Below are 72089 nucleotides of genomic sequence, written 5' to 3' on the forward strand. Positions count from 1 at the left end.
GAATCTACAATAGAAAGTGGTTGTAATTTCAAATCAAGAGATAATTGATGCACAAATATATTTTAACCCTTCTTTGTTACAATCTTTCATAATTCAAGTAGAGGTGACCACATTTGTAGATTCTCACCTATGAAATGTGCCTAAAATATCACAAAGATTTAGCACTATGTTAATGCTTTGCCTATCCAATGAGCAATGCACTCTAAGAGACCATGTTTGGTATTGGAAGCTTTTCACAGTCACTTCTATTCCTTTTGCAAGTGCAGCACACTTTGCCTACATATAGAGTTTGGTAGTACCAACATAGATATCCCTTTTAAGAAACCTTATATTGATGATATCTATATGCATCATGCTACCTCAATGGAGGTCCTTTTGTCTACGACAACTCCAAGAGTGTGTAAGTGTTGTGTAGTCTAAAACCCTCCATATTTTACTTTCACTAGGCATCTTCTCAACTCCTCTTAGACCCAAGGAGATTTGAGGTTGCCTTTTCTCCTTATGCTTGAAGTGGGAGACCTTGAATTCTTGTGTATTTGTAATGAATGGGGATCACGGGAACATGGCATGGGAACATACCAGTCACACAGACGGTATATAAGGTGTAAGAGGGTATTTTGAGACATCACACAAATTATCAAGAAACTCTCTTTTCACCTTCTCAAGCTTCCATGGCTTCTTCTCCTTCCTCTTCTTCTTGTTCCTTTTTCCCTCTTTCTCTCTCTTCTTCTTGCCTTTCTCTCTCCTCTCCCTCTTCTCCTACAGTCCTTCTCTCTCTCCTTCCCCTTAGTTAGGACAGTTAGGTATCTTTCATTACAAGTGGTATTAGAGATTTGTCCTTGATCCTTCTCTTTTCCCATAGATTTAGGGCTCTCACAGTTTCCCACAATTAGAAAACTCCAGGTACATCTCTCTCACAGGTACACAGGAGTACTCAAGCAGGTTGTCAGCCCTCTTGAAGACTATGGAACCCTTTCTTGGAGCTTTCCCAAGAACCATGGACACATCTGGAGGTGGGCATACAAATTTGACAGGTCGCCACTAATTTTCATGGAATTTTCTTGAGGGTTTTGGGCAAAAAGGAGTGTAGCATAGTTAGAGAAGATCAAATGCTCAATTACTTTTTAAGAAAACCTTCTCTCTCCTCCTTCTTCCAAGCTGCCATGGAACCCCCAGCCCAAGAAGCTCAGAAATCTTGCTTTCCCTCTTCCTCAATAAGAATGGTTGGTCCCTGTGCTTCCCCTTCAACTTGAGCAACATCTAGAGCAGCATAAAGCCTGGCTTACCTTGTCTGAAGCCTCTAGGGAGTAGCCCAAAAATCACGCCGCATTTTGCGTTGATCTTCTGGGCCTCCTCCCTCTACTCCAACTCATCCTGAGCCCTCCCTTGCCTCACTCCTGAGTTTTGGCACACCGTGGACAAGATTGAACACGGGTATTGACCCCCCCCCATCAGTTCTTGGCAGCTCCTCAAACCCTACTGTGAGCAGTAGCCATGGCAGCCATTGAACCTTCAGCCCAGCTCATAAAACTCTAAATCCCCTTCAATTTACTCTTCGCGAGAGCCTTGGGATTAGCCACAAGCTTCAACAAGTGAAGATATACGACATTGAAGACCCCCCCAAACAACCTTGGGTAGCAGGAAGAGGGACAACCACGAAGCTCTCAAAGGAGGCAGCCATTAACTCTTCCCAAGGCTTGAACAAGGTATGTCAATTAGTTATTCCTCTCTCTCTTACATCCAATTGTTGAGCTCAACCACTTGATGAGAGAGATGGAAGAAATGCTTGGGTCAATGATTGCCAATGGGATTCCCACCCTCAGTCCACACCCTGGGAATGCATGCATAGCTGGATAATCTTCAATCTCTTTCCCATTGATCAAGATTTTACTCGAATCCTTAACCATTCTCTTGTTTGATTCTTATTGATTTAAAAAAAAAATTGTAAGAAGGGTAAGTCATGCAATCAGTGAGTCACTGAATTGCAAAGGTAATCCCTTTCCCAATCCCATTTTCTTATTGATCATGCATATCATGAAATGCCCAATCTTCAATTTGTAAATGCATATCATGCTGGTTTCTTAATAATACATTCCTATCATGTATATCCCAAGTGAGGAAAAGCCCGATGCCAGGCGAGGTGGCAAGAAAAAGAGGGGTGACCCCCCTTGCCATCAAAGACCTTGAAGGGGTGCACAACCCGACCCGAGTGGAACTTTCCCAACCTCCCGGTGATCCGGAGCCCAAAGAATTATTGCTGATGCAAATAAATTTGATGGAATAGCCCGAGCCCTGATCATTTGAGTCTACAGCCCCCTACATGCATTGGTAATGTCATGAATCACTTAGAAATGTATGGTGGATGCATGCAAGAAGGGCAGGGTATGCAGTCATGGAAATGGTCTCAGCAATAGAACTATGGATGCAAAGGATGTATGGCTCCATGTGGCATTAAGGACCATCATTGAGGCCCTGGATGTCTAGGATAAGACCCTCACCATTGGGATACAGTATGCTCCTTGAGGGAGTCTTTGCAGGATATTGCAGATAGTCAGTCCTACACAGTCAGCCCGCAAAAGTTGATTACAACAAAGCCTTCTTGTGTGACTGAGTGCACGCTCTATAGATCGATTTGAAAAGGGCATCATCCCCTTCAATCTAAACTAAAAATCTCCCCATTTTGCCCTACGGTTTGGGAGATACACTCAGTTTTGTGCTCAGAGGTACTATGGGACAGGTAGTATTCCTACACAGTCAGCCTGCAAAAGTTGTTTACAGCAAAGCCTTATTGTGTGACTGAGTGTGCGTCCTATAGCTTGATTTGAAGAGGGAATCATCCCCTTCGATCTGAACTAAAAATCTCCCCATTCTGCCCTACATTTTAGGAAATACACTCAGTTTTGTGCCCAGAGATACTGTGGGATAGGTAGCAGTTCTACACAGTCAGCCCACAAAAAGTGATTACAGCAAAGCCCTGATCATTTAGTATCAGATATATTTTTATATACTCTAGTAGAGGGGATTGAGGGCTTTCATTTGAATCAAAAATTTTGGCGATCGGAGATTTCTAGCTCAAGATATCCTCATTTCTGTAACAAGGGGTCTGGTGGACTGCACTTGGGATGGCAGGCCACAAGGGTAAAGCAAAGGCCCAAGAGGACTTTCAGCATAAAAGAAGGGACTCCCGTGCCTCAATGAACGATCCTAGCTCAGCCCAGGAGGATCATGAAGACATGTTTGAAAAGAGTGCCCCCTAGACCGCTTATCTATGCTCAACCAAACCTTTTACCAACATGAGATCCATCATGCTGAACGACATCGAGAGGTGGAGCAATGCTAAAGGGAGATGGAAGCCCGCCAGGATCACCATCATTCCGAGATGATGGCCAAGATGGACTTACTCATAGAGTGCATGGGCGCCCTCATCCCCGCCATTGGCCCCCCCTCGATCGACCCAAGGAGTATGTCCCTCCCCGTGAGGCTAACTGCCCTTCCCCATTGGAGGCCGAGCGTAGCCCACAAGGTCTCGGTGGTACCCATGGCATTTCCCATAGCACTTATGACACGGGTGAGCCTTCCACCCGACGTGATGAACCCCTCCTTCCCTCCCCCGTTTTACGAATCCTTCAAGACCATCCTTGGCACCCCAAGTCCCCCGTAATGGAAGCTATTTGCACACTCAGGGGAATGGCTCCAATGCAAATCTTGGGCAGCATGGAATGCACAGAGTACATGGGCAGCATGCATATGGCAATGGGCAACATGCATATGGCAATGGGTAGCATGCATATGGTAATGGGCAGCATGGACATTTTGGACAGCAAGGTCCTAATGGGCAATTTGGTCCTCATGCAATGCAAGGGCAGCATGGCCCCCATGGAAATTTTGGACAGTCGGGGATGGACAACAAGGCATGTATGGGCAGCATGTAGCACATGGCATTCATGGGCAGCACGGCCCAAATGAGCTGTGTGACAAGATTGTGTTTACTAAATTCAATGGGTAGTCCTCATCCCCAACTAAACTAGAGGAATGGACCTCTAAATTGGAAGCCTATTTTCTCATCCACCCCCGTACCGATGAGGTGAATATTATTTTTGCCTCCCTTCATTTAGAAGGTTTTGCCCACACATGGTGGAGATTCGTTCAAAGAGAAAATCAGTAGTTTCGTGATTGGGAAGAGTTCAAGATGCATATGATCCGAGTTTTTGTCTCCCTGATGGAAAAAGAATGCTTGGCTAGGCAATGGTATCAATTTGATCAGCGAAATCTCACCGTGAGGGAGTACACCAACCAATTTATGAACCTATCCATGTATGTTGAGGCAGTGAGTGATGAGGCCAAATTGCATAAATACATTTATGGGTTAGATGCGCATCTCTCAAAATTGATGTAATGGCTCAAAAGCCAGCCACCCTATTTGCAGCCATAGAATTGGCTAAACACTATGGTCAGAAATACCATCGCAATGAGGGCATGCAACCCATTGCGAGATAGCAAAGATACCCTATTAGGCAACCCCTATATGCTAGTAATTATATCAGCAACAATGCAGGGAATGGCAGCCCTAAAATCCCTACTTACCCCACTTTTAATGCTGAAAGGAAATATGGTAGTTTTGGGACAACACAACCCTCCAAAAGTGACCCAAAGTATGTTGAAAATAAGACACGGAATGGCTTCAGTCCTAATGGTCAAAAATTCATTCCTCCTGAAGTTGTCAAGGATCGAAAAGCTAAAGGCTTTTGCTTTAAATGCAGGGATAAGTACACGACTGATCATGCATCCAAATGCCCCTTTAAGAATGCCATTATCAAGTTTAATAGCATGTATGTGCTAGAAGATAGTGACAAATTAGAAGAGGACTTGCATGACAACTATCCCATGATGACACTTGCTGAAAATGCTGAATATGAAGAGGATCTTGATATTGATCAGTTTTATGACTCACCGGATGGGTACCCTTTTGACCCCGGTGGCTGCCCCATTGATAACATGCTTGGGAATGACCCTTGGCATCCCTCATTCACCACTATATCAGCTTGCTCGATCTCCATGGATGCATGGATCGGCTCTAGGAGCCCAAACACCCTACGAGTACATGGTAACATTGATGGCAAAAGTGTATACATTCTCATAGATAGTGGCAGCACGCACAGTTTTGTGAATAAATCGACACTTGGCCATTTGACATTTGTTCCCACTGAATTACAGCAACCTCTTCGGGTTCAAGTTGCCAATGGAAATGAGGAAGTGAGCTCCCTTGTATGCACACAAGTGTCTCTTATACTGGCCAAAAATTACACAGCAAAGATGGACTTAATTACCCTTGATATGGGCCCCGCGGATGTTGTTTTGGGATGTGATTGGCTTTAGTAGTTGGGAAAAATCTCTATGGACTTCTCTCAACTGTATATGGAGTTTGTAATGCATGGGCAGCTTGTACACTTGGAGGGAATCAAAGAAATGGCAAATTTTCAGCTTATAACATCAAGACAACTCAAAAAAGGAATTCAAGAAATGCTCCCAGATCTTTGTCTTGCATTTGCATAAGGATAATGATGACCAACACACCTTGGGGAAGAAAAATGTAGCACTAAAAGCACTTTTGGCTAAATATGAGGACCTATTTCAGCCCCCCACTACCCTTCCCCCTCAGAGATCAGTGGATCACCCGATTGACTTGGAGCCCCATGCCAAGCCCATCAATAAACCCCCATATCGACTCTCTAAATGTGAAAGAGAGAAAGTAGCAAAGCAAGTCAAGGAGCTCATTGAAATGGGATTCATAGAGCCTAGCTCTTCCCCTTATGCCTCCCTAGTTCTATTGGTTAAGAAAAATGACAGATCCTTCCGGTTGTGCATTGACTACCGTGATCTCAATAAGTTCACCGTCAAAAATAGATATCCCATCCCTTGAATTGATGACTTGCTTGATGAACTCAAGGGAGCACGCTACTTCACCAAGATTGATTTGCGATCCGGTTACCACCAAATCAGAATGAGGGTGGGTGATGAAGTCAAAACAGCCTTTTGGACGGACCGTGGCTTGTATCGTTTCCTTGTCATGCCATTTGGGCTCACTAATGCACCCGCCACGTTTCAGAGCTTAATGAGTAAAATATTGCAGCCATGGCTTTTCCAGTTTGTGTTGGTATTCTTTGATGATATACTCATTTACAGCAAGTCAATGCACGAGCATCTGAAGCATGTCAGGCAAATTTTTGATGTACTAAGAGAGCACCGGCTATTTGCCGAAGAAATCAAGTGTGTCTTCTTTTAAACAGAGGTTGAGTACTTGGGACACATTGTTAGTGAAAAAGGCATCCAAGCTGATCCTAAGAAAGTGCAATGTGTCCAAGAGTGGCCCACCCCCACTATCAATACCTCCTTGTATGGTTTTCTTGGCCTCTCCTCTTTTTATCAGAGATTAATTTGCCATTATGCCACAATTTCAGCCGCGTTAACAGACAGGCTGAAAAAGAGGCTTTCCAATGGGATGAATAGGCTGACCGTAGTTTTCAGCAGCTGAAAGACTTGCTCACATCAGCCCCCATCCTCATATGCCTTGACTTTTCAAAGGATTTTACCATCCAATGTGATGCTAGTGGATGGGGTATTGGTGCAGTCTTGCTGCAAGAACACGGGGTAATAGCATTTGAGAGCCGAAAATTGGATGATAAAGAGAGAGAGTTGCATGTCTATGATCAGGAGATGTTGGCAATCATTCATGCTATCAAAAAGTGGCACCACTACTTGTATGGTAGTAGATTTAAGGTGAAAAGTGATCACCGTGTGCTCAAATACTTCTTAACTCGGCCCAACCTCACTCCCAAACTACGTAGATGGGTGGCTACCCTACAAAACTATGACTTTGAGATTACCCACACTTGTGGCAAGGACAATGTAGTGGCTGATGCACTCTCTCGCATGTGGGCATGCAAGGTTTCATCCATCACTGAAATCCACCATGATTGGATTAAAGAGCTCCAAGAGGCATACTTGCTTGATGCTGAATTTGGCCCTCTTTTCCAAAAATTACAGTAAGGTGTCATGGATGACAACTCCCAATATCAGCTCCACAATGGCCTTATTTGGATCCATGGCCATATTGTGATTCCCCATACCTCTTCTTTCACCCAAAGGATCCTTAAAGAGATGCATTCTTCACCGATTGTTGGTCACTTAGGGGTCTTCAAAACATATGACCAAGTCTCAAAAAGCTTCCATTGGAAAGGCCTATGGCGAGATGTTAAAGACTTTGTGTCTAGATGTGTGCCTTGTCAACAAAATAAAGATAGCACTCTTAAACTGGGTGGATTGTTGCAGCCCTTACCTATCCTCAAAGGAAAATGGACCCACATTACCATGTATTTCAACACTGATTTACCTACAACCAAGAAGGGTTGGGATAGCATCTATGTGGTAGTTGACTGACTCACTAAAGCAGCCCATTTCATCCCTACAAAATCTCAGTTTACAGCATCTCATGTTGCCACTCAATTTATAGAGCATGCTTTTAAGTTGCATGGCTTACCCCATGTCATAGTACATGACCGGGACACCAAATTTATGAGTCAATTTTGGCAGACAATTTTCAGCTCCATGGGGACCAAATTGGCTCCATCTACAGCGTATCATCCCCAAACAGATGAGCAGACCGAGTGAGTTAATAAGTGGCTTGAAACCTATTTGCGACATTTTTTTCATGATGTGCAGAATTCTTGGGATGTATGGCTACACTTGGCTGAATTTTCTTACAACAACTCCATTCATTCGAGCATTGGAGTCTCTCCCTTCGAAGCATTGTATGGTTATCGAGTGCCCCTTCCTACTGTGATTTTCAATGAAAAGCTCAACCCCCCTGGAAAAGAAGAGTTGGACTGCATGCAAGCTTTACTTCAACAATGCAAGGTAAACCTCAAAAGGGCTCAAGAGCACATGAAGCTCCATGCTGATGCAAAAAGAAGACCCCTAGACTTTGAAGAGGGTGAATTGGTACTCCTCAAGGTCCCCAAGTCCCGTTATGCTACACTAAAGGATGGTTCTTGCAACAAATTGGCACACCGTTACTATGGGCCCTACAAAATCATTAAGAAGGTCGGGGACTTGGCTTACCATCTCCAACTCCCTCCCACTACTAAGATCCATGATGTCTTCCATGTGAGCCAATTGAAACCTTTCATTGGCACTCCCAAAGATCATGTAGAGGAGCTTCCACCCATAGATGAGGAGGGCCTTATCTAGTATATTCCTGAAGCGGTCATTGGGCAACGTGAAAAGCAACTCTACACCTGCTCCATACATGAATACCTGATCAATGGCAAGGCCTACCAATAGAGGAAGCCTCTTGGCTCCCAACATCTATCTTGGATGAATTTCCACATCTCAAGGAGGCCGTATTGGCTAGAACTTAACCATGATACCTATTTTGGGATGCAGTCTATGTTTGGAAAGCCACCTGTTTTGCACCAGTTTCAATCGTGGTCCATTGTCATCCCCATCACCCATACATGGAGGACTGAAAGTACACCTCAAGGGCTCTGTGCCAACACCTTATTTGCCTCGATTGGAGTTCCCTAGAGGAAGTTATGGCTGTTTTTCTCCAGCCATACCATCTAGGACAGCACACTAGTAATTCCTGGACAGCCCTCTATTTTGTAACAGTTTTGCTCCTGACCTAATTACAGCCCTGCCCCACCCACATGGGCTGAAAGTACATCTCATGGGCTCCATCACGACACCTCAATTGTCCCATTCGGAGTGTCTCACAGAAAATTATGGCTGATTTCCTACAGCACGCCCTTACAGGACATGACCACATCCCTTGTTTTTTAGGACAAAAACTTTATGAGATGGGATGGTTTGTAATGAATGGGGATCACGAGAACATGGCATGGGAACATACTAGTCACATTGATGGTATATAAGGTATAAGAGGGTATTTTGAGGCATCACAGAAATTATCAAGAAACTCTCTTTTCACCTTCTCAAGCTTCCATGACTTCTTCTCCTTCCTCTTCTTCTTCTTCCTTTTTTCCTCTTTCTCTCTCTTCTTCTTGCCTTTCTCTCTCCTCTCCCTCTTCTCCTGTAGTCCTTCTCTCTCTCCTTCCCCTTAGTTAGGATAGTTAGGTCTCTTTCATTACAGTATTAATCCTAAAACTAAATTGTAAAGCTTGGAGTTTTATGAATAGCTTAGGGATTACCTTATGGATCGGATGTCTAGAAAACATAGTTGAATGCTCTACTCACACACTTGCTCCCACTGACCTTGTGTAAATCTTTGCTAGTGTGGTATCATTGTGCATACCCTTTTACCAACCTCCTTTAATCATCTCAAAACATTGACATTGGCCTATTTCAAGTGCCTCTACAATACCACAAGCCTCAAAGCCATAATTCAATGCAACACTTAATCCAGGTGCTCCTTCCTACTATATTTTCTTGAAGGGTAGCTCTTGGCCTATTTCTAAAGCTCTTATAGTAACCATGATTTTAAGTAAGAAGGAAATCTAACAAAAATAGGCAAAAGCCTTTCAGATGCATTTTCTAGAGATACTCTAATGCCCCTTGTTGTAGCTTGGGTAGCACGAATCAGTTCAATATATTTTAATAAAATCATTTCATTATTTGTCTATGCAAAGTATATTTCAAGAAAATTGCCTTCTATTGCTCAACATGATGCTACTCAGCAAGGGCAAGTGTTGTAGCCACATTTTCCACATTTACAACCTTATCAAGCCTCAACATACCTTTTCTTATGTATCCCATATTGATCTTTTATGGCAAGAGAATGATGCACCACCATGGTGTCAAATTTGTAGTTGGAAGGTAAAGAAGTGCTAGTCAATTCTAAATTTTCAAGAAGACAATCATAGTAGATAAAGTGTAACATTGCTTGCAAGAAAAAGAAAGTTTTGACTTTAGGTCGATTCTCACAAGTTTCTATTTCTAGCAATGCGTTTGGTGCCCTTAGCAAAGCCTTCTTACAGTAACCTACCTTGAGTAGAAGTTATTATCCTATGTGAACTTGTAGGTGAAGATTGTTAAAATATGCGGGATCTAGAGCATGTCTATGGCGGCTTGTAAGCATAGACTAAACTCATGATGACATTGACTAAAGACCACAACTGTTACACAAGTGAATTAGGTTCCAAGATGGAAGCTTGGACTCATAAACACAATCTTGTGTAGCGGACTGACAAAGACAAGACACTTAACTAAAAGTACAAAGCATCAAGACATTGTATTCATTCTATATGAAAAGTGATAATCAAGTACAATGCTTTATAGTTGTTGGATGGCTAAAGTTTTCCTCTCTGTGCATATGGGATTTAGTCTGCCTGCATGTCCTAAGCCCAGAACTGCCTCATACAAAGAGGATACAATAGGTATGATTGCAAATATCTCAACACCTCTCCTCAATCACAACCAAAAAGTACAAAGTGTGTAGAGGCTTTAGTGAAAGTAACACCTGCAAAGTGTGGGCATACCATAAACATGGCAAAACACTAGAGACTGTCACAAGAAAGGCCAAGTGTGGGTACCACAAATATGATGGACATCTAGAGGCTGTAGTAGGGGCCTTACAGAGGCTGTAGTACAAGGCCTCATGATGAGTTTTACAAGCTTATGATAAAGACATTTGGGCTAGGCAATAGAAGGATAAAAAAAGTCAGTAAAAATTAGGATCAAGGACCTTGAGGCCCTTGCGGTTTTTAGCATTGCTTTTGACATAGATCTTTGATTAATTGCAGTTCTTCTTGTCTAGCTTCCTTTACTTGTACTTCACTTTGTTTGCCACTTCAAAGTCTTCATGATTTTTATGCTTCTTCTTCTTATTCTTTTTCTCTTTGATCTTTTGGTCCTCTTGATATGCTTCTTCATTGACTTTGCTTGCAATAGTTGCATCAATCTTTATGTCAATGTCCCCCTCAAGCAAAGGTATCATTGTCTTTGAGGCAACAGAAATGTCTTCAAAATCTTCAAATAAATTCATCGATTGCTCTTCAAAACAAGTAAATGCATCCATCCCTACAAGCAGAATAAACAAGTCTTCCATGTAGTTGAATTGAGCAACAAGAGTAATGTTACTCTTCATGGGAAGCATCTTCATAAAAGACTTGATTTTGGTCATTCCCATTATGGAAATTAGCTTCAAATGACTGAGAATAACCAGCAATGAGTTGATCTTTGTATGTGCCAAAAGACACAAGCAATGGCTGTGAAGTATCAAAAGATACTAGTTTGAAATTTTATGTTTATTGCTTGAGTTTGACTTGATGATCTTCAAAAACTCTTCAAAGCTTCCCCTACTTCTTGATTTGATGGTTGAATACTTGCTGAAAACCTCAGATTAGAGTGGCATTGGCTTGGTTTAAGTGGAAGGAGAGAGAAAATGAAGGAAAAATGAGCTTCAAGGTAAGTGGCTATGGCTGTCCTGTCAAAATAGGAACCATCGAATGAGCTCCCACGAGCTCCACAGGTCGAATCTGCTTAAACCCTTTGATATGGAGAACCCTTGCTAATGGTTCTAACTTCCACTAAGAGGGTTTATACTCATTTTGCTCGAGTTGAGAGATCTAAGCCTTCAAATTGGTCATTGTCAAAACTGTGCCCAGATTTGGGAAAATGCAAATGCTGGGCATGGTGTGCATTAATCTCCTTGATTTTTGTGCCAAGAAGTTGCATCTTGACCTAAAGAACAACTATCAAGAAGAAATATTGAAGAGATATGACCTGTTTGATGAGATATGGCTGCTCCAACAAAGGTAGGTAGGTGCTATCCACAGACACAATAAGTTCAGAGAGATTAGGCCTGTGGAGAGAGATATGAAAGCTTCAAGCTAACAGGGTGCTGCTAGCTATGGATGCCATGGAAGCTTCATTGAAGGTAGGAATGCAAATGAAGTTTGAGATAGGGTCTAGTACTCAAACTAAACTGAGCAGAGATGGAAAGGAGCTTAGAGGAGTGAAAGGAGAGTTGGGCCATGCTCAGCTAAGCTCTAATACCATGTTAAAATGCGCGAGATCTAGAGCATGGCTATGGCGGCTTGCAAGCATAGACTAAACTCATGATGACATTGATTGAAAACCACAACTGTTACACAAGTAAATTAGGTTCCAAGATAGAATCTTGGACTCATAAACACAATCTTGTGTAGTGGACTGACAAAGACAAGACACTTAACTGTAAGTACAAAGCATCATGACATTGTATTCACTCTATATGAAAAGTGGTAGTCAAGTACAACAACGAATTACCCGTCTTGAAAGTTCTGCTTTATTAAGAAAATACTTTAATGATTCATGATCAACATAAATAGTAAACTTATTTCATAATAAATAATGACGAAAATTTTCCATATCAAAAACCATTGATAAGCATTCCTTCTCAGTGGTGGTATAATTTCTTTCCGCATCACTTAGGTTATGGCTTGCGTAATAGATCGGATGATCTACCTTATTGTCATCTGCTTGACATAAAACTGCTCTCATGGCATTCATAGATGCATCTGCATGAATATGGAATTCCTTCATCCAATCCGGGGGTGCCAATATCGGTCCTTCTATTAACTTTTGCCTAAGAAATTCAAATGCTTTCTTGCAAGTATCATCCCAAGTAAAAGGAGTATCCTTTCATAGCAAATTTGTTAAAGGTGAGGCCATCTTTGCAAAATCAAAAATGAATCGTCGATAATAATTTAGATGTCCTAAAAAACCTTGAAGTTGTTTAAGAGTTGTTGGTGGAGGAAGTGCAGAAATCTTGGCAATTTTAGCGGGGTCCATAGCAATGCCTTCTTTAGAAACGATATGCCCTAACAATATTCCTTTTGGAACTCCAAAAACACATTTATCAGGATTTAACGATATACCTACTTCATCACTACGTTCAAATACTTGCACTCATTGATCAGGCATTGCTTTTGCCGTTCCATAGACACAAAAGCCATCTAGAAAAACTTCCATCCACTGTCGAAGAAAATCTTGATAAGTTGCAATCATAACTCTTTGAAACGTTGCAGGTGCATTACATAAGCCAAAAGGCATTACTTTATAAGCAAATGTACCCCATTCAGTAGTAAAAGTAGTTTTGGATTGATCTTCAGGATGAATTGACACTTGGTTGTAACCACTAAACCCATCCATGAAAGAATATAGCTCATGGCCTGCAACCTTATCAAGTACTTGATCTGTAAATGTAAAAGGAAAATGATCTTTCCATGTCTTACTATTAAGCTTCCTATAATCAACACAAATGCAGATTTTCTTGCTATTCTTCTTGGGTACTACCACAATTGGAGATACCCATTCACTATATGCAACAGGATATATAAATCCCGAATCGAGAAGCTTAGTAATCTCAGCTTTAACCAGTTCTACATACACAGGATTTGTTCATCATTGGCGCTGACAGTCGAGTTTTGTGCCTGGTTCTAGATCAATATAATGTTGACAAAGTTCAGCTTTAATGCCTTTAAGGTCTGTATAAGACCAAGCAAATTCCTCGACATGTGCTCGTAATACTTCTTCAAACCTCTATCGATCTTGGAATTTCAATTGAGCTCCTAGATTTAAATATTTCCCTTCTTCCATTCCTATTTTACTACTTCCACTTCGGGCTCGTCAATAAACAAAGAGGCTATTTTTTTAGGCTTGATCGTAGGCACATCTTCCGATATCTCCATTGGTATATTTTCAAGCAGACTATGCCTTGTACTAGATTCTGGTGCTTCTTCCCTCACATTCACAGAGTGTACCAAGGGTAAAGCCCTATAAGGAACAATAGCTAAATTATCCCAAGTACCCTCAGTCATTTCTATCATATGGACATCCAAGATATCAAGAAATAGCTTACCGATATAACTTCCTTGTCTTCTGCTCAAGCCATGTGAGATGGAATTCAAATTTTCATTATTCTTTATTGTGAACATGGTATTTATAGGACCTATTATCTGTGAAACCTGCTCTGGATCACATGAAAATTGAACATGTAATGTTCGATGATAACGCCATAAAATTCCATTTTGCTTTTCCAAACATTCTTGGTCATTCAAATCCCAAGACCATTGAGTATTGCTAAGCTTAATAATTAATGAGTGTAAATCCTCATCTTCCTCACCTTGGATCCGACACCCTAAATAGTGTATAACCCATTTTAGCTCCAGAAAATTCTTAGGTGCCAGAGGTTCAAACCATCGAAGCTCTGGTTCAACTCCATCCCCATAGACAATAAAATCCATTACTCTTTCTTTGGAATGCGGTAAGACTACCTCACATATACTTGGCAGATGAGCTTTGCTTGATTGCAATTGCCTTCTATGATATCTCCCTAGCTGCCCTTTAGAATAATGATACGGCTTTTGCCTACTGCTCATAGAATGCTTAAGGGAATGATATAGCCAAGGAGCAGTAGTAAAGTTTTTCTCTTGCAATCCAATTCCAGAAGTAGCCAGAGATTTACTCCTTGTATAAAATTCATTTGTTTGCCCATATTCCACTGAGCATTTCCTAGGAATAGGCGATATTTGTTCCATTTGTTGCACATCTTTGATTATCCTATCATAACTACCATAACATTCATTAAAAGTCTGTGCAAATCTATTTAAAGCTGAAGATCGGTCATCTCTATCATCATGTAATATCGGCAGTTGTAAAGGTTTGCAATTATTCCTTTTTCTTCTCTCTCTTTCTTTCTTTTCTAGCTGATGATAGTAAGATCTTTTAGCAACAACTGGAAGTTGTTCAAACCCAAAAGGCAGAATATCTACCTTGTAAGGAAATGTTGTAACTAAACTCTCCTCACATTCGTCATGATCATTCTCTATAGTATTGACTTTCTCCATAGTTATTGAGGAGCTTACTGATACTTCATCTAAGTATGATGTTCTTGCCTCAATCTTCCCCTCCTCTTCTAAGTCATTAGGGAAAAATATTTCCAATCTATTATATGTAAAAAATGCATCTCCAAATTCATCGTCTTCCTCAGTTTTACCAAATCCAGGACATGCATTGAAAAATGAATCATTCAAATCATTGAATTCATGGATTACATCCACAGGATATTTATCCTCCTTTGCTGAAACCATTAAACAGTCTAGGGTTGTATCTTCTGAGGTAGACAACCAGCGAGTAATATCGCTATCAGAATCATTATCTGATGAAAATTTAATAGCATATTCACCAATACCCACTTGTTCTGCTTTGTTAGGCTGATGCACAATATTAACCTCTAAATTTTCTGCTTTCGCTTGTCGTTGTTTTTTAAATAACCAAGCATAAGGCCCTTCGTTATCGGTCCTCTCTACTTCTGAATCATAGAACTCACTATTGGATTTTTCATCCCTCTCACTAACTACTTCATCTCGTGACTCCCTCAAAAACCCTTTTGTGGTAACTTGAATCTTGACCCTATCATTTCGAGGACCAATCAAAATTGAACCTTTATACCAATCCTGAGTGCACCTTGCTTCGACCCAGCAACACAGAATATGAAGAGATATTTGACAATGAGTGAAATACTAGGTAATTTACATAAAATTCTAATCCAACGATTACAGATTTCACATTGCGAAGTAACCCCAAAGGAGTCACTTTCCTTTGATCAGCCATACATAAAACTATATGAGTAGGTTCTAGATTCTTCAACCCTAATTCTTGCATCGTTTGGTACTGTTGAACCACCATCTAATTGTACTTCACTCAGCAAATGTCCATTGATGGTAGTGTCTATAACTGGTGCTCTTGGATCCACAAATAAATCTACTATTTTTACTTCCTTAGTCGTTCTCCTTTTAGATGCATTTGCAATTACTTTAGAAGCGTTAGTCTCCATCATTTTCCTCCTACATCAAACTAGCTTATGATAAAGCTACCTTCGACATATAGGCGCTACTTCAACTAGCTGCCTCAGGTTAATTGTTAAGTTTATTTCATCCAATGCTACCCAAAGATCATAGGTATGTTTCATTGTTTCCGCTTGCTCCTTACTCCCTTCTTTTGGAGGTACGAGTCATTCAGGAAAAGGAGATACCTCCAACTGAATCTTAGGATTTGTGGATGAGGTCGAGGGCTCATTACAAATTTGTTTACCCTTATCATTATTTTTATTATCCTCTCTCTTAGGGAAATTCTCTTCATGATGCCCTTCACCGCTACACCTCCTACAAAGAGGAGTATAGTCCTGATTTTTTCATGCATTTGGACAATATATAGCTATATGACCTTCCTATTGGCATCGACAACAAATTACTCGTCCTCTAGGCCTTTGTTGTCCACTCTAGCCTATTGAATTACGAAAATTACCATTGTTTCTCCTAAAAGGAGAACTTCTTCCTCGATTTCCATCACTGTTATAATTGTTTCATGGCACTGGAGGTCTGCCTTGGGTAGGCAATCCACGGGGCCTAAAAGGTTGATTGGGTGGCCAGATCTCATAAGTAGTATTATTGCGATCCATGTAATTGTAATTTGTTTGCATCGTAGGATTTTGTTGTTGTTGTTGGCCGATCTTGTGCCAATAATTTGGTTCTAAATGGCATGTTTTTAGACAAAAAGTACAAAATGGAGGATGATCGGGCATTAATCTTGAAGGCATCGGGCATTGAGTAGCCACATGGCCATAACCATGACACTTACCGCACCAAATATTTGATCTAGGTGGGTTTAAGGTCAAGCTACTCGAAGGCTATTGCGCATTAGAACCTTGTGTTGTTACGGAATAAATTTCTTTCAAGGGTGCTTGTACTGCACCCATGATTTCCTCCTTCAACTTTCCGAAAGATTTTGCAATAATATCTACTACTTTTGCTTCATCAAGAGGGGACTGAGGTTGAGGCATAGAGGGCATTCCTGTCTGCATCATATAGGCTGAAATTGAAGTGTACGGATTTATAGGTACACTTGATACATTGGAACTTGCAATTGCCGATGGATTCAAGGGAATGGTCACATAAGACACGTTCTTAGGTAACCTACCTGAAGTTCTCGAATATCTTGGATATTTCATCTGAGGTTCTTTGAATAGATCCCTCCATTGTTGTTGGCTAAGCTACACTTCTTCCCACCATCTAGCATGTGGTTTAGCATCTGCTAGTGTGGCTAGCCATTGTAAACTAACATGTTGATGAGCTTCAGGATTAAGCCCATCAATAAATTTATGCTTTTGTGTGGGGTCGTTAGGAGCTGGATTCATCTTTCAATAATTGTCTCCATACGCTCAACGACGCTTTCGGTTGCCCCTTGGGATAAATAATCCAATTGAAGAGCTAATCAATCTTGGAAACCCTGCTGTCGAAATTTTTCTAAGAATGATCTTCACAAGGCAGCATAGCTCCCTTTATTTTGAGCATCGAGGTTACCGTACCATCTAGCTACTTCATCTTTTAGCGTTGCTGGAAATATATGCAACTTTTGATCATCATCCACTATCTCATTTGCTACGCAAGTCACCTCGAACCTTTGCATGTGAGCATCAGGATCTTTGTTCCACAGTCCCCCAAACTGAGTAAAATCAGCTAACCTTGCGGGACTACAATCCATTGTCTCTTTAAATAACGACCCTAGCCCAAAATCTTGAATAGAGTCAACCCACGCGATTTCCTTAAAATCCTTGAATAGGGATCTCAACCCTAGATCACGTATGTCTTGAAATGAATCTCCTTGGCAAGGAATCCTAAATAAGAACCGTAATCCAAAATCTACTACTCGCTCTAGCCATGAAACCTCCACTGGCTCTCTAACTAATTGGCGAAATCCAAAATCTAACTCTAAGTCCCAATCAATGGATGGTTCGTTACTTCCTACTATGGCATTAGCTTCACTTTTTATACTTTCACTACTTTGTCTACTTCTCTCTCTAGTGGGACTACTAGTACCCAAAACTGCACGGTCCCATTGATAGGAATCTTCTTCATTTGCTTGTGATGGGGTTCTATCAAATGGTGTGTTAGGACCTAGTAGCTCCATATTTGAGCTTGATGCAATTTCTATTCCCAAATTCAGCAAAGCATTCACCTTTTCTAACCTCTCTAGTAGCCAAGCTTCCTATTGAGCCGCTTGTTCCCTTGCACATTGGTCTCGAGCTTCCGCTTGTTGTCTCCACCTCTCTTCAGAACTCATCCACCACTAATTTATTACCCACTAATGTCATTCTCCTCAAATTTCTTGTGACTCATACGTTTTCCCCTAAAGCTACAAAGTTAGGGTTTTTGTGGTTGCGTATGTGCTCAATAATTTAAGAATAGTCGGAAATTCTGGATCTTCTTCTCCATGCGGTAGTTTCTCCTTCTGCTCAAGAATTAAACCTAAAATTTCAACTACCTCTCTCACATCTTTTGTGTCAAGTGAAATTTTTATACCTCTAGATACACATATCGAAGGCAATACATCACTCCACTCAATCCTTCTAAACGTCTGATAAGCTGTGCGATAATACCAATCATAGTGGTATGACACAATAATCGTATTTATTTCAATTTGATCTATCAGCCCAAAATGTGCCGCTAAGAGAACAATGGTTTGCGCACATTCATTATACCCCAACTCCAAGAAGATAGCTGTTCAATATCTACCGTTAACTGAGGACCAAAATATTTGCCACTCTCTACTAATTCTGTGTCTTGTGCTTAAGATTCTAGTATACTAGGGATATTCACCACCCATTCAAGTTCCCATTCAAGTTCACTTGGCTCCTGGTAGACACACCAAAAAATAAATTCCTTCCAAGCATAGAGAGTCCCCAGAAAGGGAGGCTGTGAGTACTCTCACAGACCCAGAAACCATTAAAGAATCATTTCAAACCTCTCTTCTTACACACAAAAACCATGAATCACTGCGCACAACATATTTTATGACAAATTACTTCCTCATTCCCTCTCTCAAGAGATCGGACATGAAGCACAAGAGAAGGGAACGAGAGTTGCATAGAATGAGAGAGAAAATGAGACATGCAAGAAGTAGTAGTTATAGGCATACTCCTACAACCACCTCCTCATGCGACTCCTCAAACCCTCAATCTTTTATTTCATATAAGAATTTCAAATACAATGTTTTTGTTCTTGTTCTTTAGACTAAGGTTCATAGCCATAGGCCAAGTGCACATTGATAATCCATGTCCAAAATGATTTGCAATTGAAGTACATTAGAGAATACCTAGCATCATACAACTACAAAATTTGCACCAAAATAAGGCTTCATCAATAGTTAGAGGCAGGAATGATGGATATGGAAAGCATGGTAGTGGCAGTGATCGTGGACGGGATTCTCAGAAATCTCGGTCCAAGTCTCGTGGGAAGTCACGTAGCAAATCCCGTGGCAGGAATGCAGATGTTACTTGTCACCATTGTGGGAAAAAGAGCCATATTAGGCCACAATGCCATGAACTACACAATGAAAGGCGCAAAGATAAGGGGAAAGACAAAGTGCAGGATAAGTCTTCTGATCACAGCATAGTGCCTGGAAAGTCTAGTGTTAAAATTGAAGAGATCAATGTTATGTAGCGTGAGGATGTTTATGATGATGATTATATCCTTGCAGCTTCTTCTAGTGCTTCGCAGATGACAGAGATACACTCTATGTATGCACAGTGTTGGCTCTTGGACTCGGGTGCATCCTTTCATGTGACACCTTGCCGAGAGTGGTTTCATTCATACCGTAGTATTTCAGGTTCTCTACGCTTGGGTGATGACAACTATCTTCACATTGTGGGCATTGGTGATGTTAGGTTGTAGTTTCCTTCTGGCAGCAGTTTTGTTATGCAGGATGTACATCATGTACCTTCTTTGACACGCAGACTCATGTCAGCTGGACAGCTTGATGACGCAGGTTATCTTGTATCTTTTAGAGACTCTACATGGAAGATCACTCATGGTAGACTTGTGATTGCGAGAGCTGCCAAGGCTGGCAGCCTCTATCCCTTGATTGTATCTGCTTCTTCCCTTGATCATGTTTTGTCTATGGGTTCTATCCCACGTGTATCTCTTTGGCATGCCCATTTGGGCCATATGTCTTTGAAGGGAATGAAAATGCTTTTTGGTTTGCAGTACTTACCGCCCCTTGATTATGCATATTTTGATTCATGTGAGCACTATCTTTATGGCAGGCTAACTAGGTCGATGCATGAGAAGTCTTGTAGGCCACGCATGAGTGAGCCCTAGGCATTGGTACATTCAGATGTTTGTGGGTCCATGCCTTGTCAGTCTATGGGTGGTGCAAAGCATTTTGTTACTTTCATAGATGATTTTTCATAGAAAGTTTGGGCTTATCCCATTAAGCTAAAATCCATGTCTTGGCTATGTTTCAGAGACGGCTTGCATTGGTTGAGAACCAGTTTGGATATCAGCTAAAATGCCTAAGGACAGATAATGGGGGTGAGTATGTCTCACATACTTTTGAGCAGTTATGTGATGAGAGGGGTATTAAGCATCAATTGACCTCTCCCTACATCCCCCCAAAATGGTTTGGCTGAGCGAATGAATAGAATCATCCATGAGCATGTACGCAGTATGCTTAGCTATGCACGCCTACCACAGAGCTTTTGGGCTAAGGTAGTTAATACAGTTGTGCATGTCATAAATAGATTACCTTCTAGTGGTTTGGATTTCTAGGTTGAAGAGGAGGTATTGAGTGGAAAACCTCCCTCTTATGTGCATCTCCGTGTCTTTGGATGTGAAGCATTTTGCCATGTTCCCAGAGATAAGAGAAGTAAGCTAGATCCTAAGAGTGATAAATGCATTTTCCTTGGTTATGGGGATGCAGGTGAGATGGGTTACCATCTATGAGATCCGCAAGCGCGGAAAGTCATCCGTAGTCATGATGTAGTCTTCCATGAAGACAAGATGTATAGGCAGCCTAAGAGAGTTGTTGAGATCCACAGGGTCATATTTCAAGAGGAGTCGAGGGCTCTGGCACAGCCAGTTAGACAGCCTACACCTATAGCAGATGCTCATGGTCAAGGTGTTGGACAGGCAACAGAGCCTGCTGTGAGATGGTCTACTAGGAACAGACGTCCACTTGATAGATTTTAGCCCTCGATGCATTATGTCTTGGTTATGGATGCAAGAGAACCTTTCACCTATGATGAGGCTATGCATAGGGGTGAAAGTCACTCCTTGGAGAGGGCTATGCAGTCTGAGATAGACTCCTTGCATAAGAATGAGACTTGGGATTTGGTTTCCTTGCCTGAGGGCAAGAAGGTTTTGCCATGCAAGTGGGTGTACAAGCTGAAAAGTACCCTTGGATACCCCAAGGCAGCATACAAGGCTACACTAGTAGCAAAGGGTTTTAAGGAGGAGCATGGTGTGGACTTTGATGAGGTCTTTTCTCTTGTGGTTAAGATGACCACCTTGCGCTTAGTCTTGGCTTTGGTTGCTCAACTTGACTTGGATTTATGCCAAATCGATGTCAAGATGCCTTTCTTACATGGGGACTTGCATGATGAGATTTATATGGAGTAGCCTAAGGGCTTTACAGAACCTGGCAGGGAGCACCTAGTGTGCAAATTGAAGAAAAGTCTTTATAGCTTGAAGCAGACAACTAGGGAGTGGTATAGCTCTTGCTCTCCCGCCATAGCTCTCGAGTGCAAGCTTCGATCCTTCTCTCCTTTCAGTCCACATGATAATGGCTTGTATATTGGCATACCATTGTCGAAGGGTTTGTGAAAGCAATGTCGTAACCACAGAGGACCTTGACTAATTTCAGGATAAAAGATTAATCATACATATAAGCAAGATGAGAGGATTTGTGTGTAGTAATAGATCCGCCAAGCTCCCAACAAGACCTCATCTATACAGCAATGTTATGACCAAAAGCAAGGTTTCAGCTGAGCTTAGAATTCATCCTTCAACATAGGAACCTTTAGTACAAATCTGGTTATTATCTACAGACAGAAATTTCAACATTGGACTTTCAGCAGCATTAGCCAAAGGATGGATCTATGGATTTCCAAACTTAACCATAAACCCATAGGAAATTTGATTCCAAATGATAAGGTGAACAAAATGTCAAGCAATAGTCAATGTTGCAGGCATGTCTTTCAGAGGTGGCTCCCTTCCATGAACAAGAGGGTTGGTTATGGAATGATCTAAAACCATGTATTCATTTGCATTCTTTATAAGCTGACAAACTGACTTGTAGCAATGTTTGGCACATCTTTCTCTTCCATGTTAGCAATATGTACATATAAACAACAGTCATAATCATGTACAGGAACTACTGCATCACCTTCACAATCATACCACCAGCAGTTGCAATCTGACTTCTGAGGTAATGTAACTGTTCAGCAACAAGTAAACTGAATGGTCTAGGGCCTGTGCAAATTCAGTCTTCTGCCGTGAGTACAGCAAGGGAAGATACAAGAGGCTGCAGTGGCTGCCCATCTATGAGAAACATACTTCAGTTAGCCAAAGACTTCCACTTTGGGTCAATCCGGGATAGCATCTTTCAGGAAGCAGAAATGGTTATCATCCACAGACATAAATTTCACTTTTTAGCTTCTCAAGTTCAGAAGTAGGATGATCGGAATCGAGGAATCTAACACATAAGATTTGTTCTACAACTACAAGGTCCTTCTGCTCATCAAAAATTTCAGGAGTGAATTCAACTCCTTCAACCATCTTTAAGCTGACAATCTTAAACTTATCTTTGATCTGCTTTTTGTGCACTCAATCAGCATGCTGGATGAATTTTACAATCGTTGTAACGATAGATTTCCCAAGGGAAAGAACACCGCTAGGAGGTCACATAAAACAGCTCTTTGGAGCTGTTGTTTGGAATTTGAAAGCAATCGGTGAGTGGCTGACATTTTTGATCCTCACAGCACTTGTGGCCTGTTCTCTTGGTTCATATGGGAAGTAAAGCTTCTTGTCTGGTTTAAAAACTGAGCCTGCGCTTGTGCAGAGACAGAGCTTTGATTACAGCTCTAACGAGTGCTGAATCACTAGAATTGTCATGCTGCTGTAGGTGAATGCCTGAATTGCAGACTTCAGTTCAGATAGGTGTTTGTGATCATGGCGTCTCTGCACCATGTCCATGTTGACCTGCTATATGTCGATGAAGGCAAGGATCAATTAAACTGTCTCGCAAGGATTCGGGAAAACTGTTCGACGCACGTCCATGTTGGCCTGCTATATGTCATCGGAATCCCCAAAAACAGGAGTGACCCCCAGTCGTCACAGCCTCCTTCTACGCTTTTTCCTCCGTTCCTCCCAAATTGGCTTCCCTCTGCAGCAACAACTCCAAAAATAGCCACCACAAAAGTTGTGGTTGACAGAAGGAGCTCAAATTGAATAAGCTGGTTCCAAACATTGTCCAATTGAATGTTGATAAAATCCTCGGTATCATCGATGTATTCCTTCAGCGATGTTAGCTTATTGAGTATGGCATCTATAACCACAAAATAAGCCTCCAAAAGCATCTCCAGTTCTTGAATGTCACTGTCCTCTTCAGAGATCCTTGAACTGCTATGCTTGCTAGTCGCAATACTAAGGGGTTTTTCCAGCCTTCTAGATTCTGGGAAAGAACAGACAGGAGAAACAGGAGCCGACATAGAACCTCCAACTCCAATACTAGCATATGTAGTCTGAGGTTGCTCCCTGTTCTATCTAATAATTGGTATGTGGCTTGTTCTTTTGAAGGAAAATTTGCATGTGATCCATCTGAGCATTTGCATCGTTAATCAATCCATTTCCTTGGGCAAACATACTCTCTGCTTCTTGTATGGTCCCATGTGCTCCATACATACTCACAAGGCCATTACCAACAAAGACATCTGAAGTATAACCCTTCATACAAGCATCATGATGCAATGTCTGACCAATTTCCAGAAACCCAAGTAGAGGCAATTGTTCCTTCCAAACAATAGCCTCTACTTCTGTAAGTGCACCACAAACTTGAAGGGCAATCATGTATGTCAACTCATCACGAATTATTTCTTCCTCTTACTTCAAACCCCTCTTCACTACATTACCCACATAAAATAAAAGAGCAAACATAACGACTAAGTATATACAAAGTATCAAATCACACACACAACTTTTGGGTGGTTTTCACACCTCGAATGCACAGCAATAGGACATCCACCCCCTCTAATCCTGCGCATCCTCGGGATGGGCCAACTACCCATGATTGTTATCATCAAGATCCACAAACAGATCAATCTCTTCATTATGCATTTCTGTTATATCAACAAGATTATCTGTCATATCATCTGTCTCTTCCATTGGAGTTTCTTCTCGTTGCTCTTCTCTTGAAAATTCTTCCAATGCATAATCTTCATCACCTCGCAGCAATAGGCACTCTAAACACTGTCCCATCCAATTCTGTCAATTCATATGTTGCATTATCAAAAACATGTCTGACTATGTACGGCCCAAACCATATTTTCACCATCTTCCAAAGTGCAGTATGCTGATTTTCAAGGCTGCTATCAAAGACTAATACTCAATCTCCCTCTTCTATCGCTCTAGGCCGCAAGCGATGCCTGCTGTCAAACCTGTCCTTATTTCTTAGTCTAGCAACCTTCAACCTGTCAATAGCTAGCTGAATATCCTCTGGTCTTCTCTCCAACTGTCAAATCCGAAGAGCTAAGAGCTCCTCTCTCGTCAGATCCTCTTGCCAAGGTAAAACTGACCAAGTCAAAGCACAAGTCTCAGTCGGCATAATAGGTTTCTGACCATACATCAACTCTCCAGGCATATATCCTGTGGTAACACTGTGAGTCGTACGGTCAGCCCACAAAGCAAATGGTAGAAGTCTCGGCCATTCTCCAATCTGTCCTCTGCATGCTTTGGCTAATGCTTTCACTATCGGCGGATGCCCTCTTTCACTCTTCCCATTTCCCTCTGGATTATATGCTGTAGTTAGAGCCAACTTGATTCCTATCTGAGAGAAAAACTCCCTAGCTTCATCTGCATCCAATTCACCACGATCCGCAGTGATCTTACCCACACAACCATACCTGCATAAAATTTCCTCCAATAAGAACTTACACACTACACTAGTGGTCTTCGTTCTCAAAGATCTGCCCTCAACATGATTAGTAAGATCCTCTCTAGCCAAAAGAATGTATCTCATCTGCCATAGACCCATAGGCATAGTAACCAAATCAACTACCCACTTATAATGAATGCATAGTGGATAGGTCGGATGAAGCTCATCTCGATGACGCACTACCGAATATATCTGGCAATCTCTGCAAGTCTCAACAAAGTGAGAAACATCTCTATACATGCCTTTCCACCAATATTTCTCCTTGATTTTCTCATAAGTAGCCCACACTCCTCTATGACCAGCCCAAGGACTCTCATGAAACCCCCTCATCACCTGTAACTGTGTCTCTCTATCGCGTAGACAACCTGCAAAGGTAATCCGCCTCTTTTCTTCAGATGCTTCCAAATAAATCTGTCCTTGAGAAAATAACCATAGGCTTTCCTTCTGATCTTCTTGAACTCTTCATCTGTCCATTCATCTCTTTTGCTCAGTGTACTAAGGTATCTGCCAATCTGCAACCAATCTCCAACATAGAGTTCTTCTATGAAAGCCACAATATCATAGACATGACAAACATGATCAACCATAGTGACTGAAATTTCTGCATCATCCTCTTCTGCAAGTAGAGTCTCCTCATCATCATATCTGGCTCTAGACAACATATCTGCCACTGGATTATCTTTCCCTGCTATGTGTTTAAATTCCGGATTTAAAGACTTGATGTATGCAATCCATCTCAACATGGCTATATCCGGAGTAGAGCAACTCGTAATCATACCAATCAATGGTAAGCAATCTATCTCTACCACAACTGAAGCTTCAATAAAGTACTCCTTGTCACATTTGAGAGCCGTGACAATCCCCAATAACTCCCTCTTGATTTGCGGATATCTCCTCTGTCTCTCGTTTAGGACTTTCGCCCCAAACCGAATAGCATACCTGTTTCCATCTGTATCATCTTGACCCACAGCCCAACCTATGCCAATTGGACTAGTGTCAACTGTCAATACAATAGGCCTTCCACAATTATAATCCGCTTTCTTGAGAGTAGGAGCATTCTGCAATAACTTCTTCAATTTCTGCATGGCTCTAGTGTGGCTCTCATCCCAATAGAATTTCTGCCCTTTTCGAAGCAGTTGATATAAATAATCTACTATGTGTGCAAAATGAGGTATCCAAATCATATAAAGCACACAAGCTCCAATGAATCTCTGTACCTCTAAAGTGGTAGAACAATACTCCGCAATCTTGCCTATAGCATTCACCTTATCAGGTGAGGGTTTCCTGCCATAATACCCACACATATGTCCAACAATGACAACCTCATTCACTCCAAAAACAAATTTTTGCCCTGAAAGTGTCAAGTTCACTTCTTCTAACCTGGCCAAAATCTTCTCACATGCTGAAATATGATCAGCCACAAAGGATCTACATCCCTGCTCATTTAGACTCTCATTTTTCTCTTCTTCTGCACACCCCTTAATGGGCACATCATCCAAGAAAGGCATGGTAAGCTGAGGTATATAATCACGAAGGACCTTATGCATGGCATTCATCATATGCGCAACAAAATTAATGGCACCTTGAGGCAAGGTACACATCCTGACAAGCCCAATAGGAGTTCTCATGGTGGTTATGTCCCTGCTTTCCAAAGCCAGCTGAAACTGATCATATCGTGAATACAAATCACCTAAAGAATAGATGGCACGTCTAGCAAATGCTTCTGCAAACTCATCCACAACTGGACCTATACCAACATTCCTGATAGTAACTCTGTTCACTGGCTGCATATCCTGAATAAATCGGAGAGTACCATTCTTCTTTGGAACTGTACACCACCTGTTTGAGTATGGTGCAGATGAAGGCTCAAGAATTCCCATCCTGATTTTCTCATTCAATAAATCAATCAGCTTTGGCAAGTGTGCCTTAGGCACTAGAATAGGTCAGAGATTCCATGGAATATGAGGAATAGTAAAAATGACCATAGGAGCAACAATATCAGGATTCACACATCCAATCTCATGCCAGAAAAAAGCAAATCCCCTTCCATGTCGCTCAAGCATCTCCTGAAAGCATTGCTTCTCTATGGGTAGCAAAAAATCACCATTTCCAATTTTCAATTCAGCAAGAGTCTCTGCTAAAAATTTATGACCAATATGCTCCGGATTCCTCAAAATTGATTGTTTAGCAGCCCTCTCTATTTGCTGATCACTGTCAGGTGGAAGTGGTACAGCAACCGGCTTCACCTTCTTATCCACAGTTTTGTATTTCGTGTCAACCCTGGCTTCATTATGCTCTTCTGCATTACTCAAAACTTGCTGTAAATCAGCAATTCTGCACTCCAATGGGCTGAATGTCCTCAGCCCTCTGCTCTATGGACTGCATAGAAACAGCCCTAAACTCTGGATGCTGAAATATTTCAACTGTAAACTCTGTTGGCTGAAAGTTTTCAGCCCTCTGTGTCTCTGAAAGCTGATCATAACCAGCTGGAAACTCTGTTTGCTGAATTTCTTCAGCACTCAACACTCTTTGCTGAGTTACCTCAGCCTCTGACTCAATCTGTGACACAAAATCTACAATTTCATGAAACATGTCCAAGGAATGCACTAACACATTACTGTGACAACTCTGCATATCAGTTTTCAGCATATCTCCCATCTCTGTCATCGTATCTGCACAAATCACACTGTCATACATCCCATCTATGTGCTCATCATCCTCCAAAATTCTTGCATTTTTCAAATTTTTCTCCTTCCTGCATATATACTGCCTGGCAGCTCTAGGCAACCTAGAAGTCTTCTGATAGCTCATCGAACTGTTTGCTGAAATCCCAACAAAGCCGGAGGAGAAAACACTACTGCCAGGAGGCGAGAACTCCAATCTCCTCTGCTCTATACCACCGTCGTCTCGCGAAATGGCGGTACCTAATGAAAACCTGAATCCCTCACAGTGGGCAAAGGTGCATCTCTGAGAGTATCCCTGTTTCTAACATGGTTCACACACACAGTCATAAACTGAATAGCTCTCATACCATCTTTACTGCGAATCCGTGCATAAGCAGATCCATCATCCATGACCTTTGTTTCCATGCGCATCTCTGTGATGAATGGCTGTCCAAGAATTATAGGATAAGAGCATGAATCGTGCCCAAAGAAATGAAAATCCTCCTCTACATCACCAATAGAAACCCTGACACTGGGACAGGCAGCATACAAATCACCTGCAGTGTTATTGGCGGCTCTCATACGCCACCCATGCTCTACATCCATAGGCCATCTGTTACTCTCATAAACTCCACGAACTATGAGATTAATCTCTAAACCACGATCCACCAATGCAACATAAGGCACCTGTTTCTCTCCAATCTTTACCATCGTCTCTGTAGTTGCCCTAGCCCAATGGCTCCGCGAAAAGTGACTACGCGGTATCAAGACAGGCTCATCAGTTTCAGCATAATGCATAGGCTGAACCCTCTTCTCTACCTGTGGAAAAACAGAAGCATTCTCAACCATAACCTCATCCTTATCCTCATCCAACTCCCCAATCAAAACTCCCTATGTATCAGTGGTAGACAATGCATGTCTTTTCCTCTTTAGGACCTCCTAAAACTGATCCTGAAACTCTCTTTTCGAGATGCCCAAAATCTCAGAAATAGTGAAAGTCACCTCACTACCAAGTATCTTGTCATTAAAGATTTTCTTCATGTCTGTAGATGTCTCAATATCGGACATCAATCTAAACCCTGGCTGCTTTCTCTCTCTAGGCTCTTGCCTCTTTTCTCTCTTTTGAGCATCTTCCATATGTCGATCTGGCCCTGGTCTTGAAGACGGTCCTATAGTAGGTGGAGTAACAAACTCACTCCCTCTAGTCTTTTTAGCTGCACTTGGATTTTCTTCATCCCTCTTACGCTTCTCCTCAACAAGTACATCTGCTCCATGAGACTTAGCCAAATAAGCATAAATAGAGTACTTGTCAACAGGCGAATCCCAACCTGTCTCTGATCAGATGCTAGAGCCTGCACTAGTCAAAACAGTTTGCTAAATTTTCCCCTTGTTTGCAGTCTCCATAGCATAAGTCCATAGTGCTGACTGAGTCTCTGATCCCTTCTCAATCTGGACTCCATATGCAGAAGCATCACCTCTAGCTGTCACATAAGAAGTACGTGCAGCCATGTCATCCACTAACTTCTTCATTCCACCTTTACCAAAGTTGGTAGCAAGTGGAGCTCCTGTCTCAGTCAACCAAATCTTACCATCTTGTCCCCAATATACCAAATTCTTCCTCCTTGCATCCTAAAAAGATTCACAATCCCTACAATGCTGATGGTCCATACTATCATACCAAATACATCTTCGATCTCTCCTAGGTGCACTAGGAGCACTCTTAGGTGTAGCAGGAGCACTAGAAGAAGTAGTAGGCGCAGTCGAAGCAAACTACTCTTTCAATTTTCCCACCAACTCCGCTTTAACTGATTCCAGTGTCAAATCTGTTATGCCTTTAATTATGTCATCAAGAGAGGTAGGCACTGACAGAGTGGATGGATTTGGAGCAGAAGGTGCAGGCATCGGTCGTGGAACAGGAGGGATAGGTGGAGTGGAAACAGTAGGCACTAGCATAGGCCAAGAAACTGGCTGAGGAGGAGAAGAAATAAAAGGGATAGAAGTAGGCATAAGAGAAGATGATGGTGTAGGTGTCATGGAACCATTCTGTAGGCGAGTCTTCCATATCCTTCTCTTGGTCAAAGTCGAGACTGCATCTTGAGCATCCTGCCAATCCGTTTTAAGACCCATAGGCTTCGTGCAATCCTCAAGAAGCTCACCCAATTCTTCTTGAAGAGCAGGATCTGCAGCTTGTAAGAAAAGCTCAACTTTTTCAACATCCAATGCTCTTTGTTCAATGGCATCAAGCTGACTATACCTCTCTTCAAATTCTCGAATCAACTCTGAAGCAGCTATGGCATGTAGACCCACTCTCGGAATGACCACCAAGTAGCCATACCAAAGTCCTCAAGGAAATATTCTTCTTTCAAGGCCTTCTTAAAATCTTGCCAATGTGTATTTTGAATAAAAAGATCAGTCACTTTTGCCCTCAAGGCGGGTGCGACAAGACGAAGGAAATACTTACTCATAAATCCAGCTGGAACTCCGAAAAACCCCATCTTGATCTCATATGTCTTCAAATATGCTGAAACATTTTGGCCGTCAAATAGCTTCTTCTCATTCTCAACTGCTTCAATAGCCTTAGTCGCGCTGTTTGCATTCTCTTGCTCCGAATAGAGTTGCCTTTGCTGAGACAACTGCTGTTGATGCAATTGTTGTTGCTGCTGCATATACAATTGTGTTTGTTGATTTTGGAGCTGCATATACATGGACATATTCTCCAAAATCTGCTTTAGATCCTCTATTGAAGTACTTGACGCAGCAGTCATTGATGGAGCTGAAGAGGACGCAGCTGGAATTGTAGAAGAGGCTGAAGTAGAGGCTGAAGTATCTCCCATCCTGAAATTTCTGCGACGCTTTTACGTCGGGTTCACCAAAGATGTCGAAGGGTTTGTGAAAGCAATGTCGCAATCACAGAGGACCTTGACTAATTTCAGGATAAAAGATTAATCATACATATAAGCAAGATGAGAGGATTTGTGTGTAGTAATAGATCCGCCAAGCTCCCAACAAGACCTTATCTATACAGCAATGTTATGACCAAAAGCAAGGTTTCAGCTGAGCTTAGAATTCATCCTTCAACATAGGAACCTTTAGTACAAATCTGGTTATTATCTACAGACAAAAATTTCAACATTGGACTTTCAGCAGCATCAACCAAAGGATGGATCTATGGATTTCCAGACTTAACCATAAACCCATCGGAAATTTGATTCCAAATGATAAGGTGAACAAAATCTCAAGCAATAGTCAATGTTGCAGGCATGTCTTTTAGAGGTGGCTCCCTTCCATGAACAAGAGAGTTGGTTATGGAATGATCTAGAACCATGTATTCATTTGCATTCTTTATAAGCTGACAAACTGACTTGTAGCAATGTTTGGCACATCTTTCTCTTCCATGTTAGCAATATCAACAACAGTCATAATCATGTACAGGAACTATTGCATCACCTTCACAGTCATACCACCAGCAGTTGCAATCTGACTTCTGAGGTAATGTAACTGTTCAGCAACAAGTAAACTGAATGGTCCAGGGCCTTTGCAAATTGAGTTTTCTGCCGTGAGTACAGCAAGGGAAGATACAAGAGGCTGGAGTGGCTGCCCATCTATGAGAAACATACTTCAGTTAGCCAAAGACTTCCACTTTGGGTCAATCCGGGATAGCATCTTTCAGGAAGCAGAAATGGTTATCATCCACAGACATAAATTTCAGTTTTTAGCTTCTTAAGTTCAGAAGTAGGATGATCGGAATCGAGGAATCTAATACATAAGATTTGTTCTACAACTACAAGGTCCTTCTGCTCATCAAAAATTTCAGGAGTGAATTCAACTCCTTCAACCATCTTTAAGCTGACAATCTTAAACTTATCTCTGATCTGCTTTCTGTGCACTCAATCAGCATGCTGGATGAATTTTACAATCGTTGTAACGATAGATTTCCCAGGTGAAAGAACACCGCTAGGAGGTCGCATAAAACAGCTCTTTGGAGCTGTTGTTTGGAATTTGAAAGCAATCGGTGAGCGGCTGACATTTTTGATCCTCACAGCACTTGTGGCCTGTTTTCCTGGTTCATATGGGAAGTAAAGCTTCTTGTCTGGTTTAAAAACTGAGCCTGCGCTTGTGCAGAGACACAGCTCTGACTACAGCTCTAACGAGTGCTGAATCACTAGAATTGTCATGATGCTATATAGGTGAATGCCTGAATTGCAGACTTCAGTTCAGATAGGTGTTTGTGATCATGGCGTCTCTGCACCACGTCCATGTCGGACTGCTATATGTCGATGAAGGCAAGGATCAATTAAACTGTCTCGCAAGGATTCGAGAAAACTGTTTGACGCACGTCCATGTTGGCCTGCTATATGACACTGGAATCCCCAAAAACAGGAGCGACCCCCAGTCGTCACAGCCTCCTTCTATGCTTTTTCCTTTGTTCCTCCCAAATTGGCTTCCCTCTGCAGCAACAACTCCAAAAATAGCCACCACAAAAGTTGTCGTTGACAGAAGGAGCTCAAATTGAATAAGCTGGTTCCAAACATTGTCCAATTGAATGTTGATAAAATCCTCGGTATCATCGATGTATTCCTTCAGCGATGTTAGCTTATTGAGTATGGCATCTATAACCATAAAATAAGTCTCCAAAAACATCTCCAGTTCTTGAATGTCACTGTCCTCTTCAAAGACCCTTGAACTGCTATGCCTGCTAGTCGCAATACTAAGGGGTTTTTCCAGCCTTCTAGATTCTGGGAAAGAACAGATAGGAGAAACAGGAGCCGACATAGAACCTCCAACTCCAATACTAGCATATGTAGTCTGAGGTTGCTCCCTGTTCTATCTAATAATTGGTATGTGGCTTGTTCTTTTGAAGGAAAATTTGCATGTGATCCATCTGAGCATTTGCATCGTTAATCAATCCATTTCCTCGGGCAAACATACTCTCTGCTTCTTGTATGGTCCCATGTGCTCCATACATACTCACAAGGCCATTACCAACAAAGACATCTGAAGTATAACCCTTCATACAAGCATCATGATGCAATGTCTGACCAATTTCCAGAAACCCAAGTAGAGGCAATTGTTCCTTCCAAACAATAGCTTCTACTTCTGTAAGTGCACCATAGACTTGAAGGGCAGTCATGTATGTCAACTCATCACGAATTATTTCTTCCTCTTACTTCAAACCTCTCTTCACTATATTACCCACATAAAATAAAAGAGCAAACATAACGACTAAGTATATACAAAGTATCAAATCACACACACAACTTTTGGGTGGTTTTCACACCTCGAATGCGCAGCAATACGACACCATCAACCGTCACACTTGCTCATATCTTCCATAGCGACCCCCTCCTCCCACAAGATCTTAATCACATCGACTAATGGACGGAGATAGATGTCCATTTTCTTGACTTTGTAGTGGCCAGGAATGAGCAAGCTAAGGATCAAGTGTCCTTTCTTTGTAGAAAGCCATAGTGGGATGTTGTAGTTAACAAGAAATATATGCCACACACAGTAAGAAGTTGAGCAGAGACCCGAATGGGTTCACGCCATCCATAGCAAGTCCAAGCCAAAGATTACTTGACTCTTGTGCAAATCTTGGAAAGGTAGAGTCAATGTTGCTCCATGCTAATGAGTCTGGTGATATTCTTTGGACTCCATCTATGGATATGTTATGTGCATGCCACGTTATCAAGCTCGACAGGCCTGGCGTATGAAACATGTGATCTATACGGGGGATAAGTGGAAAGTGACTAAGAACTTTCTAAGGGATGCTTTTCCCTTGCAAGTCCTGTCGATACCTGTGAGCACAATGCTTTGGACATGTCTCCATAGTCTCGTACTCTCCTCAAAACAACATACAATCATTGACACATACATGGATGCTATTGTAGTCCATGCCAAGCTTTCATAAAACATGTCGGGCATCATCACAAGACTCACGCATGGTATTTTTAGATAGTAGTATATGATACTTTAGCAACCTGAAAAGAAATCATAAAACACCTTTAAAAAGTATAATTGTTTTTTATAATGGTGCTGAAAGGAAATCAACAAAGCCTACATAGAAGGTACCTAAACAACTCAGTCACACTCGCATCGCTCCACTTGTATTTTTCTTGCACACTTAGGAATGCAAGCAACATCTTCACCTCGAGGTCTTCACATGAGATACTTGGTACCCATCATATAATGGTATGGGTGCTTCCACTCTCAGTGGATTAGATGTCTTGGCATCCATGGGCATTAATGCAGTGATCATTGCCTCCATCTCAGGCTCCAAGATTGTAGGAAAGTTTGAAAGGCTGCATGTCTCCTCTAGTATTGGTGGTATAGATTAGGTAATGCCTTCCAAGTGGTGGATTGGATCAGGAACTCCATCCATTAGACATCCACAAACTCTTCTAACTGGCCATAATAGGTGCATTCCTCCTTGGGATGAAACGTCACCTCCCTATAATAAATTTTATGACTATATCCAATGTTTTTGTATATGATATTCATTTAGTTTGCGAATACAATGCATGATTGATATACACTTTTCTTACGGTTTGCTCAAAGTCTGAGATTGCTTGATCAATGATCTCTAATTGAAACTTGCCGAAGCGTCATACGTGTTTTATAGACAATAAACATTTTTGTCTAATTGCTAGCTTGCATTGAGAGCAAGGACATGGGACACGCTGATTAAGATATGCCTCACGATCTTAAACATCACGACCTTCATCATTTTCCATTTGGTCTACGTTATGACAAACAAATTGTTTTTGTTCTCATTCTCTTTTTCTTTCTTAAATTGTTTGAGAAGGGATTTCTTCTCTTGTAACTCAACAAAATTAACTTCAACTAAAGTCTTGTCTTTCATTTTTATTCTCTCTTTCTCGTTCTCTCTTCCTCTTCCTTTCTTATTCTCCCTCTCTTATTTTATATCTTTATTTCTCTCTCTCTTTCTTTGTTGCCTCTCTCTTTGTTTCTCTTTACTTCCTTACCGGTGGGCCTACAATATGTAAAGTCTAATATGCTATGCATGGGGGCTAGGGACACCCTATGTTAGAGTGTTCCCCATCCCGTGGTATTGCATTGGACCTCGCTACCTTTTTTCCTTTGTGTGTGACTCGATATGCAAAGCATAGGAGGAGATAGTGCAAAGCATGTCAAGAAAACCATCCATTCAGCTGCAAGTTCAAACTCTCTTTCACTTTATGGGGCCTAGAGACACAGGTCTCCCGTGCCTTCCTAAAGCATCAAACACACCTAAGGTGCACCTTTAACAAAACCTCTCTCTCTCTCTCTATCTATCTCTCTGTCTCTCTATCTTTGTCTCTCTCTCTACCACTACCACTACCGCTACTCCTACCACTACCGCTACCACTACCACTACCACCATCTCACCTTTCATATATTTCTCAAAAGTTCCAGAACACGAGAGTACAACAAAAGTGACGGCCATTTCTCTCTTCCTCTTTCTTTCTTCTTCTCTCTAACCCATTTTCTATCTTTCTTTCTCTCTCTCTCTCTCTCTCTTTCTTTCTTGCCCCTCTCTTTGTTTCTCTGCACCCCCTTATGTTTTCTCACTCATTCTCCTCTCTCCCTCCCTCCCTCTCTCTCTCTTTCCCCATTTCTTTGTTAGCTTTCCTATTTATTATCTCTCTCTCTCTCTATCATTTTTTCTTCCTTTTTCTTTCTTCTTCTCCCTCTCTCATTTCCTATCATTCTCCCTCAATGCACCACAATCCCTGCCCTCTCTCATTTCCTATCTCATTTCATCTCTTTCTCCCTCTATGCACATCATTGTAAAATAAACAAACAAAAAAGTAGAAATTAAAAAAAAAGAACGAACCCTCTCTTTGTTTTTCTCTATCCCCTCGTGTTTTCTAATTCATTCTCCTCTCTCCATCTCCTCTCTCTCTCTCTCTCTCATTCTTTCTTCCTTTTTCTTTCTGCTTCTCCCTCTCTCATTTCCTATATTTCTCCCTCAATGCATCTCATTCTCAATAAAAACAAACAAAAGAAAAGGAGAAAGAACAAGAACAAACCAAGATGAAGCAATGCACTCACCGCAAAGGCCTGAGGATGGATTCTTCATCTTCTCTTTGCGGCGATGGCTTCTCTTCACCCTTCATGCACTTTCTCCTCTTCTTCACGAACGGTAGCAATGGTGGTGAGAATATCTCCTTCTCTCTCTTTCTCTCCCTCTGCCTCCCAAACGCATGATCTATTTTGCTCTCTCTTTCACTCTTTGTGGAAAAATGCCACACTCAAGTTTTGACCCTTTTTTTTTTGTCTGAGTATCATTGCTATTTGCAATGCAAATAGTGATGCTGCTAATTTGCGTTAGAACTGCCCGTCATTATTCCAATATATCTTTGTACCGCTCAACCTCTTATAATGTGTGGCCAGTAGTTCTTGTTAGCTATAATATCCAACCATGGCTTTCTACAAAGAACAAACACCTAACCCTTAGCTTGCTTGTTCCTAGACACTAAAAAGTAAAAAATATGGACGTCTATCTCTGTCCATTTGTTAATGAAATCAAGATTTTGTGGAAGGAGGGGATTACCAATGGAAGACATTAGCAAGTATATTGGAAGGTATTTTGTTAACATACAAGCCATTCTTATGTGAACCATGCATGACTTTCTAGGATTTCACAAGTGCTCAAGTATGTTTTCTTTTGTTATTGGCATCTCACATGGCTCATTCATGCTTACATTGACTAGGTACAAATATTAGTGTACGCTTGGTCACATCAGGTTACCATAGTGTCAATTGTGTGGATCAAAGTTGGACTCTTGAAGGTCATGGACCACAAAGAAGGTGGTCTATTAGGGATACATAAAAGGGCCATGAGTTGACATGGGGATTCCTTGGATGACCTCCCATATGAATGAATGTGCAAAGGTGGTATGAGTGGAAGATGGTCCACAAAGAGTCACTTCCAAGTAGAATGTGAAAATTTTCAATTCTCTACAAGTTGCCATATTGGATCTATTTATAGATTAATCATTTATTGGATTCCATGCACATTTTCAAGAATATTGGCAGCTTACTATGGAACCATATCACAAGAAAGAAAGATACTCTAAGGTCATGAATGAAATTAAAGGAGGTAGGGAAGGTGGAGACATTTTGGCAAAAACTGAGCTATGATGGTTGTGTGCAACTATCTCTTGCTCCTTGGGTTTTATCCCGTAAAGAGGAGCATATGGTGAAGTAAATTATTAAATCTCTATAGACACCAAGGGGTATGATGCATTCTCTTGGGTCTGCATTTTCTAAAGATGACCAACTGACATGACTAAAATCCCATGATTGGCACAAGATATACCATGTTTCTAAAGAATGGATGGCACAATGGAGGTGAAAGTGAATCATTTTTGTATGTTGCACCATGCATCTATGGAGAAGTGGCTTGGTAGGAATGAGAAGGCCAAAGGAGAATAAAAGGTAGCACAATTAGAATATTGATGTAATTCATGCCAATGGTGTCGAAGGGTTTTCGAAAACAAAGTCGCGGCCACAAAGGTCCTTGAGAAATTCCAAGACGGACGATCAGATGGAGACAATTACAAGACGAGACTTTGATGACAAGGTTTAAGTGTATTACAATTTTGGTTCAAGTACAAGCGGCAAGACGGATTATAAATATAATGATCAATCAAGAGAGTCAATCCTCTCAAGAAAACCACAGCAAAGATCTATATCAGAATACAAGAGCTTCAAATATGCCACTCAGTCTTCAAGAGAATGTCTTCAACTCCAATAAATAATCAAGGCAATAAAATATGCTAATCCAACTACTAGCATCTTCCAACAAGAGTATCCTCTTTGAAATCGCTTTGCAGAGTTTTTCTAAGAGTCTTCAAGGTTTAATATACTACTTCAAACTCAAGAGTATTCACCTTTCTGTAAATAGGCTGCAAGACCTGTAATTCAAGAATATAGAATCTGCACACCATCCTGAAGAGAGCAAAGACGATCGGGAAGCATTCAGGACTCCGCAGCTCAGAAATGCTTGCTGCTACAGATTCTGCAGAGTGCAATAATCTTTATAGCCCAATATGTTTGTATATCCATGAGTGAGTCGACATGTCTGCTTCAAGTGTGTTCCCAATCCCTTCAACTAACTAGTACTCGAGTCAACCATGCTGTCAGTAATGCTCGCCAGTGTAGAGAAGAAGATGGCTGCCATCTTATACGTAATGTGGATAGTAAGTAGTACTCAAGGCTGCTGTATATCTGGAACCAGCTACTGCAAGTTATGACTCCACCCCAGTGAGCCCTAGGAGTATTTGTTAAAGCTCCCTCCTCTAATCATGTCCACAATGTTGAACTTATATAACGAGTAGCTTCCAGCCAGCACCATAATACACAATGATTTCCATCGTTCCTTCACCTCCATCATTCTTCAGCTTCAGTGGAGTTCGGTCCTTAATCGTTGTCTCTTTGTCTTTCTCTCCCTCCGTTGCAACAGCGACTGAGTTGTTGCTTCTTTTGCTTCGTTGCAGTCACATCTGCTGTGCCACACTTCTCCTCCCAAATCAAATACAAGGATAGTTTCATTCCTCTTCTTCTCAAAGCCATATGCCAGAGAGGCAGCAGTTGGCTCATTGATGATCCTCAAAACGAAATTTGGAGCTGAGCATGCTTCCCCAATAGCTTCCCTCACATCAGCTTTTTTCGTTGTTGCTCGATATGTTCCCCCAAAAGAATCATAAGCTCCCCCTCTACTAAACACAGCTCCCTCCATCTTTAGCTTTTTGCCAAAATTCCTGGCCACATCTATTAAAGAAATACAGGTTCATTGCTTGTCCTTTTTCACATAAAGAGATGAGAAATGTCGTATTTGACATTAAAAGCTCACCCATCCCATACTTGCCCTTTCAGACGCTCATGCCCATTCCAAAAAACATTTGTCTGTATAACATTTGCTCCCCCATCTTTGCAATCACATTACTTTTTCTCCTTAAGCCCTGCTCCTATCTTAGATGGCCACTACCCTTCCCAAAACACATTCAGCATGCCCCCAAAAAGCAGTGCGTTTTGAAAAAGCTTCCTCTTAGTCTTGAAAAAGCTCATTTCTATTCAAGCTTTGTTAGAAGCTTGTAGAAGCTTCTTCTGTCCAATCACATTTAATCCCCTTTCACATAAAGCATGTTTGACTTTGATCAAGCAAGGGCTTTTGCACTCACTAAAGTGCGGGTTTCTCGACCTTGATTGAATACACACACATTCACATGAAATCATGCACAGATAGGCTAAAGAAAATACGGGTACTTCCTGAATAGGTACAAAAAATATAGGGAAAAAACATCACACACATAGGAAAATGCAAACACAATGACTAGGTATGCACAAAACACAAATGTCACACACACAAACTTTTTGGTGGATTCCACACCTCGGATGCGTAGAAGCATGACATCCACCCCCTCTGATCCTGCGCATCCTCCAGATGGGCCAACTACCCATGATCATTGTCATCAAGATCCATGAACAAATCAATCTCGTCACCTTCTACTTTGGTTATACCTGCAGGGTTATCTGACACATCATCCACATCATCTGTCTCTTCTGCTGGAACTTCTTCTCGTTGCTCTTCTCTTGCAAATTCTTCCAATGCATAATCCTCTTCATCTCTTTTCTTGAAAATCTTGATTCTTTTTCCTACAATGGGCATTCTAAGCACTGTCCCATCCAATTCTGCCAGCTCATATGTTGCATTGTCAAAGACATGTCTGACTATGTACGGCCCAAACCATCTTCTCACCATCTTCCAAAGTGCAGTGTGCTAATTTTCAAGGCTACTATCATAGACTAATACCCAGTCTCCCTCTTTTATTGCTCTAGGCCGCAAGCAATGCCTGCTTATCAAACCTGTCCTTTTTTCTAAGTCTAGCAACCTTCAACTTATCAATAGCTAGCTAAATATCCTCTAGTCTTCTCTCCAACTACTGGATCCGAAGAGCTAAGAGCTCCTCTCTTGTCAAATCCTCCTGCCAAGGTAAAACTGACCAAGTCAAAGCACACGTCTCAGTTGGCATAATCGGTTTCTGGCCATACATCAACTCTGTGGGCATGTATCCTATGGTAACATTGCAAGTCATACAGTCAGCCCACAAAGCAAATGGTAGAATTCTTGGCCATTCTCCAATCCGTCCTCTGCATGCTTTGGCTAATGCTTTCACTATTGGCGGATGCCCTCTTTCACTCTTTCCATTTCCCTCTGGATTGTATGCTGTGGTTAGAGCGAACTTGATTCCTAGTTGAGAGAAAAGCTCCCTAGCTTCATCTACATCTAATTCACCGTGATCTGCACTGATCTTACCCACACAGCCATACTTGTAGAAAATTTCTTCCAATAAGAACTTACACACTGCACTAGTGGTCTTCATTCTCAAAGGTCTGCCCTCAACATGATTGGTAAGATCCTCTCTAGCCAATACAATATATCTCATCTGCCATAGACCCATCGGCATAGTAACCAAGTCAACTGCCCACTTATAATGAATGCATAGCGGATAGGTCGGGTGAAGCTTGTCTCGATGACACACTATGGAATGCATTTGACAGTCTCTGCAAGTCTCTACAAAGCGAGAAACATATCTGTACATGCCTTTCCACCAACATTTTTCCTTGATTTTCTCATAAGTATCCCACACTCCTCTATGACCAGCCCAAGGACTCTCATGAAACTCTCTCATCACCTGTAACTGGGTCTCTTTATCGCAGACAACCCGCAAGGGTAATCCACCTCTTTTCTTCAGGTGCTTCCAAAGAAATCCATCCTTGAGAAAATAACCATAGTCTTTTCTTCTGATCTTCTTGAACTCTTTATCTGTCCATTCATCTCTTTTGCTTAGTGTACTAAGGTACTTGCCAATTTGCAACCAATCTCCAGCATAGAGTTCTTCTATGAAAGCCACAATATCATAGACATGACAAACATGATCAACCATAGTGGCTGAAATTTCTCAAGCAGTGTCTTCTCATCATCATATCTGGATCTAGACAGCATATCTACCACTGGATTATCCTTCCCTACTATGTGTTTAAATTCTGGATTTAATGATGATGTATGCGATCCATCTCAGCATAGCTATGTCTGGAGTAGAACAACTCATAATCATACCTATCAATGGCAAGCAATCTGTCTCTACCACAACTGGGGCTCCAATAAAATACTCCTTGTCGCATTTGAGAGCTGTAACAATCCCCAGTAATTCCCTCTTGATTTGCGGATACCTCCTCTATCTCTCATTTAGGAATTTTGCCCCAAACCGAATAGCGTACATGTTTCCATCTGCATCATCTTGACCCACAGCCCAACCTATGCCAATTGGACTAGTGTCAACTGTCAATACAATAGGCTTTCCGCAATTATAATCCACTTTCCTGAGAGTAGGAGTAGTCTGCAATAACTTCTTCAATTTCTGCATGGCTCTAGTATTGCTCTCATTCCAATAAAATTTCTGCCCCTTTCGAAGCAGTTGATATAAACAATCTGCTATGTGTGCAAAAGGGGGTATCCCAATCATGTAAAACACATAGGCTCCAATGAATCTCCGTACCTCTGAAGTGGTAGAACAATACTCCGTGATCTTTCCTATAGCATCCACCTTCGTAGGTGAAGGTTTCCTGCCATAATACCCACACATATGTCCAACAATGATGACCTCATTTACTCCAAAAATAGATTTCTGCCCTGATAGTGTCAAGTTCACTTCTTCTAACCTGGCCAAAATCTTTTCACAAGCTACAATATGATTAGCCACAAAGTGTCTGCATCCCTGCTCATTTAGACTCTCGTTCTTCTCTTCTTCTATGCACCCCTTAATGGGCACATCATCCAAGAAAGGCATGGTAAGATGAGGTATGTACTCACAAAGGACCTTATGCATGGCATTCATCATATGCGTGATAGAATTAGTGGCACCTTGAGGCAAGGTATACATCCTGACAAGCCCAATAGGAGTTCTCATAGCGGTTATGTCCTTGCTTTCTAAGGCCAGCTGAAACTGATCATATCCCGAATACAAGTCACCTAAAGAATAGATGGCATGTCCAGCAAATGCTTCTGCAAATTTATCCACAATTGGACCTATACCAACATTCCTGATAGTAACTCTATTTACTGGCTGCATGTCCTGTATAAATCGACGAAGAGTACCATTCTTTTTTAGAACTGTAAACCACTTATTTGAGTATGGTGCAGATGACGACTCTAGGATTCCCATCCTAATTTTCTCATTCAACAAGTCAACTAGCTTTGGCAGGTGTGCCCTAGGCACTAGAATAGGTCGGAGGTTCTAGGGAATATGAGGGATAGTAAAGATCACCATAGGGGCAACAATATCCGGATTCACACAACCAATCTCATGCGAGAAGAAAGCAAACCCCCTTCAATGTCACTCAAGCATATGTTGAAAGCACTACTTCTCTAAAGGTAGCAAGAAATCACCATTTCCAATTTTTAATTAAGCAAGAGTCTCAGCTGAAAATTGATGGTCTATATTCTCTGGGTTCCTCAAAATTGGCTGCTTGGCAGCCCTCTCTACTTGCTGATCACTGTCAAGTGGAAGCAGTCCAACTACCGGCTTCACCTTCTTATCCACAGTCTTGTATTTCGTGTCAACCCTGGCTTCATTATGATCCTCTGCACTACTCAAATCTTGCTGTAAAATAGCAATTCTACCCTCTGGTGGGGTTGAATATCCTCAGCTCTCTGCTCTATGGACTGCATAGGAACAACCCTAAACTCTGCATGCTAAAATATTTCAGCAGTAAACTCTGTTGGCTGAAAGTTTTCAGCCCTCTATAACTCTTAGGCTGATCATAATCAGCTGAAACTCTGTTTGCTGAATTTCTTCAGCACTCAACACTTTTTGCCAAGTCATCTCAGCCTCTGACTCTATCTGTGACACAAAATCTGAAATTTCATGAAACATGTCTAGGGACTGCACTGATACATTACTGGGACAACTCTGCATATCAGCTTTCAGCATATTTTCCATCTTTGTCATCATATCTGCACAAACCATACTATCATATATCCCATCTATATGCTCATCATCCTCTAAAATACCTGAATTTTTCAAATCTTTCTCCTTCTTGCATATGTACTGCCTGGCAGCTCTAGGCAACTCAGAAATCTTCTGATAACTCATCGAACTGTTTGCTAAAATTCCAACAAAATTGGAGGAGAAAACACTGTTTCCAGGAGGCGAGAACTCCAATCTCCTCTGGTCTGTACCACCGTCGTCTCGCGGAATAGCATTACCTAATGAAAATCCAAATCCCTTGCAATGGGCAAAGCGCATCTCGAAGGGTATCCCTGTTTCTAGCATGGTTTACACACACAGTCATAAACTGGACTGCTCTCATACCATCTTTACTGCAAATCTGTGCATAAGCAGACCCGTCATCCATTACTTTCATCTCCATGCGCATCTCTGTGATGAATGGTTGTCCTAGGATTATGGGGTAAGAGCATGAATCCTACACAAAGAAATGGAAATTCTCCTCTACATCTCCAATAGAAATCTTGACACTGGGACAAGCAGCATACAAATCACCTACAGTGTTGTTGGCGGCTCTTATATGCCACCCATGCTCTGCATCCATAGGCCATTTATTACTTTCATAAACTCCACGAACTATGAGATAAATGTCTAAACCATGATCCACCAAAGTAACATAAGGCACCTATTTCTCTCCAATTTTTACCATTGTTTTTGTAGTTGCCCTAGCCCAATGACTTCGCGAAAAGTGATTGCGCGGTACCAAGATAGGCTTATCAATTTCAGCATAATGCATAGGTTGAACCCTCTTCTTTGTCTACAGAAAAATAGAAGCATTCTCGACCATAACCTCATCCTCATCCTCATCCAACTCCCCAATCAAAACTCCCTATGTATCAGTAGTAGGCAATGTATGTCTTTTTCTCTTCAGGACTTGTTGGAACTGATCTTGAAACTCTCTTTTCGAGATGCCCAAAACCTTAGAAATAGTAAAAGTCACCTCACTACTAAGTATCTTATCATTAAAGATTTTCTTCATGTCCGTAGATGTCTCAATATCAGACATTAATCTAAATCCTGGCTGCTTTCTATATCTAGGATCCTGCCTCTTTTCTTTCTTCTGAGCATCCTCCATTTGTCGTTCTAGCCCTGGTCTCGAAGACGGCCCTGCAGTAGGTGGAGTAATAAACTCACCCCCTCTAGTCTTTTTAGTTGCATTTGGATTCTCTTCATCTCTCTTACGCTTCTCCTCAGCAATTACATATGCTCCCTCAGACTTAGCCAAGTAGGCATAAATAGTGTAACTGTCAACAGGCTAATCCCAACCTGTCTCAGATCTGATGCTAGAACTTGCATTAGACAAAATAGTCTGCTAGATTTTCCCCTTGTTTGCCATCTCTATTGCATAGGTACATAATGCTGACTAATTCTTTAACCCTTTCTCAATCTAGACTCCATATGCAGAGGCATCTCCTCTAGCTGCCACATAAGAAGTATGCACAACCATGTCATCCACTAATTTCTTCATTCCGCCTTTCCCAAAATTGGTAGCAAGCGGAGCTCTTGTTTTAGTCAACCAAATTTTGCCATCTTGTCCCCAAAATACCAAATTCTTCCTCCTTGCATCTTGAAAAGATTTGCAATCCCTACAATGCTGATGGTCCGTACTGTCACACCAAATACATCTTTGATCTCTCCCAGGTGCACTTGGAGCACTAGAAGAAATAGTAGGCGCGGTTGAGGCAAACTACTCCTTTAATTTTCCCACCAATTTTTCTTTAACTAACTCCAGTGTCAAATCCATTATGCCTTTGATTATGTCATCAAAAGAGGAAGGAACCAAAGGAGCGGATGATTTCGGAGTAGGAGCCGGCATCCATCTAGGAACAAAAGGAACGGGAGGATTAGAAACAGTAGGCACTGCCATAGGCTAAGTAATTGGCTGAGGAAGAGAAGAAATGACAGGGGTAGAAGTAGACATAGGAGCAAAAGACGACATCGGAGACATAGATCCATTTTGTAGGCGCATCTTCCATATCCGCCTCTTGGTCAAAGTCGAGACCGCATCCTGAGTGTCCTGCCTATCTGTTTTAAGACCCATAGGCTTCATGCGATCCTCAAGAAGCTCTCCTAATTATTCCTGAAGAGTAGGATCTGAAGCTTGCAAGAAAAGCTCAACTTTCTCAATATCTAATGCTCTTTGTTCAATGGGATCAAGCTGACTATACCTCTCTTCAAATTCTCGTATCAATTTTGAAGCAGCTAGACCTTTGTTTTGCATGTAGACCCACTCTCGGAATGACCGCCGTGTAGCCATCCCAAAGTCCTCAAGAAAATACTCCTCTTTCAGGGCCTTCTTAAAATCTTGCCAATGCAAATTTTGAAGGAAAAGATCAATCACTTTTACCCTCAAGGCGGGTGTGACAAGGCGAAGAAAATATTTGCTCATAAGTCCTGTCGGTACTCCAAAAAATCCCATCTTAATCTCATACAACTTCAAATAAGCTGATACATTAAGGCCATCGAATAGCTTCTTTTCATTTTCAACTGCTTCAATCTCCTTAGTCACGCTGATTGCATTCTCTTGCTCCAAATATAGTTGCCTTTGCTGAGACAACAGTTGTTGATGTAATTGCTGTTGCCGTTGTATATATAATTGTGTCTGCTGGTTTTGAAGTTGCATATACATAGACATGTTCTGCAAAATCTGTTTTAAATCATCTGTAGAAGTACTTGAAGCAAAAGTCGATGACAGAGTCGAAGTGGAGGACAAAATAGGAATCATAGAAGGGGCTAAAGTTGATGCTGAAGTATCTCCCAACCTGAAATTTTTTTAAATGCAACGCTTTCACATCCGGTTCACCAAAGATGTCGAAGGGTTTTCGAAAACAAAGTCGCGACCACAAAGGTCCTTGAGAAATTCCAAGATGGAAGATTAGATTGAGACAATTACAAGACAAGACTTTGATGACAAGGTTTAATTGTATTACAATTTTGGTTCAAGTACAAGTGGCAAGATGGATTATAAATATAATGATCAATCAAGAGAGTCAATCCTCTCAAGAAAACCACATCAAGATCTATATCAGAATACAAGAGCTTCAAATATGCCACTCAGTCTTCAAGAGAATTTCTTCAACTCCAATAAATAATCAAGGCAAAAAAATCTGCTAATCCAACTGCTAGTATCTTCCAACAAGAGTATCCTCTTTGAACTCGCTTTGCAGAGTTTTTCCAAGAGTCTTCAAGGTTTAATGCACTGCTTCAAACTCAAGAGTATTCCCCTTTTTGTAAATAGGCTGCAAGACCTATAATTCAAGAATACAGAATCTGCACACCATCCTGAAGAGAGCAGAGACGATCGGGAAGCATTCAGGACTCCGCGGCTCAGAAATGCTTGCTGCTACAGATTTTGCAGAGTGCAATAATCTTTATAGCCCAATATGTTTGCATATCCATGAGTGAGTTGACATCTTTGCTTCAAGTGTGCTCCCAATCTAACTAGTACTCGAGTCAACCGTGCTATCAATAATGCTCGCCAATGTAGAGAAGAAGATGGCTGCCATCTTGTAGGTAATGTGGGTAGTAAGTAGTACTCAAGGCTGCTGTATATCTGGAACCAACTGCTACAAGTTATGACTGCGCCCCACTGAGCATTGTGAGTATTCGAGAAATCTCCCTCCTCTAATCGTGTCCAGAATGGTGAACTTATATGCCCAATAGCTTCCAACCATCACCGTAATGCACGATGATTCATGCCTAATTTCCTACAGTCCACCACCACACATGCCAAAAGGTTTGTCGGAGAGGGTGATGGCGAATATAAATATGCTAAGAGGATTGTTGAAGAAGGTGATTGCATCCTTCTAAGAAGTGATCTATAACCCCATTTTAGGTTCAATGGCTCTGTATTATAGGAGGTGAGCCAACCTGGCTACTACAGATTAGTCTTAACATGGCCAGAATCATGGAGTATCTATATTTGACATCCTAACTCATCATCCCGAGGTGATCACAAGGTGCCGAGTTCTCCTCATAACCATCAACTGCATTCCTGCACACAACTCAACTGCTATGTCTTCAGCACCACCTCACAAAAATTCACAGCTTCATCAAGCCTCCACTTTGACGTATGTTGCTATCAGTGTGAAACATTGGCGTCACTGGTCGCAACAAATATGCTCATCAGGAGAGTGAACTTTTTGCTCGTAAAGTAGGATCAAGTCATGAAGAAGCTGTGCCAATCAGGAAGCTGAAGAAGCCACCTTGTCCTCTTATTTGCAAGCCTTGACTCCATCATAAACCATGTCGATTAGCTCGAACTATAGTATGGCTCCTCCCCTTCAGCTACGACACAATCTTCTGGATTTTTTGCATCACAGCCATGTTGTGTCACATGGTGCAGGTTTCCATCGTTCCTTCACCTCCATCGTTCTTTAGCTTCAGTGCAGTTTGGTCTCTTCATCTTTCTCTCCCTCTGTTGCAACAACAACTGAGTTGTTGCTTCCTTCAACTTCACGTGTTTCACTTCGTTGCAATCACATCTGCTGTGTCACACTTCTCCTCCCAAATCAAATACAAGGATAGTTTCATTCCTCTTCTTCTCAAAGCCATATGCCACAGAGGCAGCAGTTGGCTCATTGATGATCCTTAGAATGAAATTTGGAGTTGAGTATGCTTCCCCAATAGCTTCCCTCACATCAGCTTTTTTAATTGTTGCTCGATATGTTCCCCCAAAAGAATCGTAAGCTCCCCCTTTGCTAAACACGGCTCCCTCCATCTTTAGCTTTTTGCCGAAATTCCTGGCCACATCTATTAAAGAAATATAGTTTCATTGCTTGTCCTTTTCACATAAAGAGATGAGAAATGTCGTATTTGACATTAAAAGCTCACCCATCCCATACCTGCCCTTTCACAAGCTCGTGCCCATTCCAAAAAACATATGTCTATATAACATTTGCTCCCCCATCTTTGCAATCACATTACTTTTTCTCCTTAAGCCCTGCTCCTATCTTAGATGGCCACTGCCCTTCCCAAAACACATTCAACATGCCCCCAAAAAGCAGTGTGTTCCGAAAAAGCTTCCTCTTAGTCTCAAAAAAGCTCATTTGTATTGAAGCTTTGTTAGAAGCTTCTGGAGGCTTCTTCTCTCCAATCATTATTTATCCCCTTTCACATAGAGCATATTTGATTTTGATCAAGAAAGGGCTTTTGCACTCACTAAAGTGCGGGTTTCTTGATCTTGATTGAATACGCACACATTCACATGCAATCATGCACACATAGGCTAAAGAAAATACCGGTACTTCCCGAATAGGTACAACAAATATAGGGAAAAAACATCACACACATAGGAAAATGCAAACACAATGACTAGGTATGCACAAAACACAAATGTCACACACACAAACTTTTTGGTGGATTCCACACCTCGAATGCGCAGCAACATGACAATGGCTAGTTTGGTGTCGAGGATTTTGGAGAAGATTTCATGATTCATGTCTACAAGATGGTTACATGATACCTTGACCGACGCTTTATGCCAAGGGTTGGAAGTCTCTAGGGAGGAGTGGGAGTTTTAGTCATGATATACAGATCTTAGGAGGTCATGGAAACTTCGAGGTAGGGGGAACTCTAGATGAGAAGGTGGATGGAAAAACAAAGGTTCTATCAATTCTACTATTTTTTGTCATTTTGTGGAAAAACAGATAATATTACAACCCGTTATTATGGTAAGAACAATCATATCTACATTGATAAATTATAGTAAGGAAACTATATATCATCTTCATGACAAAATAAAGGCAAAAATAAGTTTCTATTTCTTATGCAAACTATGATGAACATTGTTACAAAATTTACAAAATCTAGGTTAGAGAGATGTAAGCATTACAAGTTTAAGGTTATGTACAGATGGGTGATTATTTATGCCACCCAATTTCACACATTGAAAAATCTTCCTTATCTTTTCATGATGATTGGACAAAGAGTCTACCAATTCTATTACATGTGTCATCAATGATAAAGAATTTAGTATTTGTTGGTCAAATAATAGAGCAAGGATTGTAGGTTTGATTTAATGCAAAAGCTTGCTTTATGGAATAATTTAATGATAAGTGTAGGTTGGTTGCAAAAGAAAGTAGATTTGGTCATATGTTCACTTTAGATGTTAAAATTCTTACTATGTATGCTAAAGAAAAAGGAGTGGTTGTAGACATTAAAATATGGCACAAATGCATTAGACATGCAAATGTGTAAAGGCTAAAATTAATGGAGTTCAAAGGGTTAGTTGCAAGGTTACCTACTTTTAGAGTTGTAGAATTTTATAAAGTGTATGAAGCATGTCTATTTAGTAAGTAGATAAGACAACATTTTTCACATGATCGAGATGTGAGCAAGAACATACTTGATATTGTGCATATAGATGTTTGGGGGCCTACACAAAACATATCACTTTGTGGGAGTAAATATTTTTTTCATGTTTATTGACAATTGTTTAAGAAATTTGTAGGTATATTTTATGAAGTAAAATAGTGATTCATTTGAGTACTTAAAAACATTCAAGGCTGTTGTTGAAATAGAAATAGGCTTAAAAGATAAGTGCTTAAGGTTTGATGAAGGGAGAGAGTAGCTATCAAATGAGTTCAATGACTTCTTGAGGTCTCATGGGATAAAGAGATAGTTAATTTGCATATATTTTGATTGGATACTCTTTACAGGAGAAAGGTCAATGTTGTTATAACCATGTCACATGTGAGTTTAGAGTGGGCAGGGATGTTATTTTTATGATATGAGTAGTTGGTATAATGCTTTCGATGCTAATGATGATTATATAGTTATGTGCAAAAATAAAAGCAAGAATCACAAAGCCTTAGTGGATGAGAAACATCATCTAGTACTACATCTATAGTTAGACTTTGGTTTTGGAGACCAAGGAATAGCCCCACATCTTTAGCTATAGTTACTAGCATTACATGTAAAGACAAAGAGAAGAAGAAAGTTTTAGATGGTAATGGTGTTTTTGCAAGTCATTATAGATTTGCATTGAGATTCCAATGCTTTAGAGAGTTTCGATGATGGGCTTTGTTTTGCTTTAGTTAGGACACCAAGTGTACAGAGAGCACATGGTAATGTAAAGACTCCACTAAGTTATATAGTGGTATGCAAGTCTAGTAGGGTCATATATCCTATCAAAAGATTTTTTTTGAAGATTATGGAGTATACCGTTATGCTTATATAGTAATGGTGATTGAGGATGTGACCTTACTTATTTTGAGGATGCAATTGGTCATGCTCATTCAGATGCATCAATAGATAAGGAGATGGTTGCATTAAAAGTCATTAAGACTTGGGATCTAATACCATTTTCTACAGACAAGAAAGCTATTGGCTATAAGTGGGTCTAAAAAATTAAGCATAATATAAGTCTAGGATGATTATGAAAGGCTATACTTAAACATAAGGCATAGATTATGAAGAGATATTTAGTCCAATTGCTAGGATGGCAATTGTTAGATATGTGATTGCTTTGGTAGTAGCCAAAGGTTGGGGTTTGTAGCAAATGGATATCAAGAATGTCTTCTTGCATGGTGAATTTCAAGAAGAGGCATGTATGGAGCAGCTAGCAGGTTATGAGGATTTAGAGTATCCCACATATATGTGTAGGTTAAAGAAGATGCCTTATGGGTTGAAGTAAGCACCTAGAGCATAATCTAAAAAGACTAGAGAGTATATTGTCAATATTGGATTTTATGTTTGTGATATTGATTACTCACTTTATGTGAAAAAGGGAGATGCAGGTTTAGTTATCATAGTCATCTATGTTGATGACTTGATTATTATAGGTGACAATGATAGTGGGAATGTTGAAGTTAAGGACCTTTTGAAGAAGAATATTGAGGTTAAGGATTTGGGTGAGCTAAGATATTTTCTTAGTATTGAGGTGATCAAATGTGATGATGGTATATGGTTGTCCCAAAGGTTGTATGGCGATATGTTATCCAAGTATGGTATGACAGTATGTAAGCCCCTTTCACTGCCATTGGAGCAAAATTTGAGGCTGAATGCTTATGTTAGGAATCAAACACAAAAGACCCTACTATGTTCAAAAGGATAGTAGAAGTTTAATTTACATGACTATCACAAGGTAAGACTTGAGTTATGTTGTTGGCCTTAACAGTTAGTTAATGCAAATGCCTAGAAAGCCTCATTTGGATGCAGTTAGATGCATGTTAAGGTATGTGAAGTCCACTTTGTATTATGGACTTCTTAATTAGACATTTAAAGATATACATATGTTTGGATACACAGATAAAGATTAGGCTAGTAGCATATCTAACACAAGATCTCTCACTGGATTCATGTTTTCCCTTTGATAGTGCAGCAATTATGTGGAGTAATAAAAAGAAACCTATATTGGATTTATCAAGTGTAAAGAGGTGGAGTATAGAGGGGTATTGCTATGGCAGCATGTGAGATGGTATGGGTACATAAGTTATTGGGTGATTTGGATGCATAGAAAAGTAGTCCAACTGCTATTCATTGTGACAACAAGAGTAGCATCCAATTAGCTAGGAAGCCAGTGGTGTTCCATGCTAGTTTTCTAGCATATGGGGGTTGCCTAGTGGGGCATTTTTGCTGTCCTAAAATGGGTTGGATGACCTCATTGCGGTGGTATTTCTTACCATACCGTTTAGCCAACTCTATGGCATCAAACAAGGTGGCTAGCTTTTGAGCCATTACATCAGCTGAGAGATTTGAATCTAGCCCATAAATGTACTTATGCAGTTTGGCCTCATCACTGACAGCTTCCACATACATGGATAAGTTCATAAACAGATTAGTATACTCCTACACAGTGAGATTATGCTGGTCAAAATGATACCATTTCCTTGCCAAACATTCCTTCTCTACCGAGGAGACAGAAAATCTGAACCATGTGCATCTTGAAATCTTCCCAATCACAAAACTACTGGTTTCCCCTTTGAATGTACCTCCACCATGTGTGGGCAAAGCCCTCCAAGTGAAGGGAGTCGAAGAAAATTTTGGCCTCATCGGTATGGGGGTAAATGAGGAAGTAGGCTTTGAGTTTAGAGGTCCGTTCCTCTAACTTAGCTAGGGATGAGGATTGCCCATTAAATTTAGTAAATACAATATTGTCATGTAATTCATTTAGGCCTTGCTGCCCATGCATGCCATGTGCTGCATGCTGCCCATGTATACCTTGCTACTCATACATGGCTTGCTTACCAAAATGTCCCTAGGAGCCATGCTGCCCATGCATTACATGTGGACCAAATTGATTATTACGGCCTTGCCACCCAAAATTTCCATGCTGCCCATGCAATACATGCGAACCAAACTGAACATTGGGGCCTTGTTGCCCAGAAAACTGCCATGTGTATGCTGCCCATTACCATGTGCATGCTGTCCAGAATTTGCATTTTTCCCTTGCATATAACTTCACTACAAGGGGATTTGTTGTCCCAAGGATGGGCTAGAAGGGTTCCTCATGGGTGAGGGGAAGATGGGATCATCATGTCACATAGAGGGCTCTCCCAAATCATAGGTGCTATGAGGAAAACCATGGGTGCTACCAAAACCTTGCTAGCCATGTCCCGTCTCCAAGGGGGTGGTTGGTCTCATGGGGAGGACCATGCTCCTTGGGCTGAGCTGAGGAGGGTGAGACGATGGAGATGAGGGTGCCCATGTGCTCTACGAGCAATTCCATTTTAGCCATCATCTCCTTATGACACTGATTTTGGCATTTTTTCATCTCCCTATGGCATGTTCCAGCTCTCTCCATGCCGCTCAGCATGATGGGTCTCATGCTGGCATAGTGTGTCGTTAAGCATAGTAAAACGATCCATCTCAGGGGCCTCTTCTTCAAGCATTCCTTCACTATCCTCTTTGGAAAAGTGAGGATCATTCATAGATGCACGGGAATCTCTAATCTCATGTTGGAAGTCCTCATGGGCCTTGGCTTTGCCCTTATGACCTGCCATACTAGGTGCAGTCCACTGAACCCCCTATCACAAAACTGCAATATCTTGAGCTAGGAAGCTCTGATCGCCGAGCTTCTTGATTCGAAACGGAGTCCTTAATCCTCTTTTCAAGGCCATGCAAAAATATTTCTCATAGTAAATATGCAATATATGCTCTAATTGACTTTTTAGAGCTGAGATAGGGTACACCTATCTCCCACTACATACATCCACCATACATCCATCATGAATCCATCAAGTCATACATTTGTTGTCCATATATATGCAAGTTTCTTGGATGTCAATGATTGGGGCTCGGGCCGCCAATTTAGAGTACATGCACTTGCAAACAAATTTTGGGCTCTAGATCACCAAGAGGTGGGCAAAGTTCTCCTCAAGCCGGGTTGTGCACCCCTTCAGGGTGTTTGATGGCAAGGGGGGTCACCCCTCTTTGTCTTGCCACCTCACCTGGCATCCATCTTTTCCTCACTCGGAATATACATGGCATACATTTATTATTAAGCAACTAGCATGATATGCATTTACAAATTGAGGATTGGGCCTTTCATGATATGCATGATCAATAAGGTAAATGGGATGGGGAAAGTGGTTACGTCTCCAAATCAGTGACTCACTGATTGCATCACTTACCCTTTGTTTTACAATTTTTGCTTAAGTTTCAAGAATCAAGACCAAGCATGGTTATGAGTTAGGAGCTAAGTTCTCAACAATAGGAATGAAATTTGAAGTGTGCTTAGTCATGCATGCATTTTAAGAAGTGCAAAATGGAAGAAGGCAATCAATAGGTGATCCATAGCTTCGGCCTAAGCAAGAATTCATGTGATTATTTAATCTCTCCAAGCAAGAGGTTGGGCTCATCAAGTGGTTGGAGAAGAGGAGACCAAGAACCATGAGACATACATTGCTTAAGCTTGGGGAAGAGGTAGTGGCTTCCCACTCCAAGAAATTCATGGTTGTCCTCCTTCTTACAACAACCCGTGGTCATATGGAGCCTTTAATGTTCTGCGATGCGATCATGAAGAGTTATTGCATGCGATGTTATGTCTATTGCTGGTGCATTGCAATACACTGGCAACTCTTGAAAGCCTTCAATTCTGTAGGACAACTTGGACCTAGTGACCCCATGTCTTTTGCCTCCTTAGAAAGACCACATTTTAAGAGACAAGGGAGAAAGTAGGATGTGCAACGGAGTGAAGACAAGGTTGTTTTATCTATGTCTGCTTTCAATGTACTGAGCCTTAGATTATTGATAGCATCACTGAGATCAGACATAAGCTTGGGTCGGTCATCACAGCATAAAATGTGGCGCTAATAGTGTAGCTCGATGAACCTGGCCTTTTCTCTTTTACTCTTCAAGAGTTGTAAGCACGTAGCATGGATAGCAGAAAATCAACAAAGAGGATAGAAGAAAGAAGGTAACACAACTATGGAAGGGCCTATGGAGCTCACTATATAGCTCAAGGCTTCCTTGCATGTGGAGGAGTGTTTCATTAATGCTACTACTGAGTCTTTGTCCAGTAGAGAAGATGAGAAAAAGGTTAGTCCATCTCCTATGCTCATAAACGGCACGGTCGTGGTGGTTATCGTGTCTTAGAGGAGCCCTCCGGCAGCATTGACAGGTTCTTGGAGCAGTGTCATGACGCTGCACGTCTACCACTACAAACCTGAGTCCATCTCCCATGCTCATAAACAGCACGGTCGTGGTGGTTATCGTGTCTTAGAGGCACCCTCCAGCAGCATTGACAGGTTCTTGGAGTAGTTTCATGACGTTGCACGTCTACCATTGCAAACCTGAGGGCGGAGTTTTTTGTCAAGATTTTGGACTCCTAAGTCAACGTCATTATGAGTTTATTTTACGTTTTGTGTATTTTTGTGTTTGCATCTGCACGACACATGAGCACATATAGTTAGGCTAGGCACAATTTCTTCAATGCATTCATAAGTTTTGTGTGGAAGCATCGCTCGATTGATTGCATAAGCATGGATTCTAGATGAAAATTGGATGAGTGATTGGGCACGAAATTCTCTTCCAAAGCATATTCTCGATAAGGCACAATGCATGGAAATACGGGCTCATGAAGGTATCCATCTTGAAGACTCAAGGACATTGAGGATACCGAATTGCGATAGTTGCAATACAAAAGAAAGAAAATCAAGTACTAAGGAAAATGCCAATGAGCCTTTGTCAACAAGCATAGGCTGAATCAAGGATATGAGTTGAAGTTTACAACATATTATACTTTTGGCTTGATTCATTTGGTTGTAACTACTCTCTCACTATGCCTTGCATTCCCTATGACTAATGCCCCTATTCTTGTAGGTTTTGACTCTGATAGCACATATACACTCCCAATTTCAACAAAAGAGGTGACCTTGTTTATGTTCGGAATACTAAAGAGAATATCCTCGTAAGACACATTGTGCTTAGCCAATATGGTTGTTATTTGCTTGTGATATCCAAAGTATTTCTTAAGCTTTTCCATATAAAGGGACATTGGAAAGGTTGAGATCTGAGGGGGAGAACCAACCTGCAGACAAAGATAGAGCACGCAACAAGGCATCAACATTGACATCATAGTATGTAGCTTTTCTTTTGATTTTCTTGAAGTCTGCATCAATCCATCCATGATGTCTAGACATTGTACTCAAATAATGACCAATCTACAAATAGCCTCCTATATACAAAGACCCATCAAAGATTTCCAAAGCAGTCATATGACAAACATGATCAGCATGCATGGCTCCAAGATCAGCCCCATCATTAGTATCATCAATACAAGAAAAATCCATATCATCATACCTTGCTCGTGAAAGCATATTAGCTACTGGGTTGTCTTTACCTACTATGTTCCTGAACTCAGGATTCATAGATTTTATGTACCCAATCCACCTAAGCATGGAAATATTTGGAGTGGAACAACTTGTGATCATACCTAGAAGAGGCAAGCAATTAGTCTCAACCACCACAGTAGCTCCAATGAAGTACTATGTCTTGTTCGAAGCATGTTGATGAAGATAGAGACGTCTGTCTTGTTCGAAGCTATGAAATTGAATATCAATCATCTCCTATGAGTGGCGACAGCTGCTGTATTAAAGGTTATCAATCCAAAGGGTTGTCCACGCTAAGGGAGACAGAACCTCTTATAAGCTTGAATCTTTAGATGCTTCTCTTTGGCAAAGGTACCAACGGCATCATGATATCTATCATTTATAGAACTTATTCCCCCATTCATAGTTTATGCAAGACACAGTGGGAAAAAGATGGCCTTAGTGAACTAGTACGTCAATCAGCAGCCCTTGTCACTCCTTTAAAGCCTCAAAACTTTCCATAGGGGTTCTTCCACTTCGTCTTTGTCACCAAAGTCGCTCAGGATGTCGATCAAACTTCTCCTCATCAACATCTTTCAGCTGTCACTCCTTCCACCTTCATTGCATCACCTCGTCCTCCATCATTGTCTCTATTACCCGACGTCTGAGCTCACCCGCTACGTCACCTTCGGCTCCCTTCAGCATGTTCATGCAGATTCCGTTGATGCTTCATCTTTTGAGCTTCATCATTGTTGTCGTTCCCCTTCTCAGCTTCATGTTTTCAGTCTGCCATCTCAATCCGCTCCCCACTACGGATTCTTCCACCCTTCTTTTAAACTCATAGACCCCGTTTATCAATAGTGCTATCTTCAACAAAGCTTTTCTTGGAAAAAGATCATCAAAAAGCTTCAAAAAAGCATCATACTATGGCGTCAATGTTGATGCCTTGTTGCATACTCTGTCTTTGTCTGCAAGTCAGTTCTCCCCCCTTAGATCTCAACCTTGATAGCATTGCTTTATGTGGAAAAGCTTTAAAAAAACTTTGGATATCACAATAAAATAACAACCATATTGGCTAATCACAATGTGTCTTACGAGGATGTTTTCTCTAGTATTCCGAACATAAACAAGGTCACCTCTTTTGTTGAAATTGGGAGTATATATGTGCTATCAGAGTCAAAACCTACAAGAACAAGGGCATTAGTCATGACGAATGCAAGGCATAGTGAAAGAGCAGTTACATCCGGATGAGTCAAACCAGAAGTGTGATCTATTGTAAACTTCAACTCATATCCTTGATTCAGACTATGCTTTTTGACAAAGGCTCATTAGAATTTTCCTTAGTACTTATTTCTCTTTCTTTTGTATTGCAACTATTGCAATTTAGTATCCTCAATGTCCTTGAGTCTTCAAGATGGATACCTTCGTGAGCTTGTATTTCCATGCATTTTGCCCTATTGAGAATATGCTTTGGAAGAGAATTTTGTGCCCAATCACTCATGCAATTTGCATTTAGAATCCATGCTTATGCAATCAATCAAGTGATGCTTCCACAAAAAAATTATGAATGCATTGAAGAAATTGTACCTGGCCTAATTACATGTGCTCGTGCATCATGCAGATGCAAACAGAAAAAAACAGACAATGGAAAATAAACTCATAATGACACTGACTTAAGAGTCCAAAGTCTTGAAAAAAACTCCGCCCTCAGGTTTGCAAGGGGCGGATGTCGTGACGATGCGCGTCTACCACTGGAAACCTAAGGGCGGAGTTTTTTTTCAAGATTTTGGACTCTTAAGTCAACATCATTATGAGTTTATTTTCTGTTCAATGTTTCTTTTGTGTTTGCATCTGCATGATGCAGCACATATAGTTAGGCTAGGCACAATTTTGTAATGAAGGAGACCTAGGAGGGAGAAGGAGAGAAGGGAGAGACTGTAGAGAGGAGATAGAAAGAGGAAGAAGATGAAAGAAGAAGAGAGAGAAAGACTAGCTGAAGAGAGAGAAAGATAGGAAAAGAGAGAGAAAGAGGAGGGAAGCCATGAAAGCTAGGAGGAAGGAGAAAAGAGAGACTTGATTATTGATAAAATTGATGCCCTAATTGGGTCTCTCAACACCTTATATACCCTGTCAATATAACCGGATATTCCCATGCTAATCCGTGTCCTACCTGTCTATCCCCACTCTTTTACATTCCATCCCAACCTCGAAGGTTTTTGCCCTCAAAAACAAAAAGAGGACCTATGGTTCATAGCAAAAAAAAAGAGGGGGGGGTTGTTGCAGAGTACTACTCTGCTCAGCATTACAAAGGAGAATATGGGTATGGTGAGGTATAATCTCATGTGGAAATGGGGCATAGAATTGTGTATATGATGTATATGACATGTGCAAGTTGATAGCATATGAGTTTGGCCTCCAATTCTTGACAATTAGGGGCTGACAAATAGTGGACAGCATGTTGTCCAGAACATGCCTGTTGGAGAAAACTAGTCATAACTTCCTATGGGCAGCTCCGATTGAGGCGTATGACATGTCAAAACGAAGCTCATGAAGCGTACTTTCAAGTCATATAGGTGACACTTGACTGTCATGAATGCAGGGTAAAAACTGTTCTAAAATAGTATGTTGTCTATAAGTTGTCTACATTTCAGATTGGGGCAAATTTAGCTACTACTCAATCAAAGTTGCATCCTTGGAGTAGAGAAAGAACTACACTAGTGAAATGATGATCAGCATAGGGATTTTCCAAGACCATTCCATTCCCCGGGATCAAATGGATAACCTCCATAATAAGCATCAAGAGCACAAGGGTCATCCATACAAGCATGGGTCACTATACTACCACCGGGGTCAAAAGGATAATTGTGATCCAATGCATCCACTGTATCATAGAAGTAATTCATGGTGTCATCGTGAAGCACTGATGGTGGCACAAGATCCTTACCGACCCATATAGTAGCATGCATTGACTTTTCCACAAACTCATTGGGAACCACTAGGTCAAATCGGACTGGAGCAGATGAGGCTGCAATCAATACAGCATTCAATGCATCAATCCCTAGGCATTTCATGTCCATGAGTTTGCAATGCATGGCTATTACTGGGCATTCAAAGGTAAGGGCCTTGGGCTGATGGGGCATCTGCTCATGAGCCTGTGGCAGTGAGATGCTCTCATCATTGCATCGTTCTTGAGAAGTATCATGTGGCTCATAAGGATGTGCATGTTGCTTATAGTAAAAATCATGTGGCTGATGATATCGAGCACTCCCTTGCTGATAATAATGTTGCTCCCCATGTACATACTCATATGCATTTGCATGATGTTGTCCATGTACATAATGCTATCTAGATGGTTGTCCATGTATGTGACCAAAATGTAGTTCATAAGAACATATATAGTCATCAAATGCATGCTAACCAAAATATTCACACTCATCATATGCATGTTGACTGTAAGTAGGTGCATGCACTTGCCTTTGCGCATCGAACCCATGCCAATGGTCATGGTAGTCATAATGTCCATGAGAATACCCATACATGCCTTGCTGACCAAAATGTCCATGGGTGCCATATTTCCCATGCATTATATGTAGGCCAAACTGATTATTAGGGCCTTGCTGCCCAAAATGTCCATGGGTGCCATGCTGCCCATGCATTATATGTGGACCAAACTGATTATTAGGGCCTTGCTGCCCAAAATTCCCATGCTGCCCATGTGCACCTGCATTGGAGTCTTGCTGCCCAAAATTTTCATGCTGCCCATGCTGCCCATGCAAACCAAACTGAACATTGGGTCCTTGCTGCCCAAAACTACCATGTGCATGCTACCCATGTGCACCTTGTATACTATGCTACCCAAAATTTGCATTTTGCCCTTGCATATAACTTCCACTATGGGGGAGCTACTGTCCCAAGGGTGGGCTAGAAGGGTTCATCACGGGTGATGGGAGAATAGGTTTATCATGTCTCGTAGGGGGCTCACCCAACTCATAGGTGCTATGGGGAAGGCCATGTGTGCCACCAAAACCTTGTGGGTTATGCCCAGTCTCCAAGGTAGGAGGGGAGTTAACCTCACAGGGAGGGACATGCTCCTTGGGCTGAGCCGAGGAGGGGGCGATGGAGGGGATGAGAGCACCCATGCGCTCGATGAGTAAATCCATCTTGGCCATCATCTCAGAATGACACTGATCTTGGCGAGTTTCCATCTCCCTATGGCGTTGTTCCAACTCTCGATGCCGGTCGGCATGACGGGTCTCATGTTGGCAGAGTATGGTTGAGCATAGAGAAGCGGTCCATCTTGGGGGCACCCTCTTTAAACATGTCTTCATCTTAGGTTGAGGTAGGATCATTCATTGAGGCATGGGAGTCCCTTATTTCACGCTGGAAGTCCTCTTGGGCCTTTGCTTTACCCTTGTGGCCTGCCATCCCCAGTGCAGTCCACTAGACCCCTTGTTACAAAAATGACGATATCTTGAGCTAGAAAGCTCTGATCGCCAAAATTTTTGATTCAAATGAAAGCCCTCGATCCCCTCTACGAGGAAATATAAAAATATCTCTGACAATAAATGATCAGGGCTTTGCTGTAATCACTTTTTGTGGGCTGATTGTGTAGGACTGCTGGCTGTCCCATAGTACCTCTGGGCACAAAATTGAGTGTATCTCCCAAACCATAGGGCAGAATGGGGAGGTTTTTAGTTCAGATCAAAGGGGAGGATATCCTCTTCGAATCAAGCTATAGAGCTTGCACTCAATTGCACAAGAAGTCTTTGCTGTAATCAACTTTTGTGGGCTGACTGTGTAGGACTGCTGCCTATCCCACAGTACCTCTGAGCACAAAACTGAGTGTATCTCCCAAACCATAGAGCAGAATGGGGAGGTTTTTAGTTCATATCAAAGGGGAGGATGCCTCTTCAAATCGAGCTATAGATCCCACACTCAATCACACAAGAAGGCTTTGCTGTAATTGACTTTTGTTAGTAGTTCCCTGAGTCTACATCCCTGCAATACTTTGCAACATCCATGCATCACTGTGCGTGGGAACTATTGCCAATATGAACCAAATCGTTGCTGATTAGGGCTAATACATTGCAACCAACAGCATAACCTTACCAGATATGACATCTCAAGGCCAATCATAAGCATCATTACCAAGATTGCCAATCAAAGGCATAGGCATACCCTGGTTGCAAATGCAAGTAGCATAGGCAGTTCAAGTCCTGAAGATATTCTTCAATGCATTACAGTACTCAGTTCAATAGAACTCGCACGTTTAATAGGAAAAACAGTCTAAACTATTGATGATGCTATCCATGTTGCATATTTGGCTCCAATTACCCTTGATACTACCTATGCTAGTGACATGTTTATTGCTGTTGCATACAGTGTGACTCTCCTTACTAAATTTTCTACTCTTAACTCCTGTGTTAGGGATAGGCCAACCTTAGAGGTGTGGTGATCATCACTCATCAGAGTTCACTTGTTCAAATGAAAAAAGTGGCTGCAGATTTGGCTAGAGAGTGAATAAGCTAGAGCTTTGAGAGGAATAGCTACCAGCTTGTGGTGCCTCGCTGATTTGCAGCCCCATAATCTACTTCTTTCCCTGTGTGTCTAGCACCTGCAACTGGCTCTTTAGTTGTGCTTCTAAAAATTGGGTACGAGCTTTAGATACTGCTTCTTTCATTCTTGCTACACATGCAACATGCAGACATTGTTGTAATCTCCAAAAGGTCTTCCACCATTGCTTTGGTCATTGAATAAAAGAGCTAGTGAAATTAGGAGTATCCTCCTTAAGGAATCCAAACAGTGGCAATATCAAACTAGAGTGGACCATCACAAGCATACAAATTTTTTTTCAGCAGCATCACTATGGATGGAATACACCATATGATGAATTCTTCTTGAGCTGGTACTCTGACCTACTGCTTTCTCATGGGGAGAGGATCCTCAATTCATTTTATCCCCAAGTTGTCGCTCCAGCACTGCCTGTGGCAACTCTATATGCCCATGATTATACTCCTACATATGTTAGGGAAGATCTTCGTAGTGGTTATGTTGCTGCCCTACTTGTTCACAATTTAGAACTAGAGCTTTTGGAAGCCAAAACTATAGCTATCGTGCAAGAGAGGACTCAGATTTCTCTTTCCAGTTGTGATCCATCCAAAACCTGAAAACTCTGACCACTGCTTCAAAGCCTCACTTGTGGCATCAAACCATTAGGTAGATGAGCCCTACTTCCAGATCAATTAGAGCTTCCCACTGGTAGTACCTTGCATCTCCACCATATGCTTTGTTTTTTTGCCAACTGAGGATGGTGAATTTCTGGTTGTTCTTGCAAATGCATCTGATAAGTCTTTTCTTGAATGAGTCATGGATAACATCTTGGGCCTCCCTCAGTCGCCACCTCTCACATGCATATTCTAGCAACATGGGGGGCTACAAGCATGAGGGTTTTGTGGGGGTCCAGCAGCTCAGCAGAGCCCAGAAAATCCCAATTGGTGTCAAGGTACTGCTGATGCTATCAAGCAGTACTTATGGCTTTTTGAGGAGCAGCAAGTAGTGCAGATAAACAATTCAAGTCCCTTCCACCTGCAAAAACTCTTCCGAGGAATGAAACATTGGGAGGGTATATTTTCGTATGCAACAATGACACCATGGCAGAAGATCTCAAGTGACAACTCTTTGGTTTGCCTCAAAGATATAGGGATTCTATCCAAGCTATTCAACCAATCAATTTAAAGCCAACTACACCCAGAAGAACCATGCTCATAGGTTGACCAAGCATTGTGGCTTCTGCTTCAATTCCACCAACACCCCAGCCAGCAACACCAAGCCCATCAATCATCGTAGTGTGTGAGTCAGCTCCAACAAGATTGTCAGGGTAAAGCATCCCATCATTGTTGAAAACTACATGTCCAAGATACTCCAGGTTAGCCTGATGGACAATACCCGAGCCTGAACTGAGTGGTCAATGACTAGATCGACTGGGACAAGAGGATTTATCTTGTTTGCATCACCTCCAAGCCGCTTTATGGCATCTCGCATAGCTGCAAGATCCACAACTGTAGGAACTCCTATATAGTCCTGCAAGATCACTTGGGCAGGCTTGAAAGGAATCTCTACTTGTTTTGTTGACTTAATCTCCCAGTCTAAAATCTTCTCAAAATCACCTTTGAGAACTTGAAAATTGTCACAATTTCTTATAGTTGACTCCAACAAAATCTTGATGGAAAAAGGCAATTTGTCAGTGCGAGGATCATCCAAAGCAGGAAGACTATAGTATTTACCATAGCTTTCGCCCTCATCATTTGGAAGCTCTTTCAGTGTACACTCGAAAGGATTTTGAGATGCCATGGCTGAGAAAGCCCTTGCAAATCAATGAGGAGGGGAAAGGGAGACATGGTCTACTCACAAACAGAGAACAGCTGGGGGGGTGGGAAGTGCAGCAAGTCAGTTTCTCGTCTGACCTGCCCAGGCCCCATGGTCTCCTCCGCCACACTCGCCTTCCACAATGTGGCCACTCGGAGAGTGTTTGGAAGGCTTCTGGTGGGCCCAAGAAGCCTCTTAGATCCGCTCAGAAGCTGTTCTACATCTAGCGGCAGACAACAAGCCTCTTTGAAAACTTTCTTCCTTCCATGCCTCCTTGCTCATCCTGATGCTCCTTGCCTAGGTTTCGGTGCCGTTTCCACGCAACATGACAAACCAACGACAGGTGGAGATGGCTTTTGCCAAGCAACAGTACCCTTCTGCCATTGCTCAGGGAGCTGGTGCCAAGAGCTTTTATCAGCACTTCAGCCTTTGTAAATGAAATCCTTAAATAACTCTAGGGAGGTAGCAGCTTTCAGCTAGTTGGGAGCTCAGAGGCCCTTGTGGGCAATAGGGCTTGCTGTAGAACAGCAACAGATTCGCAGTGCACCTATGACACCCAAGTCTAGATATGCATCCGAGCAGGTGATGGGAGCACAACAGGTTGCAGAATCCTTGTTTGCACCCCTTGAAGCACGAGTGGAGTCTGGTCGTGATCTCCAAATGCAGTCAAACCTCTAGTGAGCTCCCCAAGAAAGGTTGCCATCTCTGGTACTTCTTGACTACTGGGGTTCTTCAATGTTGTACCTGTGCACAATAGGGTTTCTTGAGACTGAAAAAGGAACTAAATCTAAAGGAAGGAGACAGAAAGGAAGGATCTAAAAACTAAACTCTGATACCAACTATAATGAAGGAGACCTAGGAGGGAGAAGGAGAGAAGGGAGAGACTACAGAGAGGAGATAGAAAGAGGAAGAAGATGAAAGAAGAAGAGAGAGAAAGACTAGCTGAAGAGAGAGAAAGATAGAAAAAGAGAGAGAAAGAGGAGGGAAGCCATGAAAGCTAGGAGGAAGGAGAAAAGAGAGACTTGATTATTGATAAAACTGATGCCCTAATTGGGTCTCTCAACACCTTATATACCCTGTCAGTATAACTGGGTATTCCCATGCTAATCCGTGTCCTACCCATCTATCCCCACTCTTTTACAAATTTCTTCAATGTATTCATAATTTTTGCATGGAATCATCACTCGATTTATTGCATAAGCATGGATTCTAAATGCAAATTGCATGACTAATTGGGCACGAAATTCAATTCCAAAGCATATTCTTGATAGGGCACAATGCATGGAAATACATGCTCACAAAAGTATTCATCTTGAAGACTCAAGGACATTGAGGATACTGAATTGCAATAGTTGCAATACAAAAGAAAGAAAATCAAGTACTAAGGTAAATGCCAATGAGCCTTTGTCAACAAGCATAGGTTGAATCAAGGATATGAGTTGAAGTTTACAACAGATCACACTTCTGGCTTGACTCATTGGGATGTAGCTGCTCTTTCACTATGCCTTGCATTCCCCATGACTAATGCCCCTGTTCTTGTAGGTTTTGACTCTGATAGCACATATATACTCCCAATTTCAACAAAAGAGGTGACCTTGTTTATGTTCGAAATAGCAAAGAGAATATCCTCGTAAGACACATTGTGGTTAGACAATATGGTTGTTATTTTCTTCTAATATCCAAAGTAATTTTTAAGCTTTTCCACATAAAGCGACATTGGCAAGGCTTAGATCTGAGGGGGGAGAATCTACCTTTCAGACAAAGACAAGGTATGCAACAAGGCGTCAACATTGATGTCATAGTACGATGCTTTTCTGAAGCTTTTTGATGTTTTTTTTCCAAGAAAAGCTTTGTTAAGTGTGGCGCTATTGATGAAGGGGGTCTATGACTTTAAAAGAATGGTGGAAGAATCGGGACTTGGGAGCGGATTGAGATGGCGGACTAAAAACATGAAGCTGAGAAGGGGAACAATGACAATGATGAAGCTCAGAAGATGAAGCATCAATGGAATATGCAGGAACATGCTGAAGGGGAGCTGAAGGTGATGTAGCAGGTGAGCTTAGATGTCGGGTAATAGAGATGATGATGGAGTTGATGTGGCATCGGCAGTGACGGAGGACGAGGTGATGCAACGAAAGTGGAAGGAGCGATAGCTGAAAGATGTCAACAAGGAGAAGTTTGATCAACATCTGAAGCAACTTTGGTGATGAAGACGAAGTGGAAGAGCCCCTGTGGAAAGTTTCGAGGCTTTAAATGAGCTACAAGGGCTGCTAATTGACGTAATGGTTCACTAAGGCCACCTTTTTTACATTCTATCTTGAATAAACTGTGAACTGGGAGAATAAGTTGTGTAAATGATAGATATCATGACGTCGTTGATACCTTTGCTGAAGAGAAGCATCTGAAATCAAGCTTATAAGAGGTTCCATCTCCCTCAGTGTGGATAACCCTTTGGATTGATGACCTTTGATAGCAGCAGCTGCCACCACTCATAGGAGATGATTGATATTCAACTTCATAGCTTCGAACAAGACAGATGTCACTATCTTCCTCAATATTCTTCTCCACTTGATTGTAAAGCTAAGGGTTTGAAAGATAAATGAAGGGCTTGAAGATGTCATAAGGTCACAATCAAGACCATGGCCTCAACAAATTCTGAGCTTCACCAAAAATATTATATCAAGAAAGCTTAATCATTGAATTGATGTATATCTAATTGTCTTTTCTCATCTTATAATTGTGAAATTCTTTATCCACTCCTACATTTTAATGTTTATATCATGGAGGGGATTTCTTACCTTGGAAGATAGTTTCTTTGTATTTTGTTCACATATACAAAGGAAGATTCAACATATACATGACTTTTTATGTCTTACCTTGCCCACTAATGTATTGATTCTTCTACTCCACAAATTTGCCTTGAATTAAGTAATTTTTGTCATCCTTTGCTTCCATCTTGCTAACCGTCCTTGTGACGAGTGAGTTCCCAGACCTCCCGCGTGAATTCTATGCGACAGCATGAAGCACACAACTAGTCACCATGAAGTTCAATCCAAGAGTCAGCAGCTTGAGGTGCAAGTCCAGGAAAGCTCATTTTACACCATCCAACAGCATCGACAGGCTCTTGGAGTGTGAAACATACAACTAGTCACCATGAAGTTCAATCCAAGCGTCAATAGCCCCAGGCGCAAGTCCAGGAAAGCTCATTTTATTGCACCTTCAAGTGCAAGGCACATTTTGATGAGCGCTCTGCTATCATCTTTAAAGAAAGAGAGGGTGTTACCGTGTTTCCGCAGCACAAAGGAGTGGGAAATGGAAAAAAGGGAAATAGCAAAAAAGGTGCAGGATAAAAGCAGAAAAAGGTACCTTGACCTGTAAATACCATATTGGAGAATATGGGAATTTCCCATAAGTTTGAGACACGTGGTCAAATCTTTGGATTTTTCATAACTTGAACACTATAACTCCAAATCAAGCGCTCTATAGCTCAATAGATTCCATTTTTCAAGCGCTTTCCAATGATAGGTCACATCATATGGTTTTGAGAAACTTATGGGCATGTTATCCGGGTGCCATCTTTTTAGTATTCTAAAAATGGGAATTGGGAGATTCCCAAACTCACTAATATTGTGTTGGTAGCCAATCCCTGAAAAATTCAAATGTTTGGGCATGACCCTCAGAAAGTTTCAATGTTGGGCCAAGGCAACGAAAGAGAAAAAGATGCACCATTAAAATGCGGAAGCACCCCTGAATCTGTGTAAAAGAGTGCCATGCTCGCTCCTGTGCAAAGTGTATGCATCAGTTGGGAATAGGATAAATTAGAATGGTGGGAAATGGGAAAAAGGGCCTAGGCTACGGCCGGCCATGTAAAAGAGGGAAAAGGGGATGACCGCCCAAAAAGGATTTAGGGCTTTGTATATAAAGTTGAAAAGTGAATGAGAAGCTCATTATTTGGTGTGGCAAAAAGAGTCTTCTTCTTCCTCTCTTCTTCTCTCCTTCTTGCTTGTGTATGCTCTTGAGAGAGGGAGTATGAGAGTGTGAGGGAGTGAGTGTGTGTGAGAGTGAGGGATCAAGAGGGTGAAGCTCTTCACCATCTCCTCTTCTCTTCTTCTCTTCTCTTCTCTTCTCTTCTCTTGCACGCGCCGCTATGGAGGATGGAGCTTGGAGATGGAGGAGGCTTGAGGATGCTTGAGCTAGCATCAAGAATCGTGGAGCTACCAGAGTGCAAGAGAGAGAAGGGTTCTCGATCGGGCATCAAGGTAAGCTCACTACACTTGTAGGATCGACGGCGCATCGGCTAGATGAGAGATAGCCATTAGAGCTCGCTTGGAATGCTTGAAACAATAAGCGGTCCATGGGTCTTGGCGGTTAAGCGAAAGCTCCCACATTTTGGTTCTGTAGCTCCCACATTTTGGTTTCTGGGACCAACAGATTCAAGCTTGAGCACTTGCATGCCTCATATCGAGCATTGAAGTAGGGTATTCATCCCCGAAACGGAGCTTGAGATAGGTAGGAAGTTAGGTGTTTTTAATCTTCAAAACAAGTAAGTATTTTAGGATATTTTGGCTGGTTGATGATTGGAAAGCATGGAGGATCTATTTCAGTTTTTTGCCTTTGATTTTTGTTGCATTTAGCGTAGGTTGGAGTTAGGAAATCGAACCGGAAAAGGGTAGGGTTTACTGTTTCAAAACAGGGCAAAACAGGGAAAAAATTGTGCAAAATGCTCAAAACGCTCGCTAATGAGATCTAAGATCGACAAGAGAGTGATTGGGGCGTCAACACCACATTTGGGAAGGCATATAAGAGCCAGGAGGCCAAAAGAGAGCTCATTTGTGCCATTTTAGTGAGAGAGAGAGAGAGAGAGAGAGAGTGCTAGAGAGCCCCAGCCCGTGTGATTCGATCGCATCACCGACGCACTTACCGACTCGTTCAAGTATATGAATCCCTTCCTCTATCCCCTTAGATAGGGTCTGGAGAGTTGTGCTTGGTATGATTGTGTAAATCCCAAGAATCGAGCGAGATCGACATCGCGTTGTTTCCATCATGCCGCGTTCGGCCCGTGTGAGCGGTCACTTCTGGGCCGAGTCCCAGAATCGGCCCTCGGCCCCTTACCATTCGGCCACTCGGCCCGAAACCCTAGTCGGCCCTCGGACCGCGTCCGAGGCAACGGTCCGAGTCAACCCACTCGGCCGTTCGAGTCAAAGCTCTTGCCACGTGGCACATCCACCATTCGGCCCATCCAAACGACTTTCCGAGTCCCAAATTCGGAACTCGGCCACATCCAGGATTCGGCCCTCGGCCAAGCAATGTTCGGCGCGTCCGAATTACCCTGTCCGAACCTACCGTTCGGTCCATCCGAATAAAAATTGTCTGAGTCGAATCCGGAGATTCGGCCCTTGATCCCGTGCGATTCGATCCGTCCGAGTGACCCACTCGGACCCTGCAATTCAGACCAGTTGGTCGGAGTGCAACTTTTTGTCAAATCTGTCAGAAATTCGACCCGATCCGGCAAATACGCATTAGGCAACTTGTCAAAACCCTTCGAGCGCTCAGAACTTGATTGTGGCACACGTAATAAGAGAAATTGTACTACACAGCCGCTTAGTTGTTAGCAGTAGACAATAGAGGGACTCAAGGACTCGGATGTGAGCCACTGAACCGTAAAACCTGATCGATCAAAAGCAACGAGGCAACGTGCAAGGAAACCCTAAACCTTGACTAAACGGCCAAAAAAAGGACCTACAAGCCTATCAGGCCCAAAATGAGCGAGAGTGAGTAAGACACCGGGGAATTGCTTGCGGCACTCACATTGAATTTTTGCACTTGAAGTACACTTAAGAAAGCTGAAAGCCTGATTGGGCACAAGTGCACAAGGAACAACACACTCACCGAGTGACCATAAATTGAGGTTTGTATTTAATAATCAAAGGAACTCACTCAGATAAATCGCTCAAGGAACCCACCAATAGGAGAGGACCCAAGACATAGACAAACATGCGAAGCGTAGGGTAGAACCAAGCAAGGAGCGCCAACGACGAGGGTCTGTCAATGACTATTCAACCTAATCGACAGCACAGCGGGGCACAAGAATTCGACCATGACGAAAGAAAGCTCAGACCATCGGTGAGCTCGATTTGAGTGTATTTCCAGATGCTATACAGCAGGTGGTGAGCAGTTACGACACGCATGCCCGGTACGAGCACCGCGGCAGGACATCAGATGCAATCATTGCAGACCTAGAGGAGGAGAGAAGGCTAGCTCGCAAGGCATTGCAAGGCATAACTAATTATAATAGGGATCAACAGGCTAGGAGCCAAAGGCAAAGCATGGAGCTGCATGAGGTGCAGCGAGTGTTGAACTTGGCTGGCCGAAACCGAACAGACTATGAGAGAACATTAGAGGGAGACCTGACACTGAGCGAGCTCCTCATGAAAGGGTTGCTTGATAACATCGCAGTAGAGTAGAGTGCCACCGCACTAGCGACGTCTCTGCTTGCAGGATTAGGGGCAAACCAGGGCTCAAAGATCCAGGCCAAAATACCGATTGTTGCCAAGCAACTCGATAAGTACCAACCGCATGATGATCCTTACAGCTTTGTTGAGCAGTTTGAGCAAGTTTGCGAAGCCAATGGTCTCAACGACTAGACTCAATGTTTGCAAGCATTCGGGCTTTGCTTAGGCGATAAGGGTAGAACGTGGTATACAAGCCTAGATGCCGTGGAACGAGCCAACTTCAATAATCTCAAGGATCTTTTCATCAAGAGGTTCGCCAAGCATGGATACTCCGATAACCTACTAGTACGCTTGATGAATGTCAAGCAGAAAGAAAAGGAGGACATCCGCAACTACATGACCTATGTGAGAAGTCTCTTAAAGAGAATCCCTCTAGGCGAGTGAGTGACTAACAAAGTAGTTTTAACTGTATTCATCAGAGCGGAATTAGAGACGAGGAGTTATACAAGGCATTGGCAGGCAATTCAAGCTTGCAGCGGGATGTGGTGGCTAGAGTTTTTGAGGAAGCCATCAGAGTCGATGACCAGCTGAAAGAGTGGAGCTCTAGGAGCTCAAATCTAGAAGAGACCAACCCGCAAAGCTTAGAGAGAACGTCAGCCTCTAGTAAGCGGTCAAACCCATCATCCCAAGATAAGGGGAAGGTCACCGAAACAGACCAAGGCTTGGCTCAGGTCAAGATGGAATTAGCCAAGATACAAGACATGTTGAGATGACCAACGCGCCCCCACATCCAGTGCATGTACTGTGGCGGAACCCACTTGCCGGCCGAGTGTCACGACCCTAGGTCAAGACCTTGCGCTAACTGCGGTAGGTTCGGTCATGATATCGCACATTGCAGACTACCATGAAGACTTCCATACTCTCAACCCTACGGCCAGCCTCATCTAGCTAACAGGCCGTAGCCATTCTTCGGAAGGGGAGCCCCATTGGCTCTACCCACGCCTAATGATATGAAACCAGCTCTCCCTAGAATGGACATAAATCCTACATGCATTCCTAGACCGCTTGCTCCTTATGTGACCCACCCACCGAGCAATGCTCCAGTACACTACGTGGAGGAGCCGAATGATGAAGAGACCTACATATACCCTTACGTCTCGCATGACGACGAGGGCAACACAATCCTCATGGATTATCGACCTGTGCCGGTGATGGCGTTAGAACAAGGACGGGATAGAGGCCAAGGAGGGCAGCCACAAGATCCAGTAACTTGTTGGACTTGCGGACACCCCGGTCATGTCTCATCACGCTGCCCTGAAAGAGAGCAGCAAAACAGGGACAAGGTTGACCAAAGGTGCACAGAGTGCGGAATCACCCATCTTTTCATTGACTGCCCAAAGCAGAAGCCATCCTCTAGCTTAACTAATTTTCCATCCATCCCATTGGGGCTGTTTGGTGTCAAAAACCCCGATGGGGAGGCCACACCTATTCCCTTGCGAGTTATGACCCAAGCCCAAACGAAGCAGGCCGGCATCTCTCTACCAGGACTTAGCAATCTTGACACAACCTCAATAGGAAAGAAAAGCCCAGGCGGAAAAACAAGAGATTGGAAGCTAAGGTCGCATTAAAGACCAAGAGTGCTACGTCTTTACCTACTGGGAAGAAAGTCTCAGACGCGGACGCAGAGACTTCAGCCCCTAAGACAACCGAAAAGGGAAGCGCTAAGATAGGGGAATACCCGCATCCAAATCGACAATTAGAGGCCACAGAAAAGGTGAAGGAATGGGTGAGGGAGGCTCAACAGCATCTCAAAGATGTTGAACCCATCATAGAGGACAAGATCGATGATCTCTCCAACATAAGCATGCCAATGTCACTGCCTCAACCTAAGTGGGCCTAAGCCACTGTGCCACAAGGAGTGCCGCTGAGACCAAGCCTAGACGCAACAGAGCCACAGATGAGCCGCGGCCTTTGGCCCGGCCAGTCTAGGCTAAAAGAAGGATGAGTATCTAACGATCTCTTGACTACGCTAGTGACCACCCCTGTAACACTTAGTCTGGGGGATCTACTTAAGCAGCACCCTGCCCTATGGCAAGACCTTGAGCAGTGGGTCCAGGGATCACTAGAGAAGGTCATGGCAGACCCTCGGGACCAGGATGCAGAAACACAATTGCCAAGCTTGACGCTGCACTCCGTGCCTAAATCTTTGCATGTCAATGCCTTTTGGGAAGGCTTTGAGATACACGCAGTCCTACCGGTCCTAGCCGTGGGTGACACAACAAGAAAGGGAATCGTAGACACGGGAGCTGGGGTTAGTGTGCTTAGCCACGCAGTGCTATAGACTTGGGGAAACCCACCTGTCAAAGCTACTCGGTTTAATGTCACACTAGCAAACGGTATGAGAGTGAAGACATTTGGGGTCCTGAAGAATTGGCCAATGAGGATCACATGTGTCCAGTTCTCTGTCGACTTTATAGTCATGAAGGGAGTGGACTACGATGTCCTATTATGCCGACCCTGGATGCGCAATGCTAGAGTCATCGAAGATTGGGGTAATGCCTTGATCTTCCTTGGCAATAGAAGTGACGCCGTAAGAATAGAGATAGACACTTGGAAGGCCTCACCAGTTGACCTAGATGCCATCTCTGCTATGCTCAAAGGGAACAATCAAGTCAGGAAGCCCTATGGGTCCTTGACCAAGTATATCCCATGCCCAGAGGATGAGCGGGATTAAATGCACGTTCTCGCTACAATTGACCTGCCATTCTCAAACCATGAGGCGTATGAGCAAGACAA

This window comes from Lygodium microphyllum, chromosome 20 (genome assembly GCF_053477565.2).
Source record: "Lygodium microphyllum isolate KBCC chromosome 20, Lygodium_microphyllum_v1.1.10, whole genome shotgun sequence".
Taxonomy (NCBI): domain Eukaryota; kingdom Viridiplantae; phylum Streptophyta; class Polypodiopsida; order Schizaeales; family Lygodiaceae; genus Lygodium; species Lygodium microphyllum.